This window comes from Ascaphus truei, chromosome 8 (genome assembly GCF_040206685.1).
Source record: "Ascaphus truei isolate aAscTru1 chromosome 8, aAscTru1.hap1, whole genome shotgun sequence".
Lineage (NCBI taxonomy): Eukaryota > Metazoa > Chordata > Amphibia > Anura > Ascaphidae > Ascaphus > Ascaphus truei.
In genome coordinates this window covers 71,007,477-71,073,413 of record NC_134490.1, presented here as the reverse complement: position 1 = coordinate 71,073,413, position 65,937 = coordinate 71,007,477, and the positions used below count along the sequence as shown (strand labels likewise).

Here is a 65,937-nt window from a genome sequence, read left to right as displayed (position 1 = left end):
AATCCCGGCGAAAAATGAAGCTGCGGACAGCCCCCAACATGACGTCACACGGCGTCTCGTTGCCATGACAAATGCCACCGTACGATGTCAAGTTGGTGAGGTTGTGGTGTTATATGACGCCTGGATTCCAAAGGAGCAGGAAAGCGGCACCAAGGAGGTGGCAGGTTCAGGCAAGTGCCTGCGGGCGGCAAATTTGGAAATCCACCGCTGAATACAGGCTACATCCTTCTCAAACAAACTTTGGCTTCCTGATCCTTCAACAGCTGGCTAATGATCGGAAAACGTTACTAACTGGAAAACAATAAACGGTGATGGAGATATAACTAGCAAAACACACACCACTAACACATAGAAACATATGTACAAGACACAATGAGGACCCCAGTTGAAACTCTGAAGAACCTGCTTGTAGAACATAAGGAGTGGCTATATATACCCGTACATTGACATCACACTGTGGGGAGGGGAGTAACCTGAGTCAGCCCACACAGTTAACCCCCTAAGGCAATCAACCCTTTATAGAAACTTGTAGTCCTCCAAGAGGGGGCTACATTACCTTTTTTGTATCTGCTTGTGCATACTTGTCCATATGTCTCCATGGGAGGAGTGTCTCAGAGAGACACTGCCTGGCACTGAGTTTGAAGCAGGGGAGCCTGTTTCAATTCCCGGTGTCGGCTCCTTGTGACCTTGGACAAGTCACTTTATCTCCCTGTGCCTCGGGCACCAAAAATAAAACAGATTGTAAGCTCTACGGGGCAGGGACTGTGTCTGCAAAATGTCTTTGTAAAGCACTACGTAAAACTAGCAGCGCTATACAAGAACATGCTGTTATTATTATTAATTATTTGTATGTAACCATTGATGTAATTATCTAATCTCTGTACCCCCGTTACCCCCATTGTACAGTGCTGCTTAATATGTTGGTGCTTTACAAATAAACAATAATAATGCCAATTCCCATATGTCCTGCCCATTTCAAGATCTAAGAAGACACCCATCCTTCCCCCAGGCAATAATAGAATTGTCTTTTCTGTCTTCCTCTTGTGTGGGAGTCCTTAGTTGATAGCGCAGTGATGTCCCCCCTCTAGGGACCTATTGAGAGACTCCAAGATTCCCAAGCTGTGGTTTACATCAGATGTGTACAAAGAGGCAATAAGATGCCTTATTTGCACGTGTCTGTACAAATCCCTTCTACGAATACCATGAAGTGCTTGCATTTCTGTAAATTATTTGGTCATCTTGTTTTCTAAACAATCTTTCACTCTAGTAAAGCCTTCGCTGCAGCTACTCACCAAATCCCCGTCTACACCCAGATGACAAGCTCACATTGAAACAAGTCAGGAGTAATAATGAGGGGGGAGGCCACCAGGTGAAATCTTAATGACTGAGAAACCCTTAAATGACATCCAAAAGTGAGGACAGGATGCGAATAGATGTTTGAAGGTGTAGTATTTATTTCACCCAAATAACATAGTTCTATTGGGTGCACTTCAAAGGGTTCCATCTCTACCCACCTTTTAGAAAAAGAAGGTAAGTGCCATGTGAAAAGTTGGTCTAACTGTGCAGCCCTATGGTATTTTTGAAGATTCAGCAAGACCAGTCATTGTATTGTATTGTATTGTATGTCTTTATTTATATAGCGCCATTAATGTACATAGCGCTTCACAGTAGTAATACATGTGGTAATCAAATAAATAACAGATAATATAAATAACAGATCATGGGAATAAGTGCTTTAGACATAAAAGTAACATTTCGGAAGAGGAGTCCCTGCCCCGAGGAGCTTACAGTCTAATTGGTAGGTAGAACGTACAGAGACAGTAGGAGGGAGTTCTGGTAAGTGCGTCTGCAGGGGGCCAAGCTTTATGTATCGTGTTTAGAATATCCAGTGCTATTCATATGCTTCTTTAAGCAAGTGTGTCTTAAGGTGGGTCTTAAAGGTGGATAGAGAGGGTGCTAGTCGGGTACTGAGGAGAAGGGCATTCCAGAGGTGTGGGGCAGAAAGTGAGAAAGGTTTAAGGCGGGAGAGGGCTTTACAAAGGGGGTAGAAAGAAGACATCCTTGAGAAGAACGCAAGAGTCTGGATGGTGCACAACGAGAAATTAGGGATGAGATGTAAGGAAGGGCAGAAGAATGTAAAGCTTTAAAAGTGAGGAGAAGAATGGAATGTGAGATGCGGGATTTGATCGGAAGCCAGGAGAGGGATTTCATGAGGGGAGATGCTGAGACAGATCTAGGAAAGAGTATAGTGATTCTGGCAGCAGCGTTTAGGATAGATTGTAGGGGAGACAGGTGAGAGGCAGGAAGGCCGGACAGCAGGAGGTTACAGTAATCAAGACGGGAGAGAATGAGGGCCTGAGTCAGAGTTTTAGCAGTCGAGCAACAGAGGAAAGGGCGTATCTTTGTTATATTGCGGAGGAAAAAGCGACAAGTTTTAGAAATGTTTTGAATGTGAGGGGCGAATGTGAGAGAGGAGTCGAGTGTGACCCCTAGGCAGCGTGCTTGGGCTACTGGATGAATGATTGTAGTTCCAACAGTAATGTGGAAGGAGGTAGTAGGGCCAGGTTTGGGAGGAAGTATGAGGAGCTCTGTTTTAGCCATGTTGAGTTTAAGGCGGCGGAGGGCCATCCAGGATGATATAGCAGAGAGACATTCAGAAACTTTGGTTTGTACAGCAGGTGTAAGGGCAGGTGTTGAAAAGTATATTTGTGTGTCGTCGGCATAGAGGTGATAATTAAACCCAAAAGATGTTATTAGGTCACCTAGAGAGAGTGTGTACAGAGAAAAGAGAAGAGCTCCCAGGACAGAGCCCTGGGGTACCCCCACAGAGAGATCAATAGAGGAGGAGGAGGTGTTAGCAGAAGAGACACTGAAAGTACGATGGGAGAGGAAGGATGAGATCCAGGATAGAGCTTTGTTCCGAATACCTAGAGTATGGAGAATGTGGAGGAGAAGAGGGTGGTCCACTGTGTCAAATGCTGCAGAGAGGTCGAGTAATATGAGCAGAGTGTAATGACCTCTGTCTTTGGCAGCATGGAGGTCGTCAGTTATTTTAGTGAGGGCTGTTTCGGTGGAGTGAGCAGAGCGGAAGCCAGATTGTAGAGGGTCTAGGAGAGAATAGGTGTTGAGAAAATGGAGCAAGCGAGAGAATACAAGACGTTCAAGGAGTTTAGAGGCAAAAGGCAGGAGGGAGACAGGTCGATAGTTAGAAAGACAGGTAGGGTCAAGCTTGCTGTTCTTGAGTAATGGTATGACTGTTGCATGTTTGAAGGAGGATGGAAAGGTTCCAGAGCAGAGGGAGGAGTTAAAAATGTGTGTGAGCGTAGGGATTATAGTAGGAGCTAGAGTTTTTAGCAGATGGGAGGGAATGGGGTCAAGAGGGCAAGTGGTAGAGGGAGAGGAGGCGATCAACAGCGACACATCCTCCTCTGAGACAGTGGAAAAAGAGTCAAGGAAGGCAGGAGGAGAGTTAGGAAGAGGTGTAGGATGGGAGGAAGAAACAGAGGGGATGTTCTGCCGTATGGATTCCACCTTTTCCTTAAAATAGTCAGCAAAGTCCTGAGCGGAGATGGAGGAAGGAGAGGCAGCTGAGGGCGGTTTGAGTAGAGTATCAAAGACAGAGAACAGTCGACGTTGGTTAGACTTGTGCATGTTGATTAGTGCAGAAAAATAGGCTTGTTTAGCTTGCGAGAGGGCAGAGTTGGAACAGGATAGCATAAATTTGTAGTGAAGGAAGTCTGCGAGAGTGTGAAACTTCCTCCAGAGGCGTTCAGAGGAACGAGTGGAGGAACGCAGCATGCGCGTGTGGGAATTTAGCCAGGGTCTAGGGTTAGAAGGGTGAGTGCGGCAGAGAGAAAGCGGGGCATGTAGATCAAGAGACGAGGGCAAGGCAGAGTTGTAGTTTCTGACCAGGTTGTCAGGGTCTGTAGCAGAGCTGAGAGAGGAGAGGGTGGAGCTTAAAGTGAACTCAAAGTCAGGTAAGTGAATAGAGCGCAGGTTTCTGCAGAACCGGGGGGTAGATGGAGGTGGAGAAGGGGAGAAGCGAGATAGAGAGAATGAGATGAGGTGATGGTCAGAGAGAGGAAAAGGGGAAATGGAGAAATCAGAGAGAAGTTTTTAGTGAAAACCAGGTCTAAGTAGTGGCCATCCTTGTGGGTGCTGGCTGCAGTCCACTGTTGAAGGCCAAAAGAAGAGGTTAGAGAAAGAAAGCGGCAAGCCCAAGAGAGAGAGGGGTCATCAATGTGGCAATTGAAGTCCCCAAGGAGAAGAACAGGGGAGTCTGAGGAGAGAAAGAACGAGAGCCAGGATTCAAAGTGAGAGAGAAAGGCAGAAGGGGAATGAGTAGAGGTAGGTGGGCGATAGATGACCGCCACATGGACCGGGAGTGGAGAGAAGATCTGGACAGTGTGAGTCTCAAAGGAGGGAAAAGCAAGAGAGGGGGGAATAGGAAGGGTTCGGTAATGGCAGAGAGAGGAGAGCAGGAGCCCCACGCCTCCACCCCTGCCATCTAGGCACGGAGTGTGGGAGAAGGAAAGGCCACCATAGGAGAGGGCAGCTTCCAGAGCAGAGTCAGACTGAGTGAGCCAGGTCTCAGTTATAGCAAAGAGAAGCAGGGAGTGAGAGAGAAAGAAGTCATGCACAGAGAGGAACTTGTTAAAAAGAGAGCGTGCGTTCCAAAGGGCACAGGAGAAAGGGAGAGAGGAGGGAGGGTGGCAGGGGATGGGTATGAGGTTGGAGGAGTTGACACCAGAAGGAGTAGAAGTTGCATGTGGGAGGCGAGGACGAGAGCATACAGAAATAAGGCAGGGACCAGGATTGGGAGAGATATCCCCAGAAGCAAGGAGGAGAAGCATGGATAGAAAGAGGATGTGTGAGGATGATTTGTAGGGGTGTGTTTTAGTGTAGGGGATATAGCTGTGTGGTGTCAGAGGGCGCAGGTAAGAAAGGAGTTCATGTGAGCTGAGAAGTGGGGAAGGAAGGAGAGATGGAGATATATGAATAGAGTTAGAGACATACTGAGGCTGGTAAAAGGAAGTGCATAATTTGAGAAGAAGTGAAGTCACAGCAAATATAAATGGTAAAGGCAGCATCACAGCAGTAATGATGCAGTCTGGTATAGATGATATCCTCCTTTCCAGCGTAGTTCAAATGCAGGAATCAGGGCCAGATGGGGTGTCCACTTCTTCCTCACTTCTTTTGAACTTCCTTTTAAACTTCAGTTGTTCAGTAGTCATGCCACTTATAATGGGCCACTTGGATATGTGCTGCAGGCAGACTAGCTGTTCTGACACAGTTTATATGGGCCTAAAAAGTCACCTGACAGTTTGGTTCTGTCTGCTTAATTAGCACATCTGAGGCACATTCAAACAGATGGTTTTCTACACAGGGTGTTCCCTGCCTAGGTGTCAATGCTTAATTCAATTAACAGTTGAAGCAGACAGGATTCAGATATGGGATCCACTCATCCAGTCATCCACTCAGAGTAGCCCTGAGAGAGAGAGAGAGCACTGACCTACTTATCCTGGGACTTGTGCAGCTCCAAATAAACTGACTTAATTTTGCCTGATTGTTAACTCTCTCAGGAATTTGGATTGATTAAGTGTGAAAGAAATAGAACATTCTAGGAAGAATATTAATCTTGACAGTTGGGATTCTGCCTATCCAAGAGACTGTGTGTGAATTCTAACTCTCCAGATTTTTAATCCATTTAATAGTGGGATATAGTTTGATTTATAAAGATTATTATAGTTATTAGTAATGTGAACTCCCAAGTATTTGATCCCCTGTGGGTTCCATTTAAAATCAAAATTAGCTCGTATTAATTTTATTGTTTTGTTAGGCAGATTAATGGTCAATGTCATAGATTTGGAATTATTTGGTTTATATGGATCCAAGCTCTTCTAAGATTTGGAATAAATTGGGTAAAAAGATTAGTGGCTTAGTTAATGTTAAAATTACATAAATTGCATGTACTGTAGAGTGGTTTTAAATTGTTGATCTAGAATTTTTATACCAGAAACATTTATATAAATTCTGGTTTAAGCAGACAATGGTACAACAGATATGGCAAAGAGGAGGGAGGACAGAGGACAGCCTTGACGAGATCCATTGTAAATGGGGAAGATATCCAAGTTGTGGATGTCACTTTGGCCGTTGCTATTGGAGATAGATACAGAACTCTGATGCCATCCATAAATGTATTACTAAATTCCATGCATTCCCATACAGTAGTTAGAAACAAACGGCCAGTTTAAGTGGTGAACATCTTTTTCAGCATCTAGTGAGAGTAAGAAAGAGGGAATATTTGAGGTTCTCACTAAATGGACTAGATCAAAAATACGTCTAGTGTTATCTAGCGCTTGCCTTCCATTGTGACTTCAACGCTATAATTAGGTTTAGCAAAATGAGGCTCATTAGGGTCGACTTACTCTGATTTTGGTCAGAAGTTTAATGTCTGCGCTGAGAAGTAAAGTCGGCTATTAACTTGTGCAATTTACAGTGTCTTTCCCTTCTTTGGGAATAACCACTATTAAGACTTGTGACACAATTTGTAACAATTGACACATTGCTGAATAATTTGGCAAGGTGGGGGATCCGTACCATGGCAAATTTTGTTATAGTAAACACTAGAAAAGCCCTCTGCCCCTGGGGGTTGGCTGTTCTTAACAGCCTTTATTGCTGTACTAAACTCTACAGATGAAAATGGAGATTCTAGCATTTTTGGGTCATCTTCAGATATTTTAGGTTACATTGATTTAGAAATGATTTTATATTTATTTTGTTCATTTGATTCTTATCTTTATTTGGAGTTAAAATGTAGAGCATACGTGCATATGAGATGTATAGTACCAGCCAATAGCTACCCACATGCTTCCTTAAAGAGGTGTGTTTTAAGATAGGACTTAAAGGTGGGGAGAGAGGGTGCTTGTCGGATATTGAGTGGGACATTGCAGATGTGTGGGGCAGTAAGTGAGAGGTTTTAGATAGGAGGGGAATTTAGATATCCTTAAGCAGAATGCGAGCAGATGTATATGATGTAGGGAGGGTCAGATGTGTGTATAGCCTTAAAAGAAAGAAGGAGAATTGTGTAAGTAATACGGGATTTAATAAGAAGTCAGGAGAACCAGAGATAATAATAATAATAGCATGTTCTTGTATAGCGCTGCTAGTTGTACGCAGCGCTTTACAGAGACATTTTGCAGGCACAGGTCCCTGCCCCGTAGAGCTTACAATCTATGGTTTGGTTTTTTTTGGTGCCTGAGGCACAGGGAGATAAAGTGACTTGCCCAAGCTCACAAAGAGCCGACTCCAGGAATCGAACCAGGCTCCCCATACTCACTGAGCCACTCCTCCCAATTTAAGAGCGAGTTAAGTGATTCTAGCAGCAGCCTGTAGGATAGATTGTAGGGGACACAAGTGAGAGTCCGGAAGGCCGTACAGTAGAAGATTACAGTAGTCACTATGTGAGGATGAAGGCATGTACTTGAGTTTTAGCAGTAATGCAACAAAGTAATGGGCATATCTGTGCAATGTCACAGACAAAAAGTCAACAGGTTTTATCTACTTTGTGAATGTGAGGAAGGAGTCAAATGTGGCCCCTAGGCAACGTCCTTGTGATACTGTGTATAATAGTGCTGCCAACAGTAATGGAGAAAAGGGCTGTAGGGTCAGTGGAGTGGAGGTACGAGTGGAGGTATGTATTGGTACACGAGTGGAGGTATTTATTTGTACACGAGTGGAGGTTTGTATTTGTACACAAGTGGAGCACAGAACCATCTTTTGTCTTACTCATATGTCATTAATTATGATTACATAAGATTAATATGTTAAATTAAACAGGATGCCTTTTGCAAATACATTTGAAGTCAGCAAGCTTTTTTGTACCTGTGATCATTTAATTTGTGCTGATCCAACACATTTATTCCCCGTCAGTCTCATCAATATGCTAAACATATTGGGATGTGTTTGATGCTTTGCCAAGCAGTATGTAAGCAGATACATTAGTATCTGAAGTTTGTCTGTCTGAGTGGGCCATCACATTATACAACAACATATAAACCCATCATTGTGTCTCCTTTAAGAAAATATAACAGCCAACACATTTCCTTTGCAGCTAGTTATTGTTTTTATAAGCGAAAAGGGTGGTTGGTCTCAAAACAACATTACACAGATTGACGCACTGCTACCCATGTAAATGACAGTAACTAAACAGTGATCCACCAATACAGAACTTATACTGTCTTAAAGTAGACAAGCAAAGGTTCCCTGCAATGGGTCACTTTAAACAGTCATACAAAAGGCGGACTATAAAACGATTGCTTTCTATAACAGATCAAATATAAAAGTGTTAGCCTCTTCTGCGCCAGTGTAGTGAGCACTTTGACACCTCTCCTGTCAGAGTTTTATTCCAGCAAATATGGGAATATCCTAAACATTGTGGTGCCATTGCTGTCCTCTAGGGGCTGAATAGGGCAGCTATAGGACATTTGGCAGCGCAGAGGTAATTCCTCAGAGAGAAACCATCAGCTGCTGACTAATTAAGCTAATCAGCCTACTCTGAACAGTCAGGAGGTGTTTTAAAAGGTTGGAAGCTGCAAGGCACAGTGAGACGGTTTTTCTCCAGAGAAGGGGGAAGGGAGACAGAGGAGCTCCCCAGCTAACGGAAGCTGGTTAAAAGAAGCTGGTAAAGAGTGAGAGACACTGCTGAGAGAGAGCTGTGCTGAAGCAGGGATGTCTGCGCCAACACCTGGACTTACAGATAAGCCAAACCCTTATTTGCTGTATACAGAGACTTTACATGCTCAGCAATAATAATATCTGTTTGGGGTGGAATGAGCTTAGCTATCCACCCAGGTTTTAAGGGTTGGAGCTGAATGTATAGTTAGCTTTCCAAATGGAAATAGGATTTGATTTTATTATTTGTTTTTTCTTAAAGGGACGGTGGGCCCGTTGTTTATTTAATCCCTGTAAATAAAACCCTGCTTAGAAAATACAGTGTTTCCGGCCTTAACTTGGGACAAAAGAGACTGCAACGTGGTGTGGGCATCACAACGTATACATGTTTCCTGGGCCATGCATTTGCAAGATGCAAAGAATATTAATAAAATGTACTAAAGGGATTTAAAAAAAACTTCACACTTCTAAAACCAGATAGCGCTTGAAAAACACAAAGCTCTGCTGGGAAATCAAAACTAGACCATTTTAAGAGAAGACCCAATTACTTCTATACTATACCTCCAAAAGATGAACCTATACTGGGGAGAGATCTGTTAGCACACCTAAGATACGTGAGAAATATGAAATGTAAATCATTTGATTATATGTGTATTGTCCATATTACTATACAAGAATAATTCTTTATCTTCCTCGATAATGTTAGTAGTGCAGTTATAAAACTCAATTATGAAATCAGAACTGAGACAGTCAAATATTTCAAAACATTTATTAGATAAAAAATATATGGAATAAGTGCTCAAGTTTAAAAGCGGTTTCACAAAAAGCAATAATCAAATCCCATATTTGAAACACAACAGGAGAGCATCATATAGTACCGGGGAGACGCCAGGGCTTTTATAGCCCATAATCCCCTGCATCCTTGCTTTTCTGGGAATATAGTTTATAGAAGCCTTCGAGAACAGCTGGTTCAGTATATGTTGCCTTCACTGCCGGATCCTTCATCATTAGTTGAAACCAGCTATTGATGTGCGGAGTTTTATTCAAACAACTAGAAAAAAAACAAAGAAACAGAAGTTGGACACGTGCGTAGGTTAAAACATTTGTAACTTTAAAAAAAACACCATTTCATATCCTTGAAGCACATATATATATGCATTAGATTTTGCCTCCATCAACAAGAATTCTTGTCCAATGGGCACTGTGACAAAATCAGCCTCATTCAGGTAGACAACAGAAAGCTGGGACATAATGGCTTTCTATTAGGGACCCCGGCTACAAAACCTTCTACTGGCATGTTAACCTATTGATAATGTATGTCGCAGACCCAGAGCTCAGATTACTAATGGATTGGCTGCTCCAAAAAAAAAAAAAAAACCCCTGCTGACTGCATGGAAAAATTAAGAAATCAATTGCATCGTTCTCCTGAACCTGTGACAGTGTGGTAAATATCTGTTATTCAAAGGGCATTAAAAAAAAAAGTAGGTTGTACCGTGTCCAATTTTCAGAAATTCTAAAAACGTGTTAAACATCTTATTTTAGGAAGAGATATTACAGCGGTCGTGCCCTGAAATCAAAAAATTATATACATTTCCAAAAGAGGCACTCCATATTTTATTGCCAACATATTCCCACTTCTCTTTCTTTTAGGGTCACAAACCCCATCTATTTCTTTCCAGCTGCAGCATGCAAAGCATTTTGGGAAGTTGTAATGTGTACATTTTGTCAAGATGTAAATATTGGTTCTGCTTACTCTTTCACGTCATAAAATATGAACCGTTCAAACCAGGGCCAAACCATGTAATCAGCCATGGATACAGCGTCTCCTCCGAAGTAAGGGGTGTTCAGCTTGCCTAGAAACTGAAAATCGAGAACATACAAAAAAGGTAATATTATCTTACAAAGTCTACCCATAAAATGTTCAATTATCTAACTTCTGAAAGAGGAAATCGGAATTTAATCCAAAAGTATTGCCCTATATTTATTGAAAAAAGTTGATATGTTTTAAATTATAAAAGGAAAACAATTTAATGAAGCAAAAGAATTTCAGATATACAAAGCTTTTTTTTATTGAAGAGTTGATGTGACCACAATGTTTCACCAATTGCCATAAGAAGAACCATTACATAAATTGTTTTCGTTTGCTTATCATATCATTTATGTATCTAGTATACAAATTAAAAACCAGATCATTGGTGTTCTACTTTTTAAAAATAATTACATGGAAAAACACTTCAAGAAATGCAAGCCACAAATGAAAAAAGTCCTACTGCATTAATAGATTTAGTATATGAGTAAAAAAATCATATAAAAATATATGATTATTCAGGCGCTAACTGCTAATAGTGACAATAAATATTATAATCAACAATAAATATTGAGTGCAAACAATAAAGGTGACAAAATCACCCGTGAATATATAAAAATATAAATAGATGCGGTCTTAATTCCCAGTTCAAACCCTCTGGTGGGACCTGTCTTGACTGGTTCCGGAAAGCGAGAATGAGTTCTAACAGTCCAGGGGAAGCATATTGGGAAAAAAGGCACAAAATCTAAGTGTAGATGTATAAGGAACCGTAAAAAAAGTTATGCAAACTTGGCCCTATACCCAGCCTACTTACAAGAAGCAGGAGGTATCTGAGCAGTGTACATATGGTAGTACAAACACTAATGGCAGGCGTAGATCTCCTTGGTGTCACTCTCAGCAGGTATACGGACATGTATTAATGTAGAGAGAGGTACATGTGAAGAGAAAGGAACTTCATGGTGCAGATCAGTGAGTATAAAAAATTCTTTTATGTAATATATAAAAAAAACGCACTTACAGTACAATAGTGCTAAAAAGCCAAGCAAATAGACTTAAACAACAGGTGGATCACACTGATGTTAGTCTCACCGCCTCTGGAACTCTGAAAACACTCGTGCTCCTCAGCGTACTTGCGGAGGTGATCCTCTTCCTGGTTCGTCGCGCTAGTCGTGGCTGTGACGTCATGTTACTCCGTTAGGTTTCCTGAGGCTGGAGACTGTCAGCGTGTGCACCGGCTGCTGCTCTACGTCCTGGAGATCCTCCCACTCTACGCGTTTCGCCCCAAGTAAGTGTGTGGCTTCATCAGGAGTGATGGTTCCCCTTAGTGGCACTATCTTTAAATAGCCATAATGCTTAATCGATTGGCTAATAATCTCTCACTGATCTGATCCTATAGGCTGATGGAGATACCTTCATCCAAGGTGATTAGCATTCTCTCCACATGTACCTCTCTCTACACTAATATATGTCCGCATACCTGCTAAGAGTGACACCAAGGAGATCTACGCCTGCCATTAGTGTTTGTACCACCATATGTACACTACTCAGATACCTCCTGCTTCTTGTAAGTAGGCTGGGTACAGGGCTAAGTTTGCATAACTTTTTATGGTTCCTTATACATCTACACTTAGATTTTGTGCCTTGTGTTTCTGTCTTTTCCCCATATGCTCCCCCTGGACTGTTAGAACTCATTAATAGATTTAGTGACTATAATATGACTTTGTATTTTCACTCAGTGAAAGCGCATAGGAGCGGGGTTCGCTCTGTGTATGCGCTGTACAAGACATTTACATCGTTATTGATACCTCTGTACTGTGCAGAATCAAAGTAAAGTAATGGCAGTGATGTTTAGAATAATGTAGGTAAAAAAATAATTCCTGGCAATGTCTGTAAATACTATAGAATCCAAAGATTAAAGTCGTTTTTACGACCTTGAAGCCAAGAATGGCAATCATTTAATTTAAATACTTATAGTAGGTTTTTTTTTTTTTAAGTTTAATTTGGTAGTTTGATATAGTAAGACAAATGAAAGGAGAGGGGGTGGGCAGGAAGGATAATCACTAACATAGGTATCTCAATCCACATAAAGCACTAAATGACATTACTGTATACAGCTGAAACAAGTTTATTTAACTGAACATATGTTGTAAATAATCCATGGTCTCCATACTTTGTCAGATTTACGTTGATTATTGTTCAATAAACTTTATGGCTTTTCCATTAAGCTGGTTTCCAGTGTTTTATTTTGGATTGGGGAGATTGCATGAGGTTATGGCTAATTAATTTAATAGCATTAAGAATATGTATAATTAGTTTTTCCGAGACTGAATACTAGCTTTTGGAGGGGGGGAATTAGATATACAAGGATCTAGGCAGTTACATATTTAGAGAGCAACCATTTAGAGAGAGTTCTACTGTACAAAGTATAGTATCCAAGGTTTGATACACTTTTGATCACTTTATTGTAGTCATTACAAAGGTATTGATTTTACTGACAAGTAATTATAATCATCCACGACATGTGACTTATGCAAGGAATAAGATCAAAGAGTGTTCATAGGATAGCATGATATATTGATGTATACAGTTATTTAGTGAATTTTGGTTCAGGAATTTTTAACCAATAAGGGACCAAGGAGTCCTATAAGAGGGATCCTGATGCAATACCAATTATGCCCCTGAGGAAGCCATCTATGGTGAAACGCGTAGGGCAGAACACTTGTGACTAAATTGACCCGTGAGCATTCATACCGCATCCACTAATTTGCTTTACCACTGTTGGCGCCGAAACTGATCACCGAGGAGGAGACGCCTGCGGTGTATCGGCGCTGGAAGTGAGATAGACCGGGAGGATCTCCGGCTAACCTGAGAGTGGTGCATGGACAAGACCAGCAAGGAATAAAGTGCCTCGGCTGCCCGATATACAAACACAAGGAGAAAGTTATATTTTTTCCAGTTACAGAGCCCAAAGAGCGGTGTTGGAAGCAAATCTAACTGCAGGTGGAGAGAGACGGCTAGAGCTACGGAGGAACAAGTGGCAGCTGCGGGATATCATTAGGTTGTGAATATATTACAGTAACAATGCCGAGGAGAATAAGGTAACCTGACACAGAGCATTACTACATCTGGAAAACTTGCAGTCATAACAAGCAGACTCCTCTGAAAAATCGGAGTAGATCCAACAGAGGAGGTTGGTGAATTTATTGCAGTAAATCTGTGAAGAAACAGCTGTGCATATACAGTATTGGTACCGACGGCATTACTCACATATCATCCACATATCATCCCTAAGCAGTAAATCATTGTCTAACTGTACTGTCACACATTTTCTCTACAACATCAAATTGTAATCTCCACTGCTGCAACATTCACGCAACTTCCATCACCCAATGGGACTTCACACTTAAATGTGACAGACCATAAGAGGTTAACAAACATGGAACATCCAACTACTGATTTCAAGCTATTATGAGCATTAACATCCCACAAGGACTATAATCCTTTTTCTTCCAACACTGGAGGACATTTCGTATAGGGGTGTTATTACAGTCCAATTTCGGGATAATTCCAATTTTTGTGTGTTCATTGAAATTCTTTTCTGGTGGGGTCAGAGGCTTCAAATTGCATCATTGCAAGGGGTCAGATTACGTGAGACCCATAATTCCATTTGTGTTATTTTTTATTGTATTTTGTATGATTTATTGCGGGTCTTAGTTTAATTAGTCACAGGGACATATTATTCCTTATTTGGAATTTATTCATTATTTAATTTTTTTAGTTTCTTCTTTTTAATAACATTTCTGTGTTTTATACATACCTTGTATTTTTGCTCATCCAAGGAAACTTGGTACACCACATATTTCTATTCATTTCCATGCGCCTGAGTGTCCCCCTATCTTTGCTAGTAACTTTTGTGGAGTCATTGTCTAACTGTACTGTCACACATTTTCTCTACAACATCAAATTGTAATCTCCACTGCTGCAACATTCACGCAACTTCCATCACCCAATGGGACTTCACACTTAAATGTGACAGACCATAAGAGGTTAACAAACATGGAACATCCAACTACTGATTTCAAGCTATTATGAGCATTAACATCCCACAAGGACTATAATCCTTTTTCTTCCAACACTGGAGGACATTTCGTATAGGGGTGTTATTACAGTCCAATTTCGGGATAATTCCAATTTTTGTGTGTTCATTGAAATTCTTTTCTGGTGGGGTCAGAGGCTTCAAGTTGCATCATTGCAAGGGGTCAGATTACGTGAGACCCATAATTCCATTTGTGTTATTTTTTATTGTATTTTGTATGATTTATTGCGGGTCTTAGTTTAATTAGTCACAGGGACATATTATTCCTTATTTGGAATTTATTCATTATTTAATTTTTTTAGTTTCTTCTTTTTAATAACATTTCTGTGTTTTATACATACCTTGTATTTTTGCTCATCCAAGGAAACTTGGTACACCACATATTTCTATTCATTTCCATGCGCCTGAGTGTCCCCCTATCTTTGCTAGTAACTTTTGTGGAGTCATTGTCTAACTGTACTGTCACACATTTTCTCTACAACATCAAATTGTAATCTCCACTGCTGCAACATTCACGCAACTTCCATCACCCAATGGGACTTCACACTTAAATGTGACAGACCATAAGAGGTTAACAAACATGGAACATCCAACTACTGATTTCAAGCTATTATGAGCATTAACATCCCACAAGGACTATAATCCTTTTTCTTCCAACACTGGAGGACATTTCGTATAGGGGTGTTATTACAGTCCAATTTCGGGATAATTCCAATTTTTGTGTGTTCATTGAAATTCTTTTCTGGTGGGGTCAGAGGCTTCAAATTGCATCATTGCAAGGGGTCAGATTACGTGAGACCCATAATTCCATTTGTGTTATTTTTTATTGTATTTTGTATGATTTATTGCGGGTCTTAGTTTAATTAGTCACAGGGACATATTATTCCTTATTTGGAATTTATTCATTATTTAATTTTTTTAGTTTCTTCTTTTTAATAACATTTCTGTGTTTTATACATACCTTGTATTTTTGCTCATCCAAGGAAACTTGGTACACCACATATTTCTATTCATTTCCATGCGCCTGAGTGTCCCCCTATCTTTGCTAGTAACTTTTGTGGAGTCATTGTCTAACTGTACTGTCACACATTTTCTCTACAACATCAAATTGTAATCTCCACTGCTGCAACATTCACGCAACTTCCATCACCCAATGGGACTTCACACTTAAATGTGACAGACCATAAGAGGTTAACAAACATGGAACATCCAACTACTGATTTCAAGCTATTATGAGCATTAACATCCCACAAGGACTATAATCCTTTTTCTTCCAACACTGGAGGACATTTCGTATAGGGGTGTTATTACAGTCCAATTTCGGGATAATTCCAATTTTTGTGTGTTCATTGAAATTCTTTTCTGGTGGGGTCAGAGGCTTCAAGTTGCATCATTGCAAGGGGTCAGATTACGTGAGACCCATAATTCCATTTGTGTTATTTTTTATTGTATTTTGTATGATTTATTGCGGGTCTTAGTTTAATTAGTCACAGGGACATATTATTCCTTATTTGGAATTTATTCATTATTTAATTTTTTTAGTTTCTTCTTTTTAATAACATTTCTGTGTTTTATACATACCTTGTATTTTTGCTCATCCAAGGAAACTTGGTACACCACATATTTCTATTCATTTCCATGCGCCTGAGTGTCCCCCTATCTTTGCTAGTAACTTTTGTGGAGTCGTGAGATCTCGCACTCACTTCTCCTCACTTTTAAAGCTTTACACTCTTCTGCTCCTCCTTACATCTCAACCCTAATTTCTCGCTATGCACCATCCCGACACTTGCGTTCTGCTCTAGGATGTCTTCTCTCTACCCCCTTTGTATCTGTAGCCCTGGTCTCCAGCGGCTCCTAGAGACCCCCCTCCTTTGGAGCAGCGCGGTCGCGGGTGCCGCCGGAGCCAACGACGGACCCGACGGCTGCTTCCAAAGGTGGGGGCCGGAGCAGGGAGCGGCGCGCTACTTCGGAGATGCGGCCTGTTCCCGGGGACGCGATCGGGCCGTTGCTAGGGCCGTGGTCGCGTCGCGAGGGTCCCGGCGGATCGCAGAGCAGGGCGCCGCCATTGCCAGGTGCGTTGCGCATGCGCATGCGCAGGGGCTAGGAGCGCCGGGAGGCCCACAGATAGCTCGCGCATGCGCAGGTAGGAGCCCGCGAAACCCTAGCCTACCAGGGAAGGCTCTAGGCAGGGACTACGAGTCCCATGAGCCTCTGCGCGCCCCACGTGATGCCAGGGAGCCAATAGGGCTTAGGATCTCTCTGCAGAAAGGATACATTTCACACGCTGAGCCCACGCTAGTTAGTTGGAGCTGGGAGCAGAAGGGGAAGGAAGGGTGTAGGGAGCGAGTGAAGCTCCTGCACCACTTAAGGTTCCCCATATCCCAGGTAGGCCCCAACTCCCCACCAGGCTAGTGGGTAATTGCTAAGGGACGGCCCCAGGTTAGGGGTTCTGCCCCTAGGTGTGTGTGTATATGCTGTCTTGTCAGAGTCACGGCTGTCAGTGCTGTGAGGTCTGACAAGAAGGCATCGTGTGTTGTTGCAGCACGTTTGCTGCAAGTACCAAGTAGGTGGCAGTGCGTTACTGCAGGTGCTAGGTAGTAGTTAGAGTCAGGACCGGGAAGAGCTAGGGGAACGAAGCAGGGCAGTAACCCCTTAGGCCCCAGATAGGTTCTCACTCCCCAGTTTGTGGTGCTACAGGGACAGGCCCTAGGTTAGGGACCCTGTCACAGTAGCGCTAGTGTTAGATAGGGACACAGCGGATGCTGCGCTTCCCGTGAAGAGACTTAGTCTCTTTGCGCACAGACTTGAGCCCATCTCCAGTGTGGGATCGCCCCTGGCGGACCCCGGGCAAGGAACCACAGGATCAGACGGAGTCACCGAGCGACAGATCCTTTTCGAAGTGCTTGCAGGCCCGAGTGCAGGAGCGCTCGGTAGGTACCCCATAAGTGCACCAACAAACCCTAACATTCTCATAACACATAGTGACAGCGCTGACCACGGGACAAAGGGGTTGGGCTGTGGGCACCGTGTGGGGAAGTTATAATATGTTGATGTTATAGGGTTCATATGCTCTTAAGTGAAGGTGTTGGGGAAGCGTCCTGCGCAACGCCGTAGTCAGTGTCGCCTCTAGAGAGGGACACCCGTTATTCTGTGTATGGTATTTGTGTCGTATGTTCCCAAGTAAAGGTATTAGTTATTATACAAATAGGTGTGCTAGTTATTTGTATGTGTCCTGCGAGGAACAATTCCTGCTCTGCTAGGAACCATCGCAGGTGGAGGCGCTGCACCGAGTACAGGGTTACTCCTAATATAATTGCCCCAGGTTCCCCGTGGAGGAAGCTCAGCCCTCCTGTGAGCCTAACAGGTAACGCACCACACCTGGTAACACTGTATGTTCTCCGCACCCACACTATATCTGCGATTGGGTGGGGTGGAATACCCGTTACATTTGGAGGCGCTGCTGAGATAGACCTGGGGTGCCCTATTCTATTTTTGTGCCAGTTAAGTCCCAACCATGTTTGTGCCCTCAAGCCATGAGGTCCGCGAATGGGCCAAGAGGGCAAAAGTATCCCCGCGACATGTGGTAGTAGTAGGGAATGTTCCCACTAGTGTGGTGAAGTTGAAGGAAATTTGTGAGGCCCTAAAGGGACTCCTGGGCCTAGATCAAAGGTGGAGGAGGATAGAGCACCGGTACGACACCACTGAACAGTGGAGTAGACTATGGCTAGTGGCGGATCAGGAAATATGCCTGGAACATGCCCCTCTGACCTTACATTTCCCAGAGGCCCCACCAGAAGGCTACCCTATTAGATACGCAGAGAGCCCTTGTGAAATTAACAGAACTGTTATCAAAATGGAGGCTCCCTCATCCAGTGAGTCACACCTAAAATGTCGTCTCCTGCCAAATCAGGAGAACACACGTGCTGCTGACTGCAAGCCTGCACTAAATTGTGTTGCAAAAATCTGCACAGGACTGGCGGGAAAACCAGAGCTCTGCCCCCGCAATGTGAGTGACTCAGTGCAGAGCCCGAACCACTCAGTGATAGAGCGTGCCCCTCCTTTAAATTCCACCAGGGGGAGCAAGCACAGTGAACAGCAATCAGCAACCGCTGTTCCCTTTAAAGACAGTACAGAATGCAGAGAAACACACCCTCAGTTGTATGGAGCATGGCGATCAAAAGGAGGGAATAATCCTTTCTTGTGTGCCCATGCCTACAAAAGGACTTGAATCTATCTGGTGGTATGGACTTTAACCACTTTAGGCTACCAATAGAATACCGGGTGGCAGTGGTGGATGATGAGGGGTACATAAGATGTGTTTGTAACCAGTGTGACTTCCCAGGTGGCAAACAGACCTGGGGTCCCAAGTGTGCCTGCTGCGGGGCACAGTTCCTACAACCCGTGCTGCTGTGTGCTATGGAACCCGCAGAGGAAAATGCGGCTAACCAGCCTACCTCCGCTACAGAGGGCCCGTGCGTCCTAACCGCGGTTCCAGATTCGGTTCTAATGCCGGAACCACAGAGGACAAGTGAAGCTGAGGACAAAGAGTCGGTTGCCTCGCATGCTGTGGGCCCGTGTGCCCTACGACGGCCAGTCCGGCCTAAGATGATGGTACCGTCGGTCCTAGGCTTGGGATCAGTACCTAACAACGACAAGGGTGAGTTGACTGCCCCAGGGGTGTCGGGTGTGAGCCTCCAGGTGACCGCGGAGCACGATAGCTCCTTAAGTCTGGCCACCAGGGCAAATGGCTCCACGCGGCATCGCGTCCTGGCGGAGGTGCCCCCCTTAGAAGAGTTCTATCCAGTGATGCGAGTGGATCAGTATCCACCGCCTATCGTCCAGGTGAGGAGGAAAGACAGCAGGCAACCAGCCGTGGTGATGCGCCAGCCGGCGGACCACCCCAGTGAAGCTGAAGCATCTGCTGCGGACCCTGCTGTGGACCCGCTGCACCTTGACATCCCTCGGCAGCAAACGCTGGTGCGGCCGAGGCCGCGGAAGAGTCCCACGGCCGTGGCGAGGGATTGGAGGAAGAGGAACCCATCTCAAGCCAGCGGAGTGGTGAGGAACCTCCTTACTCCCCACAGGCTCCAGTGGAGGTGGCCGTGAAAAGGGCCCCAACTAAAGTTCATGCTGAGCAGAAGAACGTAGCTGGACATCCGTGTGTCACCATAACTGAACAGAGTGTGAGCCCGTGCGCTCCAACCCAAATGGTCCCAGGACTGGGATCCAACGCTCCCGAGTTTCCAGCAAGTAAGTGGACTGCCCCAGAAGTGCCGGGGGCATGTCCCGAGACAGCGGAGGTGGGAACTGACAGCGTCCCCGAGGACCTGTTGGCCACCGTGAATCACCGCAGTGGTAAGGTATCTACCCTTTACTCCTTGCCGGGTGAAACAGAGACTTTGAGTAAAGAGACATTGTCCATTGCTTGCTTCCCAGTGGAAGCCTCGCAAGTACGTAGGGACAAGGACTGTGTGACGAGGGATTTAGTAAAAATTGCCTCCTTCAAGCCCAAAAAGGAGCGTTCCATTCATCATGTCGTGGACAGAGGAAAAGGTCGGGACCTCCCGGTATGCCGCATGTGCGAGGCGGATGGCTGGGTTAAGGTCTGGCCAAGAGACATTGCACTATTCCTTCCACCAGGGGGAGGAAGTATAGAGAACCCTGTGACTGTTACCCCTGAGCATGATTGTCAAGAGATTCCCCAGGGGGAGGCTCTCAAACGCAAAAGTGAGCTACCCCCACCTGATCAGTTGAGGGCACCCCACAAATAGTCTCAGCAAGCAGCAATCACTCAGCTGGCCTCGGTTATTACTGTGGGTGTTATGTGGTGTATCAAGTCATATACAGACCATGTGATAAGTTGTATTTTCTATGCAATGCATTTTGATTATATAACATTTGTACCAGGTTATGTCGTTCCCCAAGCGGGGACGTTGGATTATTCACCAGGGGGAGAGTGTAGCCCTGGTCTCCAGTGGCTCCTAGAGACCCCCCTCCTTTGGAGCAGCGCAGTCGCGGGTACCGCCGGAGCCAACAACGGACCCGATGGCTGCTTCTAAAGGTGGGGGCCGGAGCAGGGAGCGGCGTGCTACTTCGGAGATGCGGCCGGTTGCCGGGGACGCAATCGGGCCGTTGCTAGGGCCGTGGTCGCGTCGCGAGGGTCCCGGTGGCTCGCGGAGCAGGGCGCCGCCATTGCCAGGTGCGTTGCGCATGCGCAGGGGCTAGGAGCGCCGGGAGGCCCACAGATAGCTCGCGCATGCGCAGGTAGGAGCCCGCGAAACCCTAGCCTACCAGGGAAGGCTCTAGGCAGGGACTACGAGTCCCATGAGCCTCTGCGCGCCCCACGTGATGCCAGGGAGCCAATAGGGCTTAGGATCTCTCTGCAGAAAGGATACATTTCGCGCGCTGAGCCCACGCTAGTTAGTTGGAGCTGGGAGCAGAAGGGGAAGGAAGGGTGTAGGGAGCGAGTGAAGCTCCTGCACCACTTAAGGTTCCCTATATCCCAGGTAGGCCCCAACTCCCCACCAGGCTAGTGGGTAATTGCTAAGGGACGGCCCCAGGTTAGGGGTTCTGCCCCTAGGTGTGTGTGTATATGCTGTCTTGTCAGAGTCACGGCTGTCAGTGCTGTGAGGTCTGACAAGAAGGCATCGTGTGTTGTTGCAGCACGTTTGCTGCAAGTACCAAGTAGGTGGCAGTGCGTTACTGCAGGTGCTAGGTAGTAGTTAGTGTCAGGACCGGGAAGAGCTAGGGGAACGGAGCAGGGCAGTAACCCCTTAGGCCCCAGATAGGTTCTCACTCCCCAGTTTGTGGTGCTACAGGGACAGGCCCTAGGTTAGGGACCCTGTCACAGTAGCGCTAGTGTTAGATAGGGACACAGCGGATGCTGCGCTTCCCGTGAAGAGACTTGGGCTCAAGTCTGTGCGCACAGAGACTATCTCCAGGGTGAGATTGCCCTTGGCGGACCCCGGGCAAGGAACCACAGGATCAGACGGAGTCACCGTGCGACAGATCCTTTTCGAAGTGCTTGCAGGCCCGAGTGCAGGAGCGCTCGGCAGGTACCCCATAAGTGCACCAACAAATCCTAACATTCTCATAACACATAGTGACAGCGCTGACCACGGGACAAAGGGGTTGGGCACCGTGTGGGGAAGTTATAATATGTTGATGTTATAGGGTTCATATGCTCTTAAGTGAAGGTGTTGGGGAAGCGTCCTGCGCAACGCCGTAGTCAGTGTCGCCTCTAGAGAGGGACACCCGTTATTCTGTGTATGGTATTTGTGTCGTATGTTCCCAAGTAAAGGTATTAGTTATTATACAAATAGGTGTGCTAGTTATTTGTATGTGTCCTGCGAGGAACAATTCCTGCTCTGCTAGGAACCATCGCAGGTGGAGGCGCTGCACCGAGTACAGGGTTACTCCTAATATAATTGCCCCAGGTTCCCAGTGGCGGAAGCTCAGCCCTCCTGTGAGCCTAACAGGTAACGCACCACACCTGGTAACACTGTATGTTCTCCGCACCCACACTATATCTGCGATTGGGTGGGGTGGAATACCCGTTACATATCTAAAGCCCGCTCCCGCCTTAAACCTTTCTAACCGACTCCCCCACACCTCTGGAATGCCCTTCCCCTCAATACCCGACTAACACCCTCTCTATCCACCTTTAAGACCCACGCTTAAAGAAGCATATGAGTAGCACCGTAGATATTACTAGACACGATACATAAAGCTTGGCCCCCTGCAGAAGCACTTACCAGAACTCCCTCCTCCTGTCTCTGTACGTTCTCCCTACCTACCGATTAGATTGTACGCTCCTCGGGGCAGGGACTCCTCTTCCTAAATGTTACGTTTATGTCTAAAACACTTATTCCCATGACCCGTTATTTGTATTTATTATTTATATGATTGTCACGTGTATTACTGCTGTGAAGCGCTATGCACATTAATGGCGCTATATAAATAAAGACATACAATACAATGATTTCCCCCATCCACATCATTGTATTTGGTATACATACTTCTCCAAAAACAGTTGTTGCAATTTTATTACCTCATCAAATTTAATGATTTTCTCCAGGAATTCCGCCTTCAGTTTAGCTGTATCTTCATTATTAGTCCTAGCAGTCAGCATTTTATACAGCAAGGTCGGCAGCTGGAGGGGAAAAAAACCCCAGAGAATAGAACTTTGTGACCAGCAAGTACTTAATATTGTTTAATCGACGCGTGCCACCCACTGAAATATGTAGCTCTCTCTTCTGCACAAGTACAAACGGGTGTAGTAATATTATATAATCACATGCAACGAGTACAAATCAAAACCAATGCAGTGTGAGAATCCCCACACCTTCCATTTGATAAGCTACAATCCTTGCATTAAAATACGTCTGATTTCTACTGAAGCAGAGATTCATGAAGAATCACTTTGATCAGAACTAGCATTGCCCCTTCTTTAAAAATGACCTACTGCTCTGCATATTGTAACGTAAAGCAACTCCAACATACAGATCCTTCAAGGGCCTGATGCCACCGGAACAATAGCAATAACATATAGAAAGATTCTTCCAGGGAGGAGTTTATCATTGTGAGTTAAACATGAGCTTTAATGCATTAAGGCAGATCTTTTCAGCTACGGTCTTCAAGGCCCCGAACAGGTCCACTTTGAAGGATATCCCTGCTTCAGCACAGGAGGCTCAATGAGTAGCTCAGTCGAAGAGTGAGCCACCTATGATGAAGCAGGCATATCCAGAAAACCTGACCCATTTGGGGGTCGGGGGTGGGGCGGTAAGGACTGGTGTTGAGAAGCCCTGCATTAAGAGATATCAGTTTAGTGCTTATCAGCTGTGAGTAAAGTTAGATTATACGCTGTATCACTTCATCTTGCACGATGAATATTTTTAGTCTGCGTTCTGATGCCGTATGATTGTTGCTATTGTGTGTTCCGCCTAAGAAAGGCTGCATTAAAGTTACAAATAGAGGGATAATAATGAAATGCAGACACACAATAATGGATACAATAATGTTGGCCAGTGATTCGTACCCAGGAGAAATGTTCTACCACCATCCTCTAATGTGCTCTCTGGTATGGATCTGCAGGGATGAGCTTCTTTCCAGGAAAGGCCTCATCCAGGTACTCACTTACTATTGGGGAGTCATAAATCAACTGACCCTTACTAGTCTCCAGGACGGGTACCAGGCCAAATGGGCTCTTATCAAAGAACCAGTCAGGTTTGTTCTGTAAATTGATGTTGATTTCTTCAAACCTTAATAAAATAAAAAATAAATGCCATGTGTAAACTAGCCAGAAGTAAAACTATGAAAAATCGCTGAAAACATTTACAAACAATTGAAAAGTGGAGAGCAGAATTTGACATTGTACATTGGAAAAGAAAAGGGGTATTGTCGCAGAACACATTAGAAGACAAGTTGGAACTTCCACTGTTATACAGCAGGTTTACCAAGGACAAGAAGGAGGTTGGGAGAGTGGCACGCTGGTGTATGTATATATATATATATATACACACACACACACACACACACACACACACACACACACACAATGTTGGATCCAAGTGGACCTGAAGAAATGTGAGTGGTAGAGGAAGCACACAGGAGCCTTTTTGTAAGTTAACTTACTCTGTATTTAAAGCAGCAGAGCAGGTATATGCATAATGTGACGTTTCAGGACAGACAAGCCCTTTCCTCAGACCATATACCATAAGTGAAAATAACCAGTATATATACCCCGAGGGATATTATTATTCTGTTTATCCCACATAAGTTTGCTCAATTATTACTTATATGCGACCAGTTGGCCTATATGCCCCTGTGTCTACACTACACTATATATAATAAGATTTATGCCCTATTAGTTTATATCTCTAATGGATTGTTCTTTGCCTTGTTATCCTATCCCCAGATATGTGGGTAACACAGCTTTCGATTGTACACTCAAAACTGAACCCATTTTTAACTTGCATCTTTTCAGCTTTAACCCCTTCATTTTGGCAGAAAAATCATCTATAACCGAAAGAAAATGTCGACATGGTTGCTCCCAGTTCTCCAGACTAATTTTATACTGTAGTCATTGAAAACTCTCTAAGGCACGAACATAGTGCATATATGCTGCTTGAATTAGTCATTTAAGTTTAACTTCGTCGATTGAACTTCTCCACTGTTCAGCTAGTGTGCTGTGCTGTGTGTGTGTCTCTCTTTGTTTTTGTATTCTCTAGGTAGCGACGTGACATCATTGCGTCATTAGCTTCAACCAGGAAGTAATGAGGCTGCAGTGGCTGCCCAGCTAGATCACAGGTGATGGGTATGAGGTGATTTTGTAACCACATGGGGTATATATACTTATTATTTTCACGGTTTGAGGAAAGGACTCGTCTGTCCTGAAACGTCACATTATGCATATACCTGTTCTAATGCTTTAAACACAGAGTAAGTTAACTTACAGAGAGGCTCCTGTGTGCTTCCTCTACCACTCACATTTCTTCAGGTTTACCAAGGACAATTTATTGTTCCAAATGTATGATACAAACCCAATTGTTCTCGCCTTCCAAGCACATATTCCAAGCGTATTCAATAAAGTGCGATTGCAATAATTCAACGCTTCCACATGGAAAGTCGAATTCAAGTCAATGAGACTTATATACAGAAGCACCGCTTCTCTGCTATCATGATTTATTTTAAAAATCCCTTTAAATGTTTTTTTTCCCCACCTAATGGTCTATACATTAATATATTGCAACATCTTAAAAAGTAGAACCTAAAAACAAAGAAGTTTCATAGTTAGTTTAGACCAGTGGTTTTCAAACTTTTTTTGGTTAAGGAACCCTATAATTATATTGTGAAATTCTGTGGACCCCCAACCCTCTCTAATAGTGTGTCGAGATAAGATGCATTATAAGGAACCTCGACCCTCTCTAATAGCTCGTCTGAGATCAGATGCATTGTAAGGAACCCCAACCCTCTCTAATAGCGCGTCTGAGATCAGATGCATTGTAAGGAACCCCAACCCTCTCTAATAGCGCGTCTGAGATCAGATACATTGTAAGGAACCCCAACCCTCTCTAATAGCGCGTCTGAGATCAGATGCATTGTAAGGAACCCCAACCCTCTCTAATAGCGCGTCTGAGAGCAGATGCATTGTAAGGAACCCCAACCCTCTCTAATAGCGCGTCTGAGAGCAGATGCATTGTAAATGATTCTGTATTGGTACAAATTTCAAATTACCTGAAAATTGCAGGGAACCCTTCTTAGGAAACCCTGTTGAAAAATACACGTTTAGACATTGTCATCTTATTCTTTGAGCATGTCCAAAGATGTAATTCAGCTCAGGACCGCAAATTTTGCAGTCCCTTGACCAGTGATTCCCAACCAGGGTTCTGCGGAGCAGTCTCAAGGGTTCCGCCTACAGACCACGGACCGCATGCCGTCTGCCGCACTCATTGTGCGGCCCACGATGGCTTTCCTGGCTCTCCCCCCTCGCCGCCCCACCCTCCCGAGCCCGCTCTCAGGACTGCAGGGAAGAAGCGTGCTCTAGCAGTGTGGCAGCGAGCATGTGCGTGCAGTCCTAGGAGTGAGATGATATCCAGGGTGGCGGAGGGTGATGTGAAATGCAGGGGGAAGTGGGTGATGTGAGATGTGAAGAGGGTGGGTGATGTGAGATGCAGGTGGGAATAGTGTGATGTGAGATGCAGGGGGAGGAGGGTGATGTGAGATGCGGGGGGAGGAGGGTGATGTGAGATGCAGGTGGGGTATATGAGGATGATGATGATGGGTGCTGGGGGGAGATATGAGGATGATGAGGGGTGCTGGGGAAGATATGATTATGATTTTACCCGTGTGGCCCAAATCGGTTTTCCTTGGAGCAGTTGAGCCCTTCTCACTTTACAAGTTGTGCAGGCCTGCGCTAGAATTGGAAAAAGCTTGCGAGTAATGGAGTTAAAAAAAGGATTATTAAGGTTTTAACGCGAAGGAAGGTGATTTATTAAAAAGTATTAGTTCATTATTATTTATAAACCCTCCTGCTTTACGCGTCTATTTTGTGATTTACCCTTGTCGAACCTAATATGTGTCAGCCAGATAGGGGTTTCCTGAAATTTTACGAAATACTTCAAGGGTTCCCCCAAACAAAAAAGTTGGGAATCATTGCCCTGGACACTAGGAGGTACAAAAGAAAAATAAACTGTGATTTATGTCCAAACACACAAAAACAGCCATTTTTTTTGTTGGGCATGACTATATTTGCTAAAGGAAGACAATTCGATTGTTACATTATTTATCAGGCGTTTAAGTCAGCTATCAGGGAGTACACCTAAAACCAACAGTATTGTCACCTGCATCTATTTGATCATCTGGATGGCACTATGCAATAAAGTGGTTTGTTAATAATGTACAACAATGTAAGTGAGTTTTCTTAATGATCTGATTGCTGTGATGCATCTTGGCAGCCTTGGTTATTCAATTTGATACTCTTACCTGATTCCCTTAGCAGCTAGTACGAGCCTTGGCCTTTGGGCAAATGGGCAGAATCTCATGCTATAGAGACGAATCAATCCTTCAGGGACAGGGCCCGGAGCAGGACTGCCTGGGAAAGAGAATGGGGTTCAATTGTAGACATTTAAAAAAAAAAATGCCAAAAAAGGAATCTGCATAACAGATAATCACACTATAAAAATTATCCAATATTTAGTCGAAATGACAAATTACAGTACATGTTATGTCCCTTTTCAAACAAATGTATTTGCATGATGACCTTAATCACACATGAAAACCCTTAATGGAGGTTGTCAGGTATAACTATGGGAGTGCGAGCCCAATTACACCTCTCCCACGGCTGTAGGTCACAGCTTTAGTTACACCACACATGGAAGAATTGTAAACCATATGCTCTGCCCAATTCTGAATCCAGAATAACCTAGCCTCAGTGCTAAGAAGATGACCCACTGACTTCATGCAAGCGCTCCACATTACCGCTATTTCCTCCACTGCTATGGCCGGGTCCAGCGTTGGCGAAGTAAGGTGTGCAGAGGCCATTACATAAAACGCGCAACCTATATGCTTAGAGCAGGAGTGTGAAAACTTTCTATGCTGCGCCACCCTGCCTGCTCAGCCCCAGTGCTTGCCCTTCCCCTCCCTTATCTTGGAACTGACGCCATGGAGTCATGTGATGTCACGTGAACCCGTGGCGTCATTTCTCAGCGTGTTGCCATGGCGACGTGTTGCCCAAAGCCAAGGTAAGTAAGTTACAGAGGCCTCCCGCGCTCCCTGGCATGTAATTTAAATGTTTTGGGGAAGAGCGCAGGGCCTCTGTAACCGTCGTGCCCCCCCCAAAAAAAAATCTTGTGCCCCCCCAGTTTAAACACCCCTGGCTTAGATTGAAAAATCTAATTTTCCCTAAAAGCCATGCATCCCATTTGGATTGAATAAAGTGTGGGATGTTGCTCCTTTTTTTTTCTAAAAACACATACAAATGTTCCACTCATTTATATACAGTATATTTTTCCTTCCCATTTGCAGAAGCTTTGCACATTATTCACATAAGTATTAGTTTTCCATGTGCAGCACGTTTTTATTGCGTACAATCTGTATGCCTGTGCATTTATGCATTTCCACATTCTTCCAATAAGTTATACCTGTATCTTTAACACTTCCCCGGGCTGTGGGGGGTAATTAAGACAACTTTCCGTTCGCCTGTGTATTGTATGACAAAGCATGGTTTTATGGCGTGAAACGCGTCGTGGGAGGAGGCGCTGTTATAGGGGTCATGCATGGCGATTTATGACTATTTGTTGCCACAATGAAGATTTGACCAATAAAGGGCTTTTAATTTGTAATGGGACTGCGAGACACGGTTTGACTCTTCAGTTTAAGCGTATAGCCAACCAAACCTGGCTCACTACATGAAGTCCCTACCAGCCCCCTTTAGCTCTTGAAACTAGCAGCGACCTCTCCACCCACTGCCTCTGGCCAGGCAGGTCGCTGCGACAACCAGTACCCCACACAAGCAACACCAACACTGTGAAGCGCGTTTCAATTCCTCAACTATTTCCTCAGTGATGGAAACAAACATTTACAGTAGTGGGATGGAGGGCAACCCCTGGTTGAGTCAATTCACCCAAGGTTTGTACCCCACCTAGGCACACCCATTTCTCCTTATTAACAAAGGCATGTCCCTTTTTAAATGCAGGGGAATCCCATGTTATTAGTGACCCCAAAGCTGGGACACTAGATTTTTACATTGATTTAGCGACAGTTTTACAGCCAATAAGCTTTTTACCAACAGACTCATCCCCCCAATCCTCCAAAAAGGAGTTTAAACTCTTAAGGTCACTTTTTTTTTAAGAATATAATTTCATGAACTACAAATTCTAAAATTCTGCTTGGAACCTTAAATGGGCGTTAGAATCCATGTTAAATGGGAACGCAGAAGTGTCACTATACAATGACACAACACTTATGTGAATGTCGGAGCATCCCATTATTATTCAAAGACTCCCACAACGTCACACACTGTGTTCTTACATCCTGACAGCACCAGTTATTCTTGTTTTGTTTTGTGTTTATGTAAAACCAGTTGGGTCTGGAATGTGAGTCAGTGATCCCCAAATTGGATCTTCTACTTACTTTTTTTTTTCCTTTAACAATTATAAAGATAATATTTGTTAGGATTTTTTTTTCTCCAATTAACTTCAGTTTCCAAAGTGTGATGATACCAGGAGGCATCTCTAGTTTTATTTATAAACCCAGAAAAATACTTCCCCACCCCCCTTTTCTATTTATTTTTTTACAGACTCCATTTAACTTTCTTAAAGAAAATTAATTTTATGAAGACTCCTCCTCTTATCAAGTTTGCTTCAACGTTGGAAGACACCTTAGGCTGCATCCCCAGTATGGTCTACAGCGCACGCCTTGCGAACAAGCACCACCCCCCAATCAGGCCAGGCCCACTACGCACCTTGGCGCGCATTCGGCAGCCGCGCTCGACTACAAGTTTTTGCAAAGACAGGAAAACTGTCTTTACAACTTGCGCAGCCGTGATGGTGGGGGAGGGGCGGGGCCATTCCTCTGGCTGCCCGCCAACCACGTGATCGGGTTGCGGCAAAGCAAGACAAAATTCTTGTCTTTCCTGCCAGCGGACGCGTCATCGCGCTTTGCACACACACACACGGCGACGGGGGCCTGCCCCATAGAGGGCTGTGGTGTGTGTGACATGCACGCCGTAGTGCGCCCCGCAGCGGCCACTGTGGCACCTGGCCTTACAGATTAGAGTAGTGTTTTTCAACAGGGGTTCCTAGGAACTAAAAGAGACAGTCCCTTCTCAAATTAAGTCACTTGGTGTCATTGAAGGTATTCAAGGGGTTAACGACCTCACTGCAGGGAAATGAAAGCTAAGGCTACACTTATCGTGCCGGTGGCACGACGGACGCTGGAAAAATCAAACAGAGATGACTTCCAACGATCGCTAACCAAATCGTCGCGTCGCGCTTACTATAAGCGCACGCGACGGCAGCAATGCATTTGTTTTTCGCCGACACTATACGCGCAGCCTTACAGTTTGCATAGTACTTTTTAACCACGTTAGTTATGTAATAGCAAGCAAAGTCCAATGCTGAACCAGCACGTGCTCTGCAGAAGTCAGTGGGTTAATTAGCCCTAGGACCTTCTGAAACACACCACGCGTTAATCCAGGGGTGGTCACTTGGTCCTCAAGGGCCACCCACAGGCCAGGTTTTCCTGATAGCCCTGCTTCAGCACCGATGGCTCAATCAAAGATTGAGCTAACTGTGCTGAAGCAGGGCTATCCTTAAAATGTGACCTGCTGGTGACCATTGAGGACTGGGGTTGCCCATCCCTGCCTTAATCCCTTACAATCATTTCTGTACCTTTTGCCAAAGCCTTCTTTGATCCTGACATTTCCGGTAAGGAATAGGCCTGCAGGCAGACTCCAAGAGTACTCAGTGAATGAAGCAATCTGCATGGGGGGAAAAACAGCAGCAGTTACTTGGTTTGCATTTCAATTATTCCCTTACATAAGCGTGCAGATGCACCCTGACATACCAGTGCTGGAACAGTGAACAGCGAATTCACTTCCCTGCGCCTATAAACTGTCCGTGTCAGTCTCCACCCCTCTTGTGCAATGTACAATAACAAATACACCCCTACAGGAATCTTAAAGCCCCAGTGCCTCTTATTCTCAGCTACATGAGTGTATAATTAAGTGAAAAGACTCCAGTATGTGGTAGTCATGCTTAGTGCAGTCAGGACAGGTTATACTCAGGACAGGCTGGGATTATTGCCGGGACTACTGCTGGGCTCTTTGCGGGGACATGTGGTGCGGGGCCTCTTACCTTCTCCTTCTCCATCTCCTCCTGCAGGGTCTCTCATCATGGCGCCGCAACGTCAAATGGCGTCGCATTGCCATGACAACGTGACGCTGTAGCCATGGCAACGCGGCGTCCCGTTGTCATAGCAATGATGTGCCGTCCCGTTGTCATGGCAACGTGAAACAATTTGCCGGCGCGATATAATAACGAGTGACCCTGCAGGAGGAAATAGCAAAGGGGAAGGTAAGAGAGGTACAAAGGCTCCGGAAATCAGTTTAATTGTTGTGGGGAAGAGCACGGGACCTTTGTAACCGCAGAGTTCGATGCAGTGGAACTGACGGCCCGCCATTAAGCTGACCCTTATAACCTGACCGTACTAAAATATACACTGACGCAGCGTATAACCTGACCACAAACAGGGCCGCTGACAGATTTCTCAGGGACTTGTGCAAAAAAGTGGTTATTTGGTGCTCCTATACAGAGTGTGAAAACAGTGATAAATAATATTAAATATATATAATTACTGAAAGGTGTATTCAGTGCACTAATATAACTTAAATCGTGATAGTGCAAATGTGTAAAATGATGTCAAATTTAGTGAATAAGGTGAAAAGGTCACAGCTCAACCCTATGTAGAGAAGGTCCGATTTCTCTTCTAATCAGATTGTAGTTGTAGCTTTGGGGAGCGCGGGTTTCACCATATAAAAAAAACAAAGAAATACTACAATAGTGCAATAAGTTACCAAATTTCGTGACTTCTAGGTATCAGCCAAAAATGGGGACTCACACTTTCCCAGCAAATAGATAGCAGTTTCTACACTGGTGTAGTCTTAGATGTCTTCAATCTCATGTGAATGACAGGGGTCTCTGCATTATGTTCCTCAATAGAACAAAGATGACGATTTAGTGCAACATTGTTTGTTCAATAGGAATATGTATTAGAACAAATGGTATTAAACTTACATTTGAATCATTAAGCATGGACACATAAAAATTAAAGATGAGTAGCTTGCTTGGATCTTCCGTCTTGCACAGTCTTCCTGGCTGCCGGTGTGCTTCGCGTCACTTCCGGTAGCGGACCACGTCACTTCCGGGTACGATCCGTCCCGATTTTGGAGCAGCAAACTGGCAATAATAAATTTCTGGAATCCAAAGAGCTCACTCTTCACTGACTCTACGCGTTTCGGTTTGTAAACCTTCCTCGGGAGTCCTATCCCGCTGGCGACCAGGTCGCACGCCATTCATGCGCACCACGACACTAGCGTCAGTGCGGGGGCGGAGACCGGAGACAGGGGAGGAGCGTGTGGAACTGAGCTGCATAGCTCTGACGTCAGAGCGGGGCCGGGAACGGGAGACAGAGACAGCAGACCGCCGGGGAGAACGCGCACGCGTTGCGTGTCAATGCCGCAGGTAGGAGAACGCACCCTAGAGCCGTGGTGACCGATGGAGCCCGTACACTGCCCGCGCGCTGCCGCCACAATGGCGAATCCTCACTGAACCACCACAATGGCGAATCCTCACAGTACCCCCTCTAGGAGTACCCACTGGGCGACTCCATGAAGGCTTTTCTGGAAAATTCAAATGAAATCTCCTGACCATTCTTGCCGCATGAACCCGATGACTAGGAACCCAAGACCTCTCTTCTGAACCGAATCCCTTCCAGTGAATGAGGTAATGCAGGGAGCCTCTGGAAATTTTGGAATCTAGGATAGATTGAATTTCGTATTCTGGCTGACCCTGTACCAACACGGAGGTGGTGGGTAGAATGGGAAACCGAGTGTGGGTTCTGGATCACTGGTTTGAGTAGCGAAACATGGAAGACCGAGGGAATTCTCATGGATGAAGGTAAAGACGAACGATAAGCGACCGGGTTAATTCTTTCAGAAATGGCGAACGGACCGAGGAATCTAGGAGCGAACTTCATCGACGTGACCTTTAGCCTAATGTTTTTGGAAGACAGCCAGACTTTATCACCAGGCCTGAATCTAGGAGCTGGTCTGCGATGGCGATCAGCCTGATGTTACTGCCTCCTGACGGCTGACTTGACATTTCAGGGGTGATGATACTTATCCAATTGGGCAATTAATCCCACATTATCCCGCCTTCTGTCAGGTGCCTTCCACCTATGGCAGTAGGCTCTTTTCAGTAGCATCTGTCTTTGATCTTCATGCATTCGTGATGTCCTCAATGATCTGGCAGACGGGCTGTCTCAAGAGAGCCTCTCAGTGTCTCCTGAAAAGATTGTAATTTCTAGACATAGAGAGGATTTTCAGTGAGAGAGATCTAGACCTATTTATTCCACCATCAACAACCCAAACTCTGAAATGTGTGTCTTACATTTGGACCCCGAGGGAGTGAAATATGGACGCATTCTCTTTTCCTTGGATAGAACTAGTGCATCCATAAGCCTTCCCACGTCCATCCCTATTTTTCCCCATTCTGAAAAAGCTAGTGAAAGACCAGGTCAAGAACACAGTATTCATATACCCAGTATGGCCACCCAGAATGTGGCATCCAGTTTTCCACCAGATGATCAAGGATCTGAATCTTTTACTAGGTGCTTCTTCGGCACCAAAGAGCTGCTCAGTCATTTCCACAACACTATGTGTATGTCTAACCTAGTGGGAATATAGCTGTAACCCTCCCTGCCCGGCTCCCTCAGGAGATTACATCGGTGTGATATGTATGTGGCTACTCCACATTAGTTTACCTTGACTCAGGGTGCTGGAATTCAGGCGGCTGGGCAATGAGGTGGCAACGTTGTAGAATAATGTGCACCAGGAACTTTTATAGCACAACTGGCATTTATTCGTGTCCCCAAGCACAGGGACCACTCATTCATATATTGAAAAATGTTGTACAGTATTTTATACAGAGACATACGCAACTACGTTTCTTCCATCAGTGCCCACTCTTAACACTTAAATGGAGGTACTCTGAGTAGGTATAGGTCCCTGTCCCCCTTGTCTCTCTGGAACCATTATCAGTGTTACTCTGATTATTCTGAGCCCATACAGGGATCATGGCTACAAAACAGACGAAGATCCCCCAATGAATGCACTCAAATTACCTAGTAATCAAATGATGGATAAATTAAAATTAATCTTTAATATGAACAACATTTAAAATGAATTGGAAAGAGGGTAATGATGTAATAATCTTGAACCATTCCCAAATGACAGACCAAATCCTAATCACAAAATGGTGTGTAAATCTAAAAAATGCTAATAAGAGACAGAAATCATAAATATCTACCGAAGCTACTGAAGTATCCAACTGAGTACTATATCTCTGGGGATAGCTAGTATATATAGTAAAAAATGTTTACTAAAAAAATGGTAAGGTATAGTGATACCTAATGCCAGTACTGAATTACAATAATATGGTTAAACTGTGTATAGTGTGTCCCAGTTGTAGCACGGTAAAAATATTGTTCTGTATGTTAAGCATAATTACTTTGACGTTTGTATAGCAGAATAAGTAACTGCTAGACAGTCACTACGCAGACACCGTGAAATCCAGTGCGGTTGTTAAAGTGAGTAACTAAAAAATATATATCTCAGGGGTGCTCTAAGTAAAGGGTTAGCACAAAATGTGCGTTTAAACCCTGAGGCACGGTGCAAGGACCGTATCCAGTTATAGCCTCATATAGCATATCATAGTGCCACATTAGAACATTTAGCAAAGAAAAAGCATATGCTAAGTGTAATTGGTCCCCTGAGGCGCGGTTCTGAAGACCGCATCTGAATAAAGCCTCTTATTTGATTACATTGGCATCAAAGCAAATTGGATGGCGCAGAAAAAATGATGATAAACTTGCGCACTATCATGTATCCAAAAACAAACAAATTGTTATGATGATATCACAACCGTGTGGGACACCTGTTTGGGAGGCTATCCATTCATTACACTTAATATAACACACTTGAACCTGTATGTTTGTGTAGTGACTAGGCTTGCTGCTCATTCACCATACATATGCTGCCTTAATGATAGTAAGTCAGGCAACATGATAATGCATATAATGGTGGTTAATATATCTCTATGGAGCCATACTAACAGCACTGACATAAATAGTGTAGAGCAGCGTTTCCCAAACTTTTTTTTCCGTGACCCGGTTATTTTTGAACTTCTCCTTCGTGACCCACTAAATTTTTTATCGCCTATAGGGCCTGCACAGACACACACACACACACACACACACACACACACACACACACACACACACACACACACACACACACACACACACACACACACACACACACACACACACACAGCCACTGATACACACACACACACACACACAGCCACTGATACACACACACACAGCCACTGACAGACACGCAGCCACTGACACACGCACAGATACATACACACAGCCTCTGATACACACACACGCAGCCACTGACACACACGCAGCCACACAGAGACACTGCTACACACACACACACACACACACACACTGATACAGATACACACACACACTCGCTCTCCCCTATACGCACACAGACACAAACAGTGAATTACAGGCAACGACGGATGTGAGTGACTGGAGAGGGGGCCAGGGGCACTTGGGTGGGACGGAGGGGGCCAGGGGCACTTGGGTGGGAGGGAGGGAGGGGCGGAGGGGACCAGGGGCACTTGGGTGGGAGGGAGGGACGGAGGGGGCCAGGGGCACTTGGGTGGGAGGGAGGGACGGAGGGGGCCAGGGGCACTTGGGTGGGAGGGAGGGATGGAGGGGGCCAGGGGCACTTGGGTGGGAGGGAGGGACGGAGGGGGCCAGGGGCACTTGGGTGGGAGGGAGGGACAGAGGGGGCCAGGGGCACTTGGGTGGGAGGGAGGGATGGAGGGGGCCAGGGGCACTTGGGTGGGAGGGAGGGACGGAGGGGGCCAGGGGCCCTTGGGTGGGAGGGAGGGATGGAGGGGGCCAGGGGCCCTTGGGTGGGAGGGAGGGACGGAGGGGGCCGGGGGCACTTGGGTGGGAGGGAGGGAGGGGCGGAGGGGACCAGGGGCACTTGGGTGGGAGGGAGGGACGGAGGGGGCCTGGGGCACTTGGTTGGGAGGGAGGGACGGAGGGGGCCAGGGGCACTTGGGTGGGAGGGAGGGACGGAGGGGGCCAGGGGCACTTGGGTGGGAGGGAGGGACGGAGGGGGCCAGGGGCACTTGGGTGGGAGGGAGGGATGGAGGGGGCCAGGGGCACTTGGGAGGGAGGGACGGAGGGGGCCAGGGGCCCTTGGGTGGGAGGGAGGGATGGAGGGGGCCAGGGGCCCTTGGGTGGGAGGGAGGGACGGAGGGGGCCGGGGGCACTTGGGTGGGAGGGACGGAGGGGGCCAGGGGCACTTGGGTGGGAGGGAGGGAGGGACGGAGGGGGCCAGGGGCACTTGGGTGGGAGGGAGGGAGGGACGGAGGGGGCCAGGGGCACTTTCTGGGTGTGTGGGAGGGGGCCAGGGGCACTTGGGTTAGGGGGCCAGGGGCACTTGGGTGGGAGGGAGGGACGGAGGGGGCCAGGGGCACTTGGGTGGGAGGGAGGGACGGAGGGGGCCAGGGGCACTTGGGTGGGAGAGAGGGAGGGACGGAGGGGGCCAGGGGCACTTGGGTGGGAGGGAGGGAGGGACGGAGGGGGCCAGGGGCACTTTCTGGGTGTGTGGGAGGGGGCCAGGGGCACTTGGGTTAGGGGGCCAGGGGCACTTGGGTGGGTGGGTAGGAGGGGGCCAGGGGCACCTTGGGAGGGGGCCAGGGGCACTTGGGTGGGTGGGATGGGGGCCAGGGGCACTTGGGTGGGTGGGAGGGGGCCAGGGGCACTTGGGTGGGAGGCAGTGACTGGGTGGGGTGACTTACCTTGCCGCCGGACGCTTTCCCCTGCTGCCCCCGATATCCCCTGCTGCCCGGGACGGGAGGTGGGCTTGGGGGCACAGGAGGTGGGCTCGGGAGGGGGTGCCACGTGAGGTGAGCTCGGGAAGCTGGCTGCGGGGGGAAGCGGGCCACAGTAGGAGCTTGTACTTCCCCCTCCGTCCCACGTAACGTGTGGGCCGCAGAGGAGCTGGTACTTCCTCCTCCGTCCCACGTTGGGAGCGGGGGGGAGGAATGGAGCGGGCCCTGCTTGCCCTGCGCAAGCGCGCGGGACCGCGGGGGGAATCACCGCCATTTTTTTAAAATTGAGCAGGGGGGACGAGAGACACCGGGCGGCCAGCCTCGGTGCGACCTGGCAATTTTGGTGCCGTGGCCCAGTGCCGGGTCGCGACCCACCATTTGGGAAACGCTGGTGTAGAGTACTCCAAATAGCACTCATGTATATTACACAGACAGTATATGAGATCGTGTGGGCTAAAGATGGTGATATATAAAGCAGTAGCGTTACTGCTAAATATGCCCAGCGTTATTAAGCATGCTCATATATATAACGTGAAAGCTGCGTAGTATATCCAGAGTTGTCTGCTGTATTGTGTGTGATCAGCACACTTCAGCAGACTCAGAGAGTGGTGTGCACAATTACACAGAAAACGTCCAAGCTAAACATCACTCTCCATATACTGCTGATTAAAGATATAAGCTGAGGTTACATGGCAGCCGGGTTCCGGTGAGGGGGAGAGAGGAGCAGACCAGCCGCAGCACCAGGTTTTTTTTCCCAGCAACAAGTGCGACCCCTCGGTGTTTGGGGCACGAAGGAGTGGTACCCAAGCAGGGAGACGGCATAGAGGTATACCTTGGCACCAGCTTCCCCTTGAGCTTCCCAGGGACCCGTGGAGCACTTCCAGGAGACGGATAAGGGACTGCACATCCCCCTGAGTTGGGCTTCTACTTTTATCAGGCAATTTATCCTGTTTTTCGTTCTACACATTTTTATGTGTTACTAATTGCATTTTTCATTTTCTTTCTATAAAGCATTCACTTGCATCCAGTGTGGCCCTCTTGGTTTTTGTTTGAGGTTTAATTGAGGATTGATCATCCTTACCATGGGGTTGCAACCACTGCAAGTTACTGTACATGGGACTCAACTTTTTTGCCAATCATTAGGCTTCAACCCCCATTGACTATTTAGTCTCTATCTATTGTACATCTCTACCAGCTTGGTTCTTGAACTTTTATAGCACAACACGTTAACTCTAAGATTAACGAAAAGAACCCAGTTAACTGCACTCAAAGTAATATTAATAGCTAAATTAGCCTGGGATACCAATTGTCCCACTAAAGTCACCTCCACTCTCCTCCCCAGCCCCTGCCAGCTGCTCCCCTCCTTGGGCATTGTTTTGTTCAACAACTGTGTATTAACACTGATTCACCCAAGGGTGTAGTTTCTGAGCGCTCAAACACCTTTTTTTGTTTGTTTTATGTTCACTTTAAATACCCCTGAGTGAGGTCGGGATCCTCATAGTAACCGAGGGTGGGGCCTAGCGAACACTAACACTGCTAGAAACCCTTTATGAAGGGAGGTTACACTCTCCCCTAACTAAACTCAATGTTGATAATGTAATCCCAAGACGAGAAGAGTGGTGCACAGCACTGGGAAAAAGATGGAGCCCAGCACATCAAAAAAAGAGTTAAAACTCAATGTTGCCCCCAACATTACATTGGTACACAGTGACACTGTTAGAATAGACATACAATATATACATTTAGTTACATACAGTCCGTAATAACATTTAAACCCTTCACACCTAAACACATTTAACTTTGAGCACTTAACCTTATCCAGGTAGTTGTGCTATTAACACACTGAGCATACAACGAATAGGAAGCCTAATTGTTATATAGTCTATCCCGAACTTCCAGTCGTCCCGGACAGATAATATCATTGCTTTTAACACTTTTGAAACCTGGGGCCCCATAACGTATGAGCTATGTCATAATCTAGTTGCTGTTTTTTCTACCGGAGATAGTGTTCTGCGCTCACTAGCGTTCAAAAGGGTTAAACCCCAGTCCCTTTATCTACTTGTGCCCCAGTTACCATCATCAGATTGTAAGCTCTGTGAGATAGGGTTTTGTGCATATTAGAATTCTATATACAGTATATACAGAAACCCAGGCGTTATTATTGCATTGATATTTTGTTCCAAAGCAACTGCTTTTGAAGTGTATTAATAGCAGATGCATAATACTTTGTGCCAGCTGTATTATGCTTCAGCACCATGACTTAGCACAATATTGTACATATAGTTATCATTGCACCACTGATATGTTTCCAGAGTTAGTTACATATTCCAGATTGTATATACAGAACAGTCATGATGAATATTCATTTATGCAGTGGGTGACTGGGATTTTTAAGGATATTTATTATTATTTAAACTCAATAACCAAAAATATGGGCACTCCAATAAAAGTAAAAGGTTAACACTTGAAGTGTATTAGCTGTCCATGACATGTTGACATTTCGGTTAAAAAGGGAACCTCCCTGAGGTCTTAACTTTGACAATAACTTTATTGGAGTGCCCATATTTTTTATTTTGACCACTGTATGAACTATACCCAACACCGGGATTGATATGTTGCACCCAACGCCTTATAAGTGCATAATTACTCATATTGAGCGCCTCCATCTGCTCTATGTTTTAGTATTATTTATTAATTAGCAATCTGAAAGTTTCAGTTCGTATTTGCTTTCCGGTCGTGAAAAAAGGAACATGATTTAATACAATTCTGAGCCTAATTGCACACTTTGTCCAACCATATCAAATGTTAGAGAACAGCAAAACCATTAGCATGCGCAGTCATTTTGGACAGAGCAGAAACACTGGTAATTTTCTCGGAACCATGGTGTCCCTGGATCCAAAAATAACATAGTTCAGCTCCGGAGAGCTCCCAGTTCCAAAACTCTAAAACAAAATGTGGAAACAATTGCCAATCCCTCCCTAGAGCTGAACCCCCCGTATTCTCTGCTCCAAGCACACCACAGATTTCAACATAGTTTCCTACCAGGAAATCCAAAGTAACACTCTCTTCTGCACTTATTAACACGTTCATATTTTTCATTACTGTATATAGGGTCACAATCCTGTACATGGAATATTGCCGATGCAAAAAAGTCCCTGGGCAGATGAGTTTACAATCAAATATTTATTTCTACAGGGTAGGGACTGACTGTGCTGTAAAATACAGATTTTTTTAAACTGTATTTAGGTGGTGATCACGGCAGGTTTCCATCTTTCCTCGTGACTCTGGATTCTGTTTGCCTCTCCTAGTTTGAACGGGTGTAATAATTTAACCGAGGGGTGCGCAAACTTTTTCCCCTGCGCCCCCCTGCCTGCTCTCCCCCCTCCTCTTACCTTGTCTCCGTCATCAAATGACGCCACGGAAACAAGGTAAGATAACTTACAGAGGTCTTGCACTGTCCCCTATTAATTTAAATGCTTTGGGGAAGTATGCAGGGCCTCTGTAAGCGCCGTGCCCCCCCACCCAGAAATATCATGCCCCCCAGTTTGTACACCTCTGATCTAACCCAACGAACATAGGCTTTTTGCTTGCGTTTTATCAAATGCAATTGTTTCTTTACCATACTAGGGGTTCTGTACCTTTGTAGCTAGTTGTGAAGTTGTTGTTGGTAAGATAAATATCAAACATCTACTCATCAGCAGGGCCGCCAAGATGGGGGCATAGCCGGGGCTGGTGTACCAGGCCCGCTGGCTGGGGGGGGGAAGCCCGGCCGGCACTGCAAATATCCCCCGACCTCTGGCCAGGGCCTGCTGCTGGTCGCGCCCGGGCCCCGACTCTCTGCTGCGTGCAGTACCTTTCCTCTCTCTGTCCCACGCCGCTGACCTTCCACTACAGGTGCGCGATGGGGCTCTGACGTCGGCGTGCCAGAAGTAAGCTTGGCCCAGCTTCCGGCACACCACGCAGTGACGTGAGAACCCCGTTGCGTGCCGGCAGTGGAAGGTCGGCGGCGTGGGATAGAGAGAGGAAAGGTCCTGCAGGCACCTGAGAGTCGGGGCCCGGCCGCGACCGGCAGAAAGGCCGGACCAGAGGTCGGGGGAAATTTGTAGCGCTGGCCGGCTGGCCCCCCGCCCCCCCCTCCCCCCAGCCAGCGGACCCCCGCAGACACCGGGCCTGGCCTGACCCAAGGTAAGTCTGTATTTTTATATGTATTGTGGAGTTTGGGGGAATTTGTATATGTATTGGGGGGCTTGGGGGAATTTGTATATGTATTGGGAGCTTGGGGGTATTGTTATTTGTATTGGGGAGTTTGGGGGAATTTTTGAATATGTATTGGGGGCCTGGGGGTATTTGTATATGTATTGGGGGCTTGGGAGAATTTGTCTATGTATTGGGGGGCTTGGGGGAATTGTTATATGTATTGGGAGGCTTGGAGACATTTTTAGATATATTGGGGGGCTTGGAGGGGCGTTGGATTTTAGGTCTATGACATTATATTTTTTGAATTGGGTCCTCTCCTTGCTCCCGTTGGATCGTGTGCTCCTTCCCATTTCCTGTATTCGGGTAGACCAGCCTCTCTCAAGGGTAGAGGCACAACTGCTGAATTTGTGACATGGTGACTATGCCGGGACCCCGAACTAGATGAAGCATGGGCAATGGTGACAGGGGAAGTGGCGCTAGGTGCTGTGGCCTTGGGAACAATAATGTCCGGGACAAAGTCCTTGAGCCGGGCTATGCTGCGACCAGTTGTGGTCTTCTTAGAGTCTGGGTTTACAGGCCTCCTCTTTCCTCAGCCCATAACCTCATGTAGGTAATACTCCCAGTCTTCCCTGGAGAGGGCAATACTCACCGGAGCGGTAGCAACACAGTCCCAGTCCGGCGGTCGAAACGGAAGTGACGTCATCGGGTGGAGACATCGCGGGATCCCGGTAAAGGTCCAAATCAGCACCGGAAATACAACATCAATGGGGCGTGGCACCAGAAGGTCAACGTGCTCTTGCGCACGGAAGTAAGCACCTGGCAAGGCTTCATCTCCAGATTCCTTCGCCGCTGCCTGCAGAAAGTAAGGGGATGGTTCCTCACCGCTCCGCTGGCTCATGATGGTCATCGGGTCATCTGGATCAGCCACAGGTACCTCCTCGACAGAACTGGGAGCCTCCACGGCCGTGGGGCTTCTCCGCGGTTCAGGCCATACCAGCGCTTGCGATCTTGGGACCTCTGGACTCGCCCTCTCTACATCACAGGTAGGTGGCTCTCTCTTTGCAGCACCGCTGGAGTGGTCCGTCGGTTGGCGCGTCACCACTGATGAGAATCCGTCATGGTCATCATCCAATGATAGGGGCAGAGACACCTCCGCAGGGGAACGGCGTCGCAGCACCTCGCATTCACGGGTGGCTAATGGCAGGAAGCGGTCCCGCTTCTGCGCCAAGCATGGAAGCGCACCCAACTCTCGCTGTGCAGTCACCTTACCCTGTGGTTCTGACATCTGGGGTTCCGGTTCTGGAACCGGGGTGCACGGACCCCCTAGAACATCTGCTAGGGTGCACGGGCCCTGGGCGGTTGCAGCGTCTAGGCTGTCCACCTTGATCAGCGTAGCTTTGGAGCCTCCGGCTGGGCACTGACCATTATGAGCGGTACTACTGGCCATAGGTAGAATGTTCTGCATGCAGCAAGGCGTGGTACTTGGCTCGCCCCCAGGTGTCCTGCATTGAGAGCACCGGCACAGCAGGAACTCTCGGCCGGCTATCTCCACTACCAGGAGACCTCCTGGAAGTTGGTATGGAGTTAGTCGACAATCAGCCATTTATATTATTGTTAGGGTAATCTCTAGCAGCAGCACTGTTAGAAGGGCTCTGTCTTGATCACCAGCTCCGAGGAACTGAGGGTGCGGCAGCTCGCATCCGGCTCCTCCCTCAGTGTAGGTAGAGCTCTCTGATTGGCGCTCACTGTAACCCCTCCCTCTGGTGGAGTTTAGAGGGGCAAGGAGTGGTTCTGGCTCTGCGTTGAGCCACTCACATCGCAGGGGCGGGGCTCTGGCTTACGTGCCAGACCTGGACAGATTTCTGCAAAAAGTTCTCATGCAGCCTGTTTGCAACCAGCACGTGCGCCATCCAGACTTGGCGGGAGACGCCATTTTAGATCACACAGTCCAAATGATGCACTCCCTTGCCGGGCAGCTGCCATCTTGAGTGGAAAAAGTGTTTCAGCATAGAACGACCCTCACGATTTTACAAAGGGCCCCCTCTCCTAGTACATCTGAAGCACATGGTAGTCCCTGACCTGTGGGACATCAATATACCCCAGGCAAGGCAAAACTCCCTCTGCAGCATACTGTAAACGATTGCAGCCCAATACAAGTGCTCTGCGGTTCCATTGTCTGGCTACTGGCTAGCAGTACTCTGGGCTCTCCCTGCAGTACTCTTACGTTGCCCCATCTTGGCTGCCAGTGTCTCGCAGATCTTTCGGTGGCTCCTGGGGACCACCCAGGTACACCCCCCTTCTAGGTATCTCGATTACCCGCCTACAACATCAACAGCCTTATGTCTCCAGATCTATTCACCCTTTAGGGCCGTCTAGGTCGTGCTTTGCGAGGTTTCTCCTCCTGACTACACCTAGCCTCCCTCCTTCCTTAGCACCTGCTCTGGAAGCATACATTGAAAAGAGCAAATCCCTATGTCTTCAATGTACAACAGCGCAGACTCTGAAAGAAAGAAGAGAAGCTTTCTAACACTTCAAAAATATTACAGCGCTCTTATCCAGGGAAGGTTGGAGAGAGAAAATGATCTGCGCAAACACTCTGCGACGGTCGTCATACAGGCAGCCTACAGAGGAACGAAAGCTCGCCAGCTTTATCGCCAGAATAAAGCAGCATGCCTTCTCCAGTCAATATGGAGAATGCAACGACAAAGAAAGCATTATGAACATTTGAAGCAATGTGTAATTGTGGTCCCGTCAAATGTTGGGAAGTGTCTGCAGTGAAGATGTTAAAGCAAAATAAAGGAAGCTGCTTGTGTGATTCAGTTCAGATATAGGTGCTAAGTCACAACCAAGCAAGCTGTGCATTGCTATAAGTGCACCCGCAATGCCGTCTCAGTGCTACAATTGGCTTTCCACACAATTCAGAAAAGAAGAACCGAATTACGACTGAGAAGCACAATACACCGTGCCCACATGGCCCAATCCAGACTCCTCACGATGAAATAGCTGTTATCGAGCTCATTCTTTGGCTAGAATAAGATAGAACTGTATCTGTGATCATGACGCGTGAGGATTCGCCGTCCCGGCGTTCAAGGACCATCTCCTCACCTTACTGGCCCTCTGGTGACAGACACTCAAGATGCGCATTCTTCTGGTCCTGTGATGCGCGCGCGGACCTTGCACAGTCTGCTCCGGCATCTGTGGATCCTGCCCCTCACCTGGGTGTACGACGCGGGCGCTCATCCAGCCTTCCATCTGATGGGCGCGAAAAACTCCGCCCCCACTCTGTTGATCAACAGAACCAGCGTGGCAGAGACGCGCGCTCTAGGCTCCGCCCCGACGTCTCGCAGAACCGGCGTGGGAGTAGCACTCTCTCTAAACCCTGCCCTCTGAAATCTGTGACACGCGCGGGCTGCAAGCCACCTCCTACCTGATCAGGCTGCATCATCGGGCCCACCTGTGTGCACCAGCAGCCTATTAGGTTTCACTTCCTGGTTACTCCTTTATATACCCTTCACTTACAGCTTACCTTTGCTGAGCATAGTCGTTGTGACGCCATGCCTTGCCACATCTAGTTCCTGAACCTTGTCTTGCAAGACCTTGTTGCTGTTAACCTCTCGTTGCCTGAACCCTGCTTGTACCTTGGACTCCGACTCTCTCTACTCCTGATCCGGCTTGTTGACCTTTCTCCTGGCTCCTGTCCTGACCTTGGCTGAATTACTCCAAAGATCCGACTATCTCCTATCCTGCACCTGGCTACGCACCCCGACCATCCGATACTCTCCAATCCAGAACCTGGCTACGCACACTGACGATCCGCAACTCTCCACTCCTGAACCTGGCAAGTACCTCAACTACTCTACTATCTATAATCCTGACCTGGCCTGAACGACTACTCTACACTCTAGGCGCGCCCATGTGGCTGTGGGTCAGCGTATCTCAATTCCCTGCTTCAGCACCGCGGTCGCGCTTCGTTTGTGGTGAGCTACACGTTACCGTCGCTAAAGGAGCAACTCTGGTTGGCCACTCGTCTTTGAAAATGAAAGTCTCGAATACAGGTTTGCCAACTATAAAGAAGAGAAGCCAAGGGCAATGGTCATGTGTGATGAGAACTACAACAAGATGAATGTACTAGAATTTAAGGATCCTGAACCAAGTGCAAATAACCTCTCAGCTGAAAAGTGAGTCGCGCTTTTTGCGGATAAGCCTGTGATGGGTAAGGAAGCTGTAGACCGGGTCCCCTGGTACTGAATGAGCTGCAAAACGGTGCGCCTATAATAGAGATTCCCCGCCATACATCACTTGGAACTTCCCCGCACATGGAAGAAGCGGACAGACTGCGTAAATTATGTATTGAGAAAGAAAGTCCCAAGACTATAAGTCTGCCGACTGCCAAAAGAAGATGCCCCGAATGTCAATCAGAGTTGACAAAATCTCTGCCATGTTTGAGCTGCCCTGAGGTCAATGATGCTGAACCAGACGCGGGTTGTCACCCTAGTGACAGGGAAGAAAAGATCACATGATACATGAAACTCGTTGCCAAGGGAGTAAAACAAGAGTTGGCAAGATGTAAAAAAGGAGCTTAAGTAAGAAGTCCTCCGTGGGGTTGATGAAGCTAAGCACATTGTGGAAAAAATTTATGTATTTGGGGGGGGGTTTGTGTGTGTATTGGGGGGTTATATGTATTTGGGGGGTTGTATGCATTTGGTGGGGCGATGTATGTATTTGGGGGGGTTGTATATATTTCAGGGGCGGGGTTGTATGTATTTGGGAGTGGTGGGTTTGTATGTTTTTGGGGGGTGCGTTTATTTATTTATTAGGGGGTTGTATGTATTTGGAGGTGTGGGGGGTAATTAATGTGGGGGGTTTGTGTGTGTGTGTGTGGCCATATGGGGGGGGGAATGAGTGTGAGGAGAAGAGGATGAGTGAGAGGGGGGTGTGAGTGAGGGAGTGAGCCCCGGGAAATCTCTCAGTGGCCCTGGGCAGAGCACGTGGAAGAAGACCTGTGCGAGCCTGAGAGATCTCAGGGCTGATTGTTAGTGACCGGACAGTCTACAGTACATTCTGCTGGAGAGAACGGACATTGACTGGAGGGAGAGCAGCTAACGCCATGAGGAGGCCCAACGGATCATCTGAGTGAGAACAGCACGGAGGAACGAGCCCCGTCAGAAGGGATCCTCAATCCTCCTTCGCGTTTTGTGAAGTACAGGCCTTGATACACTTATAAGTATTTAAGAGCTTCAACGGTGTGCCAGCACCATCACACAGCCTTAATACCAAGGATTGGGAGGTCTTAGCAACAGACCCTGACATACACGCGTTTAGTGGGGCATGTTATGTTGATGTGTTTATATATGTAGTGATCCTTCTGTTAAGGATCATAAAGGTACCAAAGTGTCCGTTGCTAGTTATTTTATAAATATAGTTACACTAAACCTTACTGTAGCCTGTCTTCTGTTATCTGACCTAATGCCACATCACATAGAGAAGGAGGATAAGAGAGGTCACATATTTATTTAAGCTCCTCCCTTCCCCCCTCCTCCTCCCCTTCCCCCCCTCCTCCTCCCCTTCCCCCCTCCTCCTCCCCCTTCCCCCCTTCCTCCTCCCCTTCCCTCCCTCCTCCCCTTCCCTCCCTCCTCCTACCCTTTCCCCCCTCCCCATCCCCCCCTCCTCCTCCCCTTTCCCCCTCCCCTTCCCCCCCTCCTCCTCCCCTTCCCCCCCTCCTCTTCCCCTTCCCTCCTCCTCCCCTTCCCCCCCCTCCTCCTCACCCTTCCCCCTTCCTCCTCCCCCTCTTCCTCCCCTTCCCTCCCTCCTCCTCCCCTTTCCCCCTCCCCTTCCCCCCTCCTCCTCCCCTTTCCCTCTCCCCTTCCCCCCCTCCTCCTCCCCTTTCCCCCTCCCCTTCCCCCCCCTCCTCCTCCCCTTTCCCCCTCCCCTTCCCCCCTCCTCCTCCCCTTCCCCCCCTCCTCCTCCCCTTCCCCCTCCTCTTCCCCTTCCCCCCTCCTCTTCCCCTTCCCCCCTCCTCTTCCCCCTTCCCCTTCCCCCCTCCTCTTCCCCTTTCCCCCTCCCCTTCCCCCCCCTCCTCCTCCCCTCCCCCCCTCCTCTTCCCCTTCCCCCCCTCCTCTTCCCCTTCCCCCCTTCCTCTTCCCCTTCCCCCCTCCTCTTCCCCTTCCCCCCTCCTCTTCCCCTTCCCCCCTCCTCTTCCCCTTCCCCCCTCCTCTTCCCCTTCCCCCCTCCTCTTCCCTTCCCCCCTCCTCTTCCCCTTCCCCCCTCCTCTTCCCCTTTCCTCCTCCCCTTCCCCCCCTCCTCCTCCCCCTTCCCCCTTCCTCCTCCCCCTCTTCCTCCCCCCCCTCTTCCTCCCCTTCCCTCCCTCCTCCTCCCCTTTCCCCCTCCCCTTCCCCCCCTCCTCCTCCCCTTTCCCCCTCCCCTTCCCCCCCTCCTCCTCCCTTTCCCCCTCCCCTTCCCCCCCTCCTCCTCCCCTTTCCCCCTCCCCTTCCCCCCTCCTCCTCCCCTTCCCCCCCTCCTCCTCCCCTTCCCCCTCCTCTTCCCCTTCCCCCCTCCTCTTCCCCTTCCCCCCTCCTCTTCCCCCTTCCCCTTCCCCCTCCTCTTCCCCTTTCCCCCTCCCCTTCCCCCCCTCCTCCTCCCCTTCCCCCCTCCTCTTCCCCTTCCCCCCCTCCTCTTCCCCTTCCCCCCTTCCTCTTCCCCTTCCCCCCCTCCTCTTCCCCTTCCCCCCCTCCTCTTCCCCTTCCCCCCCTCCTCTTCCCCTTCCCCCCTCCTCTTCCCCTTTCCCCCTCCCCTTCCCCCCTCCTCTTCCCCTTCCCCCCCTCCTCTTCCCCTTCCCCCCCCTCCTCTTCCCCCTTCCCCCTTCCTCTTCCCCTTCCCCCTTCCTCTTCCCCTTCCCCCCTTCCTCTTCCCCTTCCCCCCCTCCTCTTCCCCTTCCCCCCTCCTCTTCCCCTTCCCCCCCTCCTCTTCCCCTTCCCCCCTCCTCTTCCCCTTCCCCCCTCCTCTTCCCCTTCCCCCCCTCCTCTTCCCCTTCCCCCCCTCCTCTTCCCCTTCCCCCTCCTCTTCCCCTTCCCCCCCTCCTCCTCTCCTCCTCCCCTTCCCCCCCTCCTCCTCCCCTTCCCCCCCTCCCCTTTCCCTCCCCCCTCCTCCCCTTTCCCTCCCCCTCCTCCCCTTTCCCTCCCCCATCCTCCCCTTTCCCTCCCCCCTTCTCCCCCCCTCCTCCCCCTCCTCCCCTTTCCCTCCCCCATCCTCCCCTTTCCCTCCCCCTCCCCCCTCCCCCCTCCTCCCATTTCCCTCCCCCTCCCCCCTCCTCCCATTTCCCTCCCCCTCCCCCCTCCTCCCATTTTCCTCCCCCTCCTCCCATTTCCCCCCCCCTTCTCCCCTTTCCCTCCCCCTCTCCCCTCCTCCCCTTTCCCTCCTCCCCTTTCCCTCCCCCCTCCCCCCTCCTCCCCTTTCCCTCCCCCTCCCCCCTCCTCCCATTTCCCTCCCCCTCCCCCCTCCTCCCATTTCGGTCGAAACAGCTGTCTGTGGGTGGTTTTCTGGGTATGCACCTTAACCCTGGCTGTGCTCAAAGCTGTGACCATGCAGCAAGCTTAAGCCTATAGGGAACCATGTTAAAAATGGTTATTGAGGCAAAAAGTGACACTGTGTGCTCATTTGCATGTCATTTCCCAGAATCCCTTGCTGCAGTGGAAGTGCTGTATGCTGGGTGATAATGGGGAAAGGCGGGGTTGCAGACCTGCCTAAGACATGCAGATGAGCATACAGTTATATTTGCATATATATATATATATATATATATATATATATATATATATATATATATATATATATATATATTTCCCACTGGTTACATATAATATTATTCTGTCACTGTATTTTGTCACGTTAAAAATGACGTTATGTTTGATAATTAGATTTTATTCTCATCACACTCACTTAATCACTAATTTAGTGCATTTGATATATCACTTTTTCCACGTGTAATCTGTGGGAGCGCCGACCCTTTCACCTTGTTGTTGTCCTAACAAAGGATGTCTCACCTAACCCGGACCTAGGCTGGCAGCGGGTCCCATATATGGTTGTGTCTCTTCAGCATATCATACCCAGCCCCTGCTAGACCAAGCGACTACAGGACGGGCTTAGGATCTCAGGTTATACGGGATACTGCAGGTCACATAGGAATACATGATATGCATTATAAATACACATAGATTCAAGGAATTACAGTACACACAGGAGAATACATTTCATGGGAGATTCATGCACCATCATATACACACTTTTTGGGGTTCGGAACCTAATACCGGCTGGGTGCAGCGGAGGCTTCAAGGGGAAGTCTGTGCAAACAACAGGGTGACATAAAAGTACTTTTTACAAAGTGCGTTTCTCTTGCATCTTAGCACATTGGTATAACCAGGGTGGGTGGGGGGGGGGGGGGGGAGGAACACCACTTTTCTCTGGAACCGCAGCTCGGCCTGGGACGGGGGATTTGCCGGTCACATCAAAGTGCTGAAATGAGTCACAGTGTTAATGCCTATGCGGCTGGACCAGGTCTCTTATCCTGAGAGAAGTGCTTAGGGCCCAGCCGTCACAATCACTGTTCTAAAAAGTAGTCCTTTGCTTTTAAACGTAGTCGTGTAGCTCATAAACCTACCGGTTCTGTTCCCTGCAGTCTCATAAAACAGCTTGCGCGCACGGTTTGAGCTGAGCTGTGCGACTGAGTTGCCGTGCGGTTCAAGTGCAGTTGGACTAGGTGTGGAGTTATAACCAGAAGAAAAGAGCTGTGCCTCGGTATGTATTGTATTACTAGCATTGGTGTCGGTTTATATTGGTGTGTGTGTGAGATTGGGGATGTACAGTGGGTTCATTTATTTTTACTGCCTGGTTTGAGAGATTAAGAAACAACACACAGAACCCCAGCAAGCTCATTTTAGGAACCCCTGAACCCCCACAAAATATATATGTATATAAGCAGTGGTCGACAAATCACCAAAAAATCTACTCGCCGAACAAAAAAATCTACTCGCCACCTAGTACCACACGTGTGTTGCTTGGGCCAATAGGAGCTCGCCACGATGTTAAATCCACTCGCCCGGGGCGTGCAAATGTATAGGTTTGTCGAACACTGTATGTAAGTGTCAAAAAGGAGAGCTATTGAGCGTGACAAATGTATACAACAAGCAACAGAGACGCCCAATGCTACATCCAATATGACAAAAATACACAGTAAAATACTTATATATTCTCTTGAAAAAGGGTCATTTAGTTTAACCCTTTAGCGCTCCTTTTTGACACCTTATACATATATATTTTGTGGGGGCTCAGAGGTTCCTAAAAGAGCTTGCTGGGGTTCTGTGTGTTGTTTGTTAACTTATTTTCAGCTATCTCAGCTGTTGGAGGTTAGTGGCTCCTCCTTCCCAGGTTTTAAGCTCACCCCTCCCCACTTCCCAAGTCAGCAGGTCCTTTTCATTCTACTAGATATAGATCCAATGTTGGTCTTTCTCCCTCCTAATAGAGGTAAATAAGAATTTTAATCCTAATAGAGGTATATTAGTACATTATTTTCTATTGTAGTGTTAGGACCTGTGAACTCGGTCTGCCTTGTCATGGCTCAGAGGCTTACGACGCTTTGGCCAAAGGATTAAACTAAATGACCCTTTTCAAGAGAATATATAAGTATTTTACTGTGTATTTTTGTTATATTGGATGTAGCATTGGGCTTCTCTGTTGCTTGTGATTTGAGAGATTGCAATGGGTGTGTAAGAGTTAATTGCTTCCCTAACATACGGTGTGCGTGTGCGTGTGCGTGTGTGTGTGTGTGTAATTTATTTTCTTAATTGGTGTGGGGTTACTTGGGGCTTATTTCAGTTGATTTGAGGCAAGTTTGGGCTTGATTTCGTTTACAAAATCCTTTTTATTTTCCCCCAGAAGAGCCACTTCCTGTGTACTAGTCACTGAGAGTTCTTTGGATTTTCATCTGAAAACACTTTATTTTTGTTTATTTGTTCTATTTGGGGGATGTTTTTAATTTTAAAGCTTAAAAGAGGTCTGGGTGTGGCTGTTTGCTGCAGAGAGAGGCTTTAATGAGGGGGGGGGGGGCGGCGGGAAGAAGAGCTGCAGGCGTTTAAAAACGGCTTGCATTTCTCCCCTAGTGGAGCGGCTTAAACAGCCCTTAAATGGGCAGCTCCTCTGTGCACCTCTCACCCTGGCTTCCTCCTCTGATACTGTTTTGCAATAACATCATGTCTAAGGGGAGGAAAGTTGATTAAGAAAGGGGGCTGCAATGAGACCTTCTACCCCCCAAAACTTCACCCTCACCAGCCACAGCCCTCCACCTACAACATTCAGTGCCCTGGCTGCACCTCCCACACCTCCTGCTAGCAGCTCAACCCCTGCAGCCCCATGTACATCCTGGGTGCAGGAGGTCACTGCAGGCACTAGCCCTAGCAAGAACCAGGGTTGCCACCACTCCGGGTTTCACCCGGAGACTACGGGTTTTGGCCACGTATCTCCGGGCTACGAGTTTAGCTAACAAACCTCCAGCTGGTGGCGAGCCGCGTCTCTCGGCAACCACTGCGTCCTCCCAGCAACTACTACCAATATGGCTGTGTAGTGTCAAATGGCAGCGTGGTGCCATGCCAACGGGAATACTACGTGAGTAACAGCATCACATGACACCAATTGCCATGACAACGAGACTCTATGTGATGCCACGATGTCATGTGTTGGCGTATTGCCATAACAACATGACGTAACGTGACGCCTAGGTGCCATAAGGCGTCCCATTGTCATGGCAACTTGATGCCGCGTTACGTCATGTAGCGTCCCATTGTCATGGCAATGAGGCGCCATTTGAAGGTAAGTGCAACATTTTTTAAATAAATTCTCCGGGTTGGCCTTCAGTTGAAGGTGGCAACACTGGCAGCAACTACTGGGGCTTAACCACTCATAAGCAGGAAGCATGGGGCAAGGTGCCTTATACCACCTGGCCAGGGTATTGAGGTATATTTAAGGACTGTGGATGAAATTGTATGTCCCAGAGGACATCGAGAGTAAACTACTGTATCTTCGGCAGCGGTCTTCGCCTAACTAGCTAGGAGTTTTCCCTGTATCTCAGTGTTCATTAAGTATTGCTTGTATCTGTTGTACTGTGCTTGTCTGCTGTTTCCTCAAGATTAATAAACCGATTAATTACACACTTTTGTTCTTTCTAATGCTTGTATGATCCCTGATAGTCCAATCAATCGTGATCATGACAGCGGCAAAAACCTGTGGCCTAGATTTACTAAATAATATTGATATCGTTGAGCAGGAATAGTATTTGGTTACATGTAATAGTCAGATGTTCAAGAAGGGATTCACAACAACGATAATCCAACGGTGGCTGCAGCAAGGGGGGCATCCAGGTGACAGTATACTGTGTAATGTGTAGGTATCATGCCCAAGGGAAAACAAAAGTTTGTAGGATGGTCCAAAGGGTCAGAACCAAATCTTTACTAAAATACTTCAAATCCAGCAATCTTCTGGAAGGTCATCAACAATATATTCCTAGTTTTCTAGCCATTGACAACCATCTAATAGCAAAAAGGATGATACTACTCTGACAAATCTCACTGACATTGCAAACGTGTTCAATTAATACTTTGTGGGGTGTGCTACTTCTCTACTATCAAAGCACAACCCTAACTACAATCACGAAGCTCAACCTGTGAGAACCCCAATAGCTCAATTTATTATCTCTAACTGTCCATGAAATGTCTGTTAATAGAATGCATAACCTGTGTTCATTTAATATGACCATTTATTATCATCATAACACTGTGTCCAGGACATACTTGAAAACGAGAGGTAACTGTCACGGTAGCTTATGACAAGATATAATGAACACCAAATATCTGGGTTGAACTGAACGAGGCTTAGATATAATAAAATATAATTTATTCCTTAAATAAGGTGAACACAGCAATATAGTACAATTAACAGGCAAGAAGATAACACTTACTTAGGGTTGGGGAATGGAGAAGTATCCAATAGCAATTCTCCAGCAGTCCAGTGACATTCAAGATGGAATCAGAAGCACAACTCCAGCAATCCAGTGACATTCAAGATGGTATCAGAAGCACAACTCAAAACTGTAGGGTTGACACAGTTTATATACCTGTGCAACCCTATTCTTAACATTGAACACAGCCTATTGGTGAACAATTATCTGTAACCACTCTCTAATGTGGAGACACAGACTAACAGACTAACCCATGCCCTCAGGTAACAATTAGACTGGCAGAGTTTGTTGATTGACTAATACTTAATCCCTAGACATTGGGTAGCAATCAAGGCAGTTACTTTTTGATCACCGTGCTTAGGCTACTCAGCCGTCTGCCCTTCATGACTTATTAGCCTAGCAAATGGCGTCTGCATTTTCAGAACAGATCCAAAATAAAATACATATACACTTTAATATCTACACATATTAATAAGTTCCATTCTGGTGGGCTCAGTGGGTCGACATTTGCCAGTTTTTAATGCCTACAGTGACTCCACATATTGGCCAAATATGAACTCTCTGCGACCTCCAGAACTGGAGATACAGAAATGCACTTTAAAACATTAAAATACATGCTTATAATGAAACATGGGAACAGGGGAACATACATTTTCAAGGTACAACAAGGTGCAAACCTCATCCCTGGAGCGCAGTCCAGTTAACCCCTTGTCTCTCTGGTGAGGTCAGGGGATGGCCATATGGGGTGCAACCCCTTTAATACCGGGCCACCTCCTTTCTCCCTCTACACCTCCCCTTCTTAATGGGTGACCTGTGGCCCACTGGCCCCAACGGGGAGTGGGGCAATGCTGGCACCCTTAACGAACTCAGTCTCAGAGGGATAGTCCTGACGTGAAAGTCCATCAGCATTGCTGTTTTCACTACCCTTTTTGTGCTGAATAGTAAACTCAAACTCTTGCAAGGCCAAGCTCCACCTTAGCAACTTGGCATTCTCCCCTGGTGCCCTCTGCAGCCAACTCAGGGGGTTGTGGTCTGTGAGGACCGTGAAAGCCCTTCCATACACATAGGGCTGGAGTTTTTTGAGTGCCCACACAATGGCCAAGCACTCTTTCTCAATGGTGGCATAGGCCACTTCTCTGGGAAGTAGTTTTCAGCTGAGGTACACCACAGGGTGCTCTCTACCGTCGTCCCCCACTTGGCTCAACACAGCCCTAATGCCATAGTCCGAGGCATCAGTCTGTATGAGGAAATGTTTGGTATAGTCTGGGGCAGACAGTATGGGGGCCCCAGCAAGCGCAGTTTTCAGTGCCTGGAAAGCAGTTTCACAGGCAGGAGTCCAGGTGATAAGCACAGGCAGTTGCTTCTTAGTCAAATCAGTCAGGGGTTTGGCCACAGCGCTGTACTGTGGGACAAACTTCCTATAGTACCCTGCGGTGCCCAAAAATGCCATGACCTGTTTCTTGGTCTTTGGAACAGGCCACTGAACTATGGCTTCTACCTTGGCTGGCCCTGGTTTGAGGTGTCCTCCACCCACCCTGTGTCCTAAGTACAGGACCTCTGCCATCCCTACCATACACTTAGAGGGTTTCAAGGTAAGCCCAGCCTCCCTGATCCTATCCAGCACCGCAGCTACATGTCCTAAGTGGGAGTCCCAGGAACTACTAAAGAGCAATGTCATCTAAGTAAGCCCTGGCATAGCTCTGCATCCCTTCCAGTAACCTATTGACCAGGCGTTGGAAGGTAGCCGGGGCATTCTTCATCCCAAATGGCATCACCAAAAACTCATAGAGGCCACTTGGAGTGATGAATGCTGACTTCTCCCTAGCCTCCAGGGTCAGTGAGATTTGCCAATAGCCTTTGCTCAAATCCATAGTGGTCAGATACTTTGCCCCCGCGAGTTCATCTAGTAACTCATCCATGCGGGGCATGGGGTAGGCATCTGACACCGTCCCAGCGTTGAGCAATCGGTAGTCCACACAAAACCGGGTGATCTTGTCCTTCTTAGGAACTAGGACTACCGGGCTTGCCCAAGGACTCTGGGACGGAGTAATAACCCCTAGGGTCAGCATCTCCTCTATCTCCCTCTCCATACTGGTCTTGACCTCTGCTGACACTCTATAAGCGTGCTTATGCAGAGGCCACAGGTCCCCTGTGAGCACTGGGTGTTTTGTGAGATGTGTGGTCCCTGGAATGTCAGTGAAGAGGGCCCCATACTTAGCTAGCATGTCCCTGGATTCTCCCTTCTGCCTAGCACTCAACTGTGCCCCTATCTCCACCTGCTCCACAGTGTTTCCCTGCCTGCTAGAAATCATAAGGGGTCCTACAAGATCCATTGCTACTTTCTGGAAGGGTTCCCCTATTAACGGTAGGGGTTTCAGGGGTGCCTTCACACGGTCGCCCGCCTTACCCACTCGCTGGCAGGCATCACAAGAGTGGCAGAAATTGCAGACATCTCGAGATGCCCCCGGCCAGTAGTAACGCTGTAATAACCGGGCTCGCGTTCTGTTGACCCCCTGATGTCCCGCTAACGGAATAGAGTGAGCTACCCATAACAGTTGCTGTCGGTACCCCTGGGGCACTACTAGCTGTCGCTTACCGGTCAATCCCTCCTCTATCCCTGGGTTCCCTTCTTCTCTATACAGGAGTCCCTTATACCATAGGCAGCGCTCAGTGCCTTCCCCTGACTGAGATTCGGACGCCCGCAGTCTCACGCCGGCCAGGGTACGGTCTGTCTTCACTGCCTCCCTAAACTGGGCTCTTAATTCTGGCCACCCCCAGTCATGTCATTGTCCGGAGAATGGGGAAGGGTGAGGGGAAACAGTAAGTCAGTCTGTGGTTGCAACTGATCCTGGCTTACCTCCCCGGGCTCCTCTGCGCCCTCCACTAACATTGGTCCCAAAGGCTGGGATACTGGCACCGCCGCCATTGCCGCGGTCTGGCTCCGGGTAACCGCCGCCACTGCATCGGGCTTGGGCACTCGGTCATAGGTGCAGGTCATCGGTCCCAGATCGTTGCCAAGAAGAACATCGGCATCCAAACCGGGTAAAACCCCCACCTCCCGCACACCCTGGCCCTCCCCCCAATCCAAAAAGATTCTGGCCACTTGCAAGAAACGTGGCTCTCCGTCGGCCACAGTGATCTGTATCCCAGGGCCTGGGATCAATTCCTCTGGCCGGACCCTATCAGGTCGGACCAGGGTCACTGCAGCTCCTGAATCCAGCAAGCCGACTGCTTGCCGGTCACCGACTGTGACCGGGGTGAGATGTCTGCTCCGGCCGTCCGTCTGCTGCAGGTCCGCACTGAGATGTCCTCCGCTCCTGGCTGTGGGCACCGATGAAACTGGGACAGGTGTGGAATGGGACGCCTCGCTGGGAGTTGGTTCCATGACCGGTCCGGTGTCTTTGGTGGAAGCTTCCCGCACGTGGGCTACCGGCTTCGCAGCTGGGGTGTGTTGCCCCAGATGGGGTCCGCCGGAATGCAGGGGTTCCGGGCAATCTGGTCTGATGTGACCAGGGCGGTTGCAGTTGTAGCACCGGCGCTCGTGCCGGAGCTCCCCGCCTTCGGTGGACTGCTGCCTGCAGGAAGCCTCTGAGTCCATTGGGGGGTATTGGCAGACCTTCTGGCCGGTGCCGCCGCCACCGCCGCCTTGGCTACTGTTTTGGCGGTCATCAGGGCTCGGCTGGCCACATAGTCATCTGCAAGCCTCGCCGCCTCCTGGTAAGTCTTGGGCTTCATGTCGTACACCCAAGCCCTCACCGCCGGTGGGCACTGCTCCATGAGCTGCTCCTGAAAGATGAGGTCCAGCAGGCGTTGGTAAGTCCGTGCCTCATAGCCCTCCACCCAACGTATCCCGTATAAAGCCATGCGGGTCACGTAGGTAACATAGGACTCCTGGGGCTGCCTCTCCTCCTGCCGGAATTTACCCCGGTAGGCTTCAGGGGTAAAACCGTACTGAAACAATAACAGTTTTTTCAGGTGTTCGTAGTCATCAGCATACTCATCTGGAAGCGCCATCATTGTCTGCTTAGCCAAGCCGGACAGTAAGGGGTTCAAACGTGCAACCCTATGCTGGGGCACTTTGTACCGCCGGCACTGCGTTTCAAAGTTCTTTAAGAAACTGTCAATCTGACCAGTACCTTCCACGAACTTGGTGAGACTGTGCTGGTCCAGTTTGAGTTCATCTGTTTTGGGTTGGACAGGGGGGCAATAAGCGGGTCTGTTCACTGCCATAGTGATAAACTGCAGCCGCTCCTCCGGTGACCCTCTGTCTCCCCACACAGTAATCAGTGCCAACATTTCAGGGGTGAACGGACTGGTAGCCGCAGCAACCAGTACCCCTCATGTTGCACTGCTCCCGGGAGGTGCACTCGTTCCCTCCCCGAGATTCTGCCGCCCCGGCACTGGGTTCCTTCCCTGATCTCCGGGTGGCTGTAAAAGGGCAAGCTGAGCCATATCCTGAGGCTCTGCAAGCCGGGCTTCATAGTCACCGATTGCGTCAACCATGTCTGCGACCTCCTGGTTCTCATAGGGCAGTCCATATTCACGGCACTTGTCCTTCAGCTGAGCTCGGGTCCACATGTTGGATGAGCCTTCAGCCTCGCTCATGGTTCAGTCGCAGCAGTGAGGTGATGTTACAACTTGTGTTAACTGTTGCACTACTGTGTGTTCAATATCTTTAGTCCCAGGAACTTGCAATTACCATCAAGTTCCTACTATGTTACAGTATCCCGCAATATACTGTAACACAGGTCCAGTTCAATCCCACCGCTTGCCACCAGTTAATTATAGAGCTTGTCACGGTAGCTTATGACAAGATATAATGAACACCAAATATCTGGGTTGAACTGAACGAGGCTTAGATATAATAAAATATAATTTATTCCTTAAATAAGGTGAACACAGCAATATAGTACAATTAACAGGCAAGAAGATAACACTTACTTAGGGTTGGGGAACGGAGAAGTATCCAATAGCAATTCTCCAGCAGTCCAGTGACATTCAAGATGGAATCAGAAGCACAACTCCAGCAATCCAGTGACATTCAAGATGGTATCAGAAGCACAACTCAAAACTGTAGGGTTGACACAGTTTATATAATTGTGCAACCCTATTCTTAACATTGAACACAGCCTATTGGTGAACAATTATCTGTAACCACTCTCTAATGTGGAGACACAGACTAACAGACTAACCCATGCCCTCAGGTAACAATTAGACTGGCAGAGTTTGTTGATTGACTAATACTTAATCCCTAGACATTGGGTAACAATCATGGCAGTTACTTTTTGATCACCGTGCTTAGGCTACTCAGCTGTCTGCCCTTCATGACTTATTAGCCTAGCAAATGGCGTCTGCATTTTCAGAACAGATCCAAAATAAAATACATATACACTTTAATATCTACACATATTAATAAGTTCCATTCTGGTGGGCTCAGTGGGTCGACTTTTGCCAGTTTTTAATGCCTACAGTGACTCCACATATTGGCCAAATATGAACTCTCTGCGACCTCCAGAACTGGAGATAGAGAAATGCACTTTAAAACATTAAAATACATGCTTATAATAAAACATGGGAACAGGGGAACATACATTTTAAAGGTACAACAAAGTGCAAACCTCATCCCTGGACCGCAGTCCAGTTAACCCCTTGTCTCTCTTGTGAGGTCAGGGGATGGCCATATGGGGTGCAACCCTTTTAATACCGGGCCACCCCCTTTCTCCCTCTACAGTAACTCAAGGTATTATTTCCTGATAAAACATTTGATAAATAAATAAGAACCAACTAATTACACCACTGTATACAGTTGTTCTTTTCATGTGCTTTTCATCCAGTATCTAGTGTTTGTCTTTTGACAGTAAGGCGATTCGGCTGGTGGATCAGCATTGAAAATGATGAACGATCTGCTGCAGTGGTTAAGAATATTCTGCATCACAAGCATGATATTCTAGTGTTTGTGTCCAGCATCAGACTAATGAGACGCGGTTTGGGCTGGACCTATGGACATGTGCTGCACTGTACAGTTTGTTTCTGCACATGCCAAGAGATATACATTGAACATTGTACCATATTCCCGTTCTAACCACTTTTTTAAATTATTATTGCAGAGCGTAATACACAATAAGGGATGTTAACAAGATTAAAAGAGTTGAAACAAGCACGTGAATGGATTGAGAGTGGAGAAAAGTTTTGAGGATGTCATATTTTCTGGTGAGACCTCGGTCGCCCGGGATCAATTTTCCACTATTTGGCATTCAGAATTTTTTAGATCCTTGAAACCTCGACCTAAGCATCCACTCAAGGTTCATGCGTGGGGGGCAATCTCTAGAATTTGACCAGACCTATAGTTATATTTGAAGGTAAGCCCACTTTGGTTTTAGTGTTGTGAACAATAACTGAATATTAATGTAACCCTGTCCCTTTTCTCATCAACTGAAACAGTGGGCTGTTTTATTGTATCTCCAAGTATCGTGGATAAAGTCAACAACCAGGAGGTCATTATTGCTCAGGCAGCAGCACCATAGATTTCTGAATACTTCGGGTCACCGATTATTTCAAAATTACAAAGCTCTAAACGATGTTGTCCCACCATACATCTCAGCCCTCATCTGCAAATATAGCCCTAAACACCCACTATGTTCTGCCCACAGCATCAGTCTTTCCTCCTGCCTTATCACCTCCTCTCACTCCCGCCTACAAGACTTCTCCTGTGATGACCCCTCTCAATGGAATTCCTTACCCTGCACCATCAGACTCTCGCCCAGCATTCAGACATATAAAGACTCCCTGAAAATGCACCTTTTCAATGAAGCCTATCTGGCATACCTACAACCCTACTGGGACTTGCTGTGTGGATGGACCGATCTCCACGCTATGTAACACCCCTCTCGCAAACCTTAATGGGATCAGCTGTTGGGCTGGACCATACTACAACCTGAGTTATACTCCATCCCACAATGAGCAGCCACTTAGCCTTTTTATTTCAACATCGTCCCGCATTCCCTCTAGAGTGTAAGCTCCCACTAGTGGGGCCCTCATTACCTCTCTGTATCTGTTTGTGCATGTCTGTCCTTATTTGCATGTAACACTGGTTATATAATTGTGAAATCTCTGTACCCCTCATTGTAACACACTGCGGAATATGTTAGTGCGTTACAAATAAATGATGATAATAATAATATGTGAACTCTCATACCAATGGAAGTATAGATAAATACTATACATTTGCAAATGTAGCCACTGGGGGGCAGCCGAGTAATAGGTTAAAAGAAAAGCCCATTTGGCAATTGTATAATTTAGCAGAAGTTTGCCGCTTTACAGATGTGGTGCCTATTACGTTTAATTGCATCAAAAGTCCCCAAATTGCGTTATTTGGGATACTGTGTTCAGTACTGAATCTCCTGTCGAAATTTTAGAGATGTGCAAATGTCTCCAAAAGTAGTTGGGAAATTTTCTGTAAATTCTGCCAAATTCGCAAAGTTTTCACCAAGCTTTTTTAATCAAGAGATGTTAATATTCAAATGATTTAAAGTAGCATGTTTAACATGTATTAACTATATCTTTTGTTTTTATGTTTATCACTATTCTGCTGGAGTTCATCACTTTTAAATCGGATATTTAAAAAAAAAAAAAAACCCTTTGGTAGATTTTTTTAAAATGCTTGTGTGTATATAGATAGATAGAGGAGATACAGATGATATATGGATTGGAGTGCTATCTTGGTTACATTTAGATGTATATTGTTGATCAGTTACCCTTTTTTTCCTGCTGCAAGCCAAATTATTTTGCGGACTTGTTACCCACTTGTAAACTCTGTAACAAGAATAAAAAGACAGTCTTTTTGTGAATTGCCCTGGCCAGCTTTACATGGGTCATTCTCTTTCCCATTTCAGTCAGTACACAGTACAGCAATTCTTCTTCTTATTATCATCGTTTATTTGTGAAGCAACAACATATTTCGCAGTGCGGTACAATGGAGTACAGAGTTATGTACATGACATAAACAGTTACATACAAGTGAGGACAAACATGCACAAACATATAGTGGTAATGAGGGCCCTGCTCGTCAGAGCTTCCACTCGAGGGAAATGGTAGGTGCCTTGTTTAGTTTATTTCGTTAGCGTTTTAAGTCTGTGTTCTTGCACCCTACAATGAATTACATAGTTACATACATACATAGTTACATAGTAGATGAGGTTGAAAAAAGACATGCGCCCATCAAGTTCAACCTATGCTAAATTTAGACAACAGATACTTTATTCTATATATATACTTACAGCATATTGATCCAGAGGAACGCAAACAAAAAACCCCATTAAGGGGAAAAATTAATTCCTTCCTGACTCCAAGAATTAATCCCTGGATCAACGTCCTTCCCATGTATACTTATTTGGTATATCCCTGTATACCTTTCCCATCTAAAAAGATGTCCAACCTTTTTTTGAACAAATCTATTGTATCTGCCATCACAGTCTCCATGGGTAATGAATTCCACATTTTAACTGCCCTTACTGTAAAGAACTCTTTCCTTTGTTGCTGGTGAAATTTCCTTTCCTCCAACCTTAAGGGATGGCCCCGAGTCCTTAGTACTGCCTGTGGGAGGAATAGTTCTTTTGAAAGCTCCTTGTATTGTCCCCGAATATATTTGTATATAGTTTTCATATCTCCTCTTAGACGCCTCTTTTCTAATGTAAATAAATCTAATTTAGCTAGCCTCTCCTCATAAGTTAGATTGTCCACCCCCTTTATTAATTTGGTGGCTTTTCTCTGCACTCTCTCTAGTTCCATAATGTCTTTTCTTAGGATTGGTGCCCAAAATTGTATTCCATATTCAAGGTGTGGTCTTACTAGTGCTTTGTAAAGGGGCATAATTATGCTTACTTCCCTTCCATCCATTGCCCGTTTGATGCAAGATAAGATCTTGTTTGCCTTTGCAGCTACTGCATGACATTGGGCACTATTGCTAAGCCTGCAGTCTACAAGCACTCCTAATTCCTTCTCCATCAAGGATTACCCCAATATATCTCCATTTAATTTGTAAGTCGCCTTTTTATTCTTGCATCCCAAATGCATAACCTTACATTTATGTGTATTAAACCTCATTTGCCATTTACCTGCCCACGTTTCCAGTCTCTCTAAGTCCTTCTGAAGGGAAATTACATCCTGCTCTGATTCTATTACCTTACACAATTTAGTATCATCAGCAAAGATGGAGACTTTGCTCTCGATCCCAACCTCAAGGTCATTAATAAACAAGTTAAAAAGCAGGGGTCCCAGTACTGATCCCTGAGGTACTCCACTCACGACTTTAGCCCAACCTGAAAAAGTTCCATTTATGACAACCCTCTATTGTCTGTCCTTTAACCAGTTTTCAATTCAGGATCATATATTATTACTGAGTCCAATTTTCTTTATTTTGTACACCAACCTGGTGTGAAACCATATCAAAAGCCTTTGCAAATTCTAAGTAGACCACATCAACTGCATTACCCTGGTCTAAATTCCTACTTACCTCCTCAAAGAAACAAATAAGGTTAGTTTGGCAAGATCTATTCTTCATAAATCCATGCTGACTATTACTAATAATTTTTTTTTCCATTAGGTATTCCTGAATATTATCCCATATTAAACCTTCAAGTAGTTTCCCAACTATTGAAGTCAGGCTTACAGGTCTGTAATTTCCCGGTTGTGATCTAGCATCCTTTTTAAATATAGGCACCACATCTGCTTTACGCCAATCTTGTGGTACTGAGCCTGTGGAAATGGAGTCCTTGAATATTAAATATAATGGTTTTGCTATTACTGAGCTTAACTCCTTGAGAACTCTTGGATGTATGCCATCGGAGCCAGGTGCCTTATTTACTTAAATTTTTTCAAGTCGCTTATGAACTTCTTCCTCAGTTAACCAATTGTTCATTAATATGGAGGTTGTGGCTTCCTCCTGCGGCACTACTATTGAACTTGATTCTTCCCTGGTAAACACAGAGGCAAATAATTTGTTTAATATCTCAGCTTTTTCCTTATCTCCAATAATCTGCCTACCCATCTCACACTGAAAGGGTCCTATATTTTCTTTTCTCATTTTTTTGTTATTAAGGTACTTAAAGAATTTTTTAGGGTTGACCTTACTTTCTATTGCTATCCATTTTTGCTAATTTGATTGCCCTTTTGCAATTTTTGTTACATTCCTTATAATTCTGATACGATGTCTCTGTCCCTTCTGACTTAAAGAATCTAAACGCCTTCCTCTTCTTGTCCATTTCCTCCCCTACCTGTTTATTTAGCCACATTGGTTTTGACTTATTTCTTTTATTCTTATTACCCAACGGTATACACTGATAAGTGTGCTTTTCTAACAATGTTTTAAAGACTGCCCATTTATCTTCTACATTTTTCCCTGCAAAAACATCATCCCATTGTATTACTACTAGATTAGACCTCACTTTATTAAAATCTGCCTTTCTAAAGTTTAAGGTCTTTGTTGAACCCAAGAAATATATTTTTTGATAATTAAAGATGTGTCGGTGGGTTTTAAAAGATTCTTATAGCGCAGGCAATATGCACTTTTTTTTCTTTCTTTTTTTTTAATGTTACAGGAGCTTAGATTAACAGAAATATTTGTAGCACAAAAACTGAATACAAGAGCTGTGTGTGCTCCCAAATCCTCGAATTGATGAACATCGACATACAGCACAGGATGAAAAAGCATTTCTAAGACCTGTATTCTTAGTTTTGGGGACGATTTCCGCTCCATTCAAATAAACAAGAATAACATCTTTGCTCAGGAAAGCAGATGTTAGTGATGAGATGCCTAGAGATACATCCCTGTACTGGGATGGACTCAAACTGGTCGCTAGAGAATATTATCTATGACTCTCTAGACCTAGTATCCTGGGTGTTCTCATGGCTGTTGCTGTGTTTGCACTATATGACTCATTATGTCCCAGTGTCTCTGTGAGGGAAAGTGTAATGTTGTTTACATGGGAAAGTTGAGCTCATATATTGCCTAGCTAGGTTTCCATTTAACTTGATCCAGGAGCCCTACATCCCACAGGACATTAGCTTAGGTGCTGGACTCTTCTATTGCATCATCCTCACTTGGAGTAATATCAATTTTTCTATTAGTGCTTCTGGTTATTCACTTTTTCATAGGGAGTGTTTTTAACAGAGTGAAAAGAAAGTACCATTGAACATTTTTTGCCCCTTGGGAACAGGCCTGAAGGGGTTTCGCCCCGAAACGTTGCCCCCCTTCCCCTTGTGGCAGGATGACTATGGTTAGTGAAGAAACAACACGACTCTTCTGGTGAAATAATATGCTGGTGGATTTATTTGTCCAAAAGTGCACCAAAACAATGGGTACTCTGTCCCTTTAAGTGCAATAAATGTCAACAAAAACCTATCCCCGGTTGGGGAACCGACTAAACAAAAGTGCAGGCTATCTACCTGGCTGGCTAGCTAACCTAGTCCAGCCCAACAATGTTCAACAACACCAGTTGGCTCCTTAACTGGGAGCTTTATTCCCCCCTTGGGACAGGATCAATCTGAGCAGCCTGTGTCTGTCTGTCAACACTCCTCTGTCTTTTCTCTCTGCCTGAGAGAGACTGCTGCTCCAGAGGCATTTCCTCTTCCTGTTTTAAAGCAGGTGAGCTAGCTTAATTTGAATCACCTGTGGACTGCTAAATAAGATGGGTTAACCCCTCGTCTACTGGAAAGCAGGCATACTGCCATCTCCTACTAATGTATTCAGAGTCAATGACCCTGTCACACCCTGTATTACCACTTTCTCCCCTCCCCCCCCCCCCTTCCCGGGATTTCCCTACATCTGTTTTCTCTTTCCTATCCTTCCCCTTCCCCTTCCCTTGTTTCTCCCGCTCCTTCCTTGTCACATTTACCGCATATTTTTTTTTGTGCTTCATTACACCCCTTTGGGGTTTATGTTCTTGTTTCAGATTAAGGGCCTCATGCAGTAAGCAGTGATAAGCCATTTATCGCCAAAAAAGCCTACAGCGATTCAGTAAACCCCGATAAGCCGGTAATAAGAGCAAAAATCGCCGTTTTTTAATTTGCCGGGGGGAAAAAATCGCCAAACACGTGGCGCTAAGCCACTTATCGCCAGTTTCTCAAACTCGCTCAATTCTAGTTGCCCGCTCTAGAATGGAGATTGGAGATTTCCTCTCCAAATCATCCCGCCAGAAAAAGTTGGCAGGAAGGTGGTGAGAAGCTGCCGAGAAGCGGCGAGACGGCACTTAGAAATAGAAATGCATTTTTCCTGCATCGGATTGATGCCGGGAGACTCCGGAACTGATATCCATTAATATCACCACTGGAGCCCCCCGGCATGAATCAGATGCGTGAAAAATGCATTTACAGGCAACTTCATTACCTTAGCGGCTAACCACTAAGGCAATGAACGGGTTAACCACCAGTGCCATACTTATTGTGGGTAGCGGGGATGGGTGAAGGTGGTATTTGGCCCTTGGTTGGTGTTTAGGCCTTGCGGGGGGGCTGCGGGTGGACTTAACCCCTTCATTACCTTAGTCGTTAATACCGCTAAGGTAATGAAGATGTTAACCCCTCCCACTACCCACACGGTAGCCCTAAATACCCATCCTGGGGGTTCTACTACCCCCTTCACCCACCCCCGCTACCCACAATAAACAAAAATACATACAACAGCCCCACTACCCACCTCCTAGGCCACCAATAACCATTACAATATGTAATAAACACCAATGCATACATAAAACCATCATTACTTTTTTTATATGCAGTAGGAGAGAGAAATGGCAGAGCACAACCGGAATCATCCAAAAAAAAGAGAGAATTAGGAGGAAAGTGCGTTTGCCATAAAAGGGTTTAATAGTCACGGAAGGAAAAAGGGCAAGGCATTACCCTACCAACATGTTTCATGCTACACAGAGCACTTTATCAAGGCATACACATCCCATCATCATTAACA

General features: G+C 46.7%; 1 protein-coding gene across 1 annotated transcript; it reads right to left on the bottom strand.

Moving 5' to 3' along the window:
- Window positions 1–9,426: 9,426 nt before the first annotated feature.
- On the bottom strand, window positions 9,427–30,768 carry GSTO1 (glutathione S-transferase omega 1). Its single transcript, XM_075612551.1, is given in 7 exon segments — window positions 9,427–9,724; window positions 10,427–10,533; window positions 22,627–22,728; window positions 23,614–23,836; window positions 27,060–27,168; window positions 30,467–30,555; window positions 30,642–30,768. Coding segments are annotated over 6 exon segments (726 nt in total). The 5' UTR covers window positions 30,498–30,555; window positions 30,642–30,768; the 3' UTR covers window positions 9,427–9,570.
- Between the last annotated feature and the right edge of the window lie 35,169 nt (window positions 30,769–65,937).